The sequence below is a fragment of the Liolophura sinensis genome, chromosome 5 (assembly GCF_032854445.1).
Source record: "Liolophura sinensis isolate JHLJ2023 chromosome 5, CUHK_Ljap_v2, whole genome shotgun sequence".
Classification (NCBI taxonomy): Eukaryota; Metazoa; Mollusca; class Polyplacophora; order Chitonida; family Chitonidae; genus Liolophura; species Liolophura sinensis.
Genome location: NC_088299.1, coordinates 10,496,934 through 10,569,022, shown reverse-complemented (window position 1 = coordinate 10,569,022; position 72,089 = coordinate 10,496,934). Strand labels below are relative to the sequence as shown.

The following is a 72,089-nucleotide window of genomic DNA, read 5'->3' as shown; positions in this document are numbered from 1 at the left end:
CGGAGTGAAGTAATTTTTCAAAGAAAAGGCCAACGGTTCGGAAATGTGTTAGCCGCGACTGTTATCCATCACACAATGTCCAGACATCAGAAAAAGGCGGTTATTGACAGATTTTGCCCAAGCCAAGCGAGCCTTCTAGATGGCACATGGCCCACATGTACACACTAACTACACATACTTCATTTTTAAACACTGCTTTCACAGTTAGAAACGAGTCCGGGTGTGCGTTGAAAAAAAACTTGTTTACTTAATAAAGAGATGTGTTATTATGGTTTGCAAAGCAATATGGCGGATATTTTCAATAAACACCATTAGTACAGTAAGTACGTATGTTTTTTACAATTCAGTGTAGAAAGCCGTTCAATACTTAAAAGTGTTTACTATAGTAAACTTAAAACGGACTGAAGTAACTCACACGTGGAAATTGCATTTTGTAAAAATCTCTTTTCCTGAAAGACTATCCTTCAATGTGAAGGAATATTATAGGTTTTATGGCATTTTATGCCCTATAAAACGAATTATATGTATGCCGTGTCAAAATCCATAGGTGTGACTAGTATGTGTGCCCCAGTTATATGGGTATTGTCAATAAAAACATGTCGTCCATTGAGGACGACTTCATGTTTATTTTCAGTGCAAAATGTTGATGCCACATGTTTACCACATTAACCATAACCACCAGTGTTTAATTGAAAACGTCCACCACATTACCATGGAAACAATTGTTAGAAGCTCAAGACATTCAGGCTAGAATCCCAATCTTTCTCTTCGGATTATTATTACTCCCACTAAAATTGTGGAGAGTGTTATGAGAGAACGGGTAATTAGACGTATGTGCAACTTCAGTATGTTTTAGGTAAAGACTTGAAGTTGTGGAAACTGATCACGTGACTTGGTGGCAATATTGGATTTTGTGCAAAACGAAAAAGAATCGTGTTCTACAGAACGGTGATGTTTATACGTGCTGTTCACACAAACGCTGTGTACACATAAAACAATGAGGTGTATATCTACGTCCATGCTGTTCAAACAAACCCCCGTACATGTGAAGGTCTGCCAGCCACCTACCGCCGTCGTATAAGTAAAATGATCTTGAGTGCGGCGTAAAGACCAATCAAATAAATAAATAAATACAAACCGCCGATATATTGTAAGCAAATATCAATTTCAATACCATTTAGTCAGCGAACCTGTGACGTATACAGGGCACTATTCTACACAAATTAACATCTTAACGGCTGAGAGATTCTCCATTCCTTGACTGAGTAGTGGGTGTCTTGATTGATGAATGAACCCGTTGAGTTCGATTTCCTTAAACCATCACCGAGAGAAAGTAATTCCTAAAACGTTATTTTAAGATTTGCCTTCAGAAGTCTGAAGGAAACAAACCAGCTACAAAACACACTACGTATTCACCTATGTAAATCCACGTTGTTTCCTACATAATTAAGATATTTCGCTGTAAAAAGGTATTTGTCTACAAATAGACTTCGTGACATGACACCTTGGTTTGTGGTCATCAGTTTCTCCCCGAAATCAAATGATTCTTGAGGCTGTGCCAGTGAATCTAATGGGCTCCCAGACGCCCATGTCTTCTGAACCAAATCTCCTAACCCCCGTGCGCATGTCGGAATAACCCGTGACGTGGCTGACATGGTATGGATATGGCCTCTCCTCTCTGGTAAGAGATACACGGTGTGACATCCTGACTCTGTCACCTACGTGATTTTCGACAACGGAGTTTGCCAGATCTAGTTTGACTGGCACCGTCTCAACGGATTTACATGATGAGCTTGATACATCATATGCAGTTATTCATATTTCACTCAGCGACTGGATTATACTGGTGGCTACAACCCATTAAATGACGACTATTCACTGAATAGACTCTTGGACGAAATATATTCTGATAATAATGGTTTCATTTTATGTCCCCGAAACCATAGATTAGATGGCTTAATACATCCTTTATGTCTCATTTCTTCACTTCTCAGAACCGGCCCAGCGGGTCTAGGTAAAGCCTCTAAATATCGTATGCCATTTATTATTTAATCGAGATGCCCCTAAGAACGTGAAGTACTAACAGTCAACAGGCCATCTTCATCTTTTGTACAGTTCCGACATTTACGATGTCATTAATTTATGCAAATGATATGCACGCCAGCAGTCTGAAATGTCGGCGAAAGATGTCGCCCAAAAATGTGGTCTGGAATTATTGATTCAAAGTCTAGTTTGCTGAACAGTTTGCAAGAAGTTATTTTTCGTCACGTTTCTTCATATCCCTGTGAAGCTAGTACGCTTATTGTGGAGTCTCTTGTGATTTGTTTCATGACGGAATGAGAATTCGCCCACATTCCGAAGTTACCGTCCCTATCCACGCAGTTCAAACAAACGCCATGATGGTCACAGAAAACCCCGCGTCGATATAAAACAGTGATTTTTATACGGTCCCTCGTGAGTTCCTCATACGCCTGAATGATATAAAACAGTAATTTTTTGATGGTCCCACGCATGCTTATGCATCCACTATACCTGTCCTCATACGCCTTATTGATATAAACAAGTGATGTATATAACGCAACATTTGTTAGTTTTGATTAATTCCAACTATTGAAAAAGTCAACCCACTGTGTAGTGGGTTGTTTAAAGCCAAAAAGCCTTTACAAACGTCATGTAGTCAAACTTTACATACGTCATGTAGTCAAACTTTACATACGTCATGTAGTCAAACTTTACATACGTCATGTAGTCAAACTTAACATACGTCATGTAGTTTTTAGTTTTTGCACACCGACGTATTCGTATAAGATTGAGCATACACAACTGGTGTTTGGATTCTTAATCAACCTGTAGTGATATTTTTGTAGCATTAGGAGCTTTTCCGGCTGAGCATTTAAAAGGGCTCAGTGCGGAAACAACTGGCCAATGTGGTCACGTGTTCGAATCCAGTTACTTCTGGCGAACTATTATTTCATGTCAGGATATTTTAGGTACTTGACAAGATGTGTGGATACCCCTCAACAACAACCGCCTCTGTGTGCGTTTTCGTCCGTGTATGAAATTCAACGATATTCTTGAGCAAATCATGCCAGCAAGTAAATAAACTGATGGATATTGCTCAAGCCATGGTGCTAAGGGGCATGTAAAGTGCTAGTATTTCCTGCATTTAAATAAACAGTTAAAATGAAACCCTAATCGAGTTTTGCTCTGTTTGCATTAATATTTTATATTGCACCATTGAATCAGCAACACATGTGATGAATACAAAACACCGAATGAACCACATACAACAAAAGTTGCCCTAACAGCTGATAGAGACTCAACATTCCTCAGCTGTTTGCCTTTGGTTTAGATGGTGGGTTGCCTGATTGATAAATAAACCCATAGAGATTACAGGTCGATTTCCTTAAACCATCACAGAGAGAAAAGAATCCCTAAAAACTGGCTTCAAGATTTGTCTTCAGAAATTTGAGAGGAACAAACACACTATACATATTCACTTATATATGCCCACGTTCTGTCCCAGATAATTCAGATATTTGGCTGTAAAGTTGTATTTTCTTTCAAAGACCTTGCCACATGATCCGGAATTAATGGTTGATTTATGCTCATCAGTTTCTCCCCGACATCAAATGGATCTAAGCCTTGAAGTTGTGCCGGTGAATCTAATGGGTTATCAGACGCCCATATCTTCTGAACCAAAGCTCCTAAGCCCGTGCATGTTGGCGCATGTTGGAATCCCCTGTGACGTGGCTTACATGCTACGAAAGTAGCACCCCGCCCCACCCGGGGTAAGACAAACACGGTGTGACATCTTGACCGTGTCACCTACGCGATTCTCGATAATGGAATTGCCAGATTGAGTTTTATTCGCAACGTCTAAACGGATTCACATGATGAGCTTGACACATCATATGCAGTCATTTGTATTTGACACTACGACTAGAATATACTGATGGTTACAACCCATTCAATGAATATAGCTGATGGACGTAATCATTTTTACAATGGTTTTTTTCATTTGGCCTAAACAAAGATTTTATTATTTAAGTTCAGCCATTCCGTCTTATGTCATCACAAGTAACCATCGACCAAGCAGCCCAACATGTTGCATCTAAATATCTCACCCTACGGTATTTCTGCTTACTTTGCACACACGATGTTTCCTCCATCAAGCAGCCCGAATTCCGTCGTAAAATGGAAATATATATTTTTGGGTATCATGTATATTAAGATTTTTTTTTTTTTTTTTTTTTGACTGGTGTTTTACACCGTACTCAAGAATATTTCACTTATACGACGGCGGCCAGCATTATGGTGGGTGGAAACCGGGCAGAGCCCGGGGGAAACCCACGACCATCCGCAGGTTGCTGGAAGACCTCCCACTTACGGCCAGAGAGGAAGCCAGCATGAGCTGGACTTGAACTCACAGCGATGTATATTAAGAGTAATGAAGTATCGACATATAAAATAAACCAATTGTATTTTTTGAAGATTTCATTACAGCTCACAAGTTATCGATTTCAGTTTAGTTCGTTAGGAGTTCTGCAATTAACAAATTCTCACCACGTTCTAGAATCTATCACGTTTATTGCTGAGGTCTCCTGCGATTTCATAACAGAATGAACTTCTACTCACTCCATAGCTATGAAAGACGGTTCTCCTTGTTGATTGTTGTACAATAGGCTAGGACACCTGCACACCCAAACTGTTTTCTACATACGGAAATAATATTGTGCTCAGCGACAAAGCCACTTTATACTTCGGTTATTCCGGTTTCCTTCGCCAATCAACCCGATATAACGCTGTCATATAGTTGAGAATTCGTTAAAAACACAATTGGAATAAATAAATAACGCCAACTTTTTGTGGCTATAAAATAGGCAATAGTAAGATGTATCATGGCCATTTCTGATTTATTCATTTATTTCTGGTTATGGATAGATAATGTAATATTTATTTATTTGAATGGAGTTTTACGCCGTTCTGAATTATATTTCATTTATACGACGGCGGTTAGAGTGGCGGTGACAGAAAACCGGGTAGAGGAAAGTCCGGTGAGGATTTTCATGGGCGAATCAGTATGGGCGCAACAATATTTTTATTCGTCATAAAATAGGTGAGATCACACCATCCTTTCTGTTTATGTTTTACTTGGGTTTTATTACTCTCTAGGGGTGAACAATTTACTGACTTTACCATCTTATTTCATACCGCTTCTCGCATGTTTATCGTGACTGTATAAGCGTTTTCAGAAAAACGTTTGTCAAGGCCTTGTTTGTGCTCTGTAGAAAATTGCAGCTTGATCGTTCGTAGCGGAAGGCAGTGGGTCCAAGTCTGGGGTAAGCTAGACATGGAAAGATTAGCACGCATCACACTATCACGGAGTGTACCTTTACTTCATTTGAATATAAAGACATCAATTCGTTTTAATGCAATAAACAGAGTTTACTTTTTGTGGTGGATACTTAATACTTGATTTAGATGACAATACAGCATTTTGAGTATTTCTAGAACAGTGGCGATTAAATTGCAATTAACATCACTGTCTTTTTTGTTTAAGTATTTATATGAACAGGTAGAATAAAACCCAGTCTGAGGTAAAGAGGCCGTATGTCATCGGTTAGGTGTGACCATTTGTCAACTGTCATGCTGTCGTCTCCGTTCTGATTTTACTACGATGGTCTGTAGGGAAGGTGTTAAGTGAAAACTCATTGCCAACGTTCAATGTACTTGTCAGTTCAATATAGATAGTATACGTCGATCTCGCTTGATGATGGCCACATGTACGTTCATAAGGTGTATGTCGTTAACATGATAAGCGCCATTCAAATTCAGTTTATGTATACAATCGAGATGAGTGTTACTCAAATGCAGCTTCTCCTGAAACTCATCCATAAACATGGACGTATACACTCGGCATTCGCCTACATGAATACATTTATGCAGAAGCTATAGAATTCAGTTTCTGATCTGAATTTTCATGTCTAAGCTAGTTGCATTATTTATTTCCAGCATGGTATTTTTTAAGAACGTGAAAACATGTAAGACATGACTTATTGCCAACCATACGTGTATATCCTGAATTTGAGGTTATAAAAACATCAACAAGGCTTTTTTTTACTTGAGAAATATCGGTCTTACCATGGCGCTGTTCACATCGAGCAAGCCCTTCACACTGTGGATATTTTTATAATTCTGCCTTACTGCAAAACCGTGCGTTAATACACTCACACAGAGACTCGAGCTTCTCGTTATCATCTAAATTTTTCCAAAACTGAACGACATACACGAACAATTACGTTGTTAATTTATTTTGACCGGGGTATTTTAAGTGCCCGAAAAATTTGCTCAAGATGGTAAATTACAATGCATATAGTTCCTAATTTGTGTTTGTAATACAAATTTTAGCCACACTTATTTGCTTGGAAAATGTCGGTCTCAAAACTCGCATATTTCTGGTGCTGCCTCAACGAAATGCTTTGACGAAGACAATAGAAATAAAGATCCACCCCGTAGTAATGACTCTCACCATACTTTAAAGTTGATGGGCAAGCTTAGTCATAATAACTGACAATTGTAAAATCCCAGTCTTGCCCTTACTTAATATACTGACACTATTTTCGCTAATATGTAATGTACGCCACGATTTCAGCGCATGCGCAGGGACTTGCATTTTGACATTTCCCATATATATGAGTTAAACGATGGAAAATATTGAAGTGGCTTGCTGAGTTGTAACCTTTACGGTTGTTATTAAAACTTTAAATGACTTATTCATTTCAATTCCTTGCTTCCTTTATGTATACTTCCCAATACTTTTAGGATATATCTACAAAAATATAGTCGATACATCCCTTGTGTTGAAGAGTTCAGACATATCAACCCCGGGTTGAAGTACCACAAGAATAAATGACAATGTGTGGTAAATGGCCAGGAAATAAGCTGAACTGATACAAGAATGCCATTAAGAATCGGTTTGGCTATCGGAAACATCTACTTGCTACAGGGAAGTACTGAGGCTTGGCGAGACAAGCGTTGTCGGGGTTAACTCTTGCTCCGATCGACATATAATGTCATAGGTACTTGTGACGATGCGTAGGTTCTTAACAGCTTTGATTTATGACATACAGCGTATACTGATACTGCGGATACTGCGTTGAATTTGAACGGACCTCGGCCTTACACGATGTCAGTTTTATTCAGTGACCAATCTCAATCCATTTCAAGAAACCCATTTAAAGCAAAAATAATATTTATTTATTTATTTATTTGACTGATGTTTTACGCCCTACTCAAGAATATTTGACTTATACGACGGGGGTCAGCATTATGGTGGGAGGAGCAAAAATTAATATATTTCCATTCGGTTGGTTTTAATTTTCACCAAGCGATGTTTCTTGCTCATTTAAAAAGTGGAAATGGCACTTTACAATTTTACAAAACACATTTTCGGAATAACTCTGCTTGGCACAAACATATGGAATATTTCCCTTTTCTTGATCTGCCGGTAAGCTCCGATCACACATTCAAGGATCAATCTCCTGCGACGGCACTTGTCTTATGGTCAATAAGCTCAGGATTCCACCATTACAAATCCCACCTCTTATCCTCCGCAGGCAGAACGGTTATAAATAAATGAAGAGCTCTGATAATCACAGAGTTTTCACAACAACACAGCACACGTCTTCACACCTCTTCACAATCGATCCCCGTGTAGTTATCACCTTGGTATTATTGAGCCACCTTTCTTTCTATTCATACATAGGCAGCGTCGTGTAATTAGACAGCATTTTTAACCACGTCATAAACAACTGCTCTGGAAATAATCGCTGAAATAAAGATGTTTCCTTGCACATGCATCACTTAAATCTGCATCATTTGAATGGTTTGATTTCCAAGATTGAATTAAGTTTTCTCTTTCACAAGGCTCATTGGTAACACTTAAAATCAAAGTGATTCTGAGGCAAAATTACCACAAATGTATCACCACTGGTTAACACTAGAAATTTGCACATACAATATGTGTGAATATCAGCATCCGCAATTCGCATCCATTCCGTCAATTAATATGCGGCATGGGTTCGTCTGCTTATACGTTGCAGCACTTGTATGTCGAAGCCGAAACATATCTCCAAATACTAGGGAAAAGAGAAATTCAACTGAATATGTGACCGAATTAAAGCGTCGAAACTGGCAATAGTATACCAGCCCTCAGCCGTAATGGACGTTCTGTGTCATCAATCGCAAACCAATTTTCCAAAAACAAAATAAGTCAAATACTGAGGTAATATATGAAGTAACAGTTTAACAGTAAATAGGCTGCATACATACTTCATAAGTTGTTATTAATCGAAATATAAGAATCTCAGGTGCGCTTCGACTGGAACTGCTCATATGTCTATCGTGACGATGAGAGGCTTCACAAGAAACAGCGAACGCGGGAGCACTGATTCTGTTTTAAGAATGAAAACGACACTACACTGCACAAATTAGGTCTTTTATAAAGGAGGTGCCAAGCTGAGAGATCTTTTATCTCCCTGGAATTAAAAGAAAACCGTAACTAAAGCAAACTGACAAGAGACCGTACTACTGTTGGGACTGTTGTTGTTTCTCAGACTTTATTTTCTGTGCTTTAGTCTAATTATATTGTATTCCTGTATAAACTTGGATTCTGTGGCTGGACTTAATATCCCCGCATTCTGGTCCCTTTGTATTGTATTTAGTGTATTTGTGTATTAAATGCGATGACAATGTAACATTTTGAGTTATTCTAGACCAGTGATGTTAATATTGCAATTAACATCACTGCATACGTTTACCCAATTCTGCTTGAACCATGATGTTGAGGAGGTGGAGGGGGGAGGGGGGAGGGAGGAGGGGGGGGGCGGGGGTATGTAACTGAGGTAAATTGAGGTTATGTGACTGAGATTAAGAGGGCGTATTCCATCGTGTGACGATTAGCCATCTGTCACTCCGTCGTAGTTGCGCTAGGTTAACGCTCTTTGATGTAGTCGTAGTTGCGCTGGGTTTATGCTCTATGTTGTATATGTTACATTATATATTACCTTCTGGTTCACGAATACAATAGAAGCTGATATAAGTTCTAAAGAAAACAAACGCCAATTTGCAATAGCTGCGACATTCCGCAAGACGTTGACTTAAACGTAAGTTCCAATGGTTAATTTACTGGCCCAGTGATGAGAAAATCACAAATTTGTCAAACCGATCTACATGTAGAGTGACTTGTTCCAAAAACAAAAGAAAAATTCCTCATTAATGTCCTCACCGCTAAAACCCATTCAGATGCGTTCACACGATGCGAGTTGTCGTGTGGATATCAAATAAAACAAAATCTATTTCCTACGGGTCTGTATTCCTTGACATCTGAGGTGTTTCAGGTTTGTTGTAGGCTACAAAATCGGTACGACAAATTGAGCCGTGAGAAAGGGGCTTAACACATGATTCGCCCTTGACTTATTATCAGATTTTCCGACCAATACCTCGAGAGGGTTTCTGCGTTGCGAATTTTTCCGTTGAAAATTACGTATTGATTTGAACAGCCAGGGCTCAAGATTGTAATTTGTGAAGATCAACGATTCTGAAATGCCTTGCAAATAAACGCTGAGGAATGTTATTCTATCGTCGAGTTGTTTTCCACAGCATCTTGTCATTCGAAACGAAATACCCTCAGATAATAATTGCATGTCTGTCACATTTATGTTCACTGAATGCCTTGATTGATCGAAATACGGATAAATAACCAATTAATCAGCTCAATACATTAAATAATATTTATTAATTGATGTGTTATAGTAATTCGGTGGAATCGACAAATAATGGGATTAAAACTACTTTAATTGAAAGAATTACCGGGATATTCCTTTTGATTGTTTTATTTATATGACTTTGTTAGACACCACACTAAAAAAGTAATTTCTTTTGAAATACCTATCTTTTTACATTACATTTCATAAAACTATGCACCACTTAGCAAACAAGTCGTACATTTATTCATCTGGTTTTTGTTCAATGGCGCCACCCATGATGGCACGGAATTGCCAACAGTGTTACAAGATGGAAGCCAGATCAAATTCATGCATTTAGTGTGACAAAGTTACAAGATGTTAGCCAGAATAAAACCATTCGCCCCATGTGCAAAATTACAAGATGGAAGAGAGAATAAAGTCATGCTTTCAGTGTATCAAAATCACAAGATGGAAGCTAGATCAAAATCATTCACCCAGTTGCAAGATAGAAGCCAGACCAAAATCATTCACTTAGTGTGTCAAAGTTACAAGCTGAAAACCTGGCCAAAATCATTCACTCATAAAGTGAAAGTTGAAAGATGGAAAGGAAGCCAAAGTCATTCACTCAGTTTGTCAACGTGAAAAGATAGAGTCGGTCAAAACAGATCATTCAGTCTGTCTCAAATGCTTACAGACAGATCACATTTCTTCTCCCACTCTCTCGTTTCTAGAACACTGAGTGGTAATTTCTATGACGCACGGACAGGCTGTTGCCATGCTTTCCCATGAAAACTAAACAAACGTTGTCACATCCGTTGTATCTATTCACTTTGAATTTTTGGTTACTTTGCTTAATCTGCTTGTCAAAGATACAAGGCTTTGATTTTTGTATGTTTTCCGGTGTATTAGGCGCCACTAACTTCAAATCTGCTTTGTGTTTTGTCTGTGTTTGTACAGTTTTTAGACATGGTTAAAAACTAATTTAGGATTTCGAAGTTACTTAATTTCAGTGGCTGTGCATCGAAACCATGAAAGCTAAAAATTTGTAATTTGCACCAATTTGTGATTCCGTGATACCTGGAATGTAGTAAACTTGACCCACACTAACCAAGAGGGTTAGTCAAGAGGATAAGAGGATTACATGCTCTTGAACCGTCCATGATTCCCGAAAACGAACTGCATATCTTAATATCCCATCGTGCTGAACGACTGTTATAAATATTGTCATGTCGCAATGTGTTCTGTTCTGAAGCAGCAACTAAAAGACATTCGTGAAACTGGAAGCCGTGAAACTGCAGGCATTTCTCGTTCAGTTTTATTCGCATTTAACGTCTAGAATATTGAGTATGACATATTTGTAAACTGTTGACATGCTTGCTCCTTGAGGCGAAATAACAAGTGTCATCTTCAAAAAAGTTGCTTTGTATGTATCCAGCTATATACATACTTATTTATTTCATTGATGTTTTACGCTGTTCTTATATTTCACTTATACACCAGCATTATGGTGGGAGGAGTGAGTGCTTAGGTTGTAAAGTCGTATTTAACAATTTTTCAGTAATATGACGACGAAGGAGTCCTAAGAGTGCATGTAATGCGCCTCCTTGTTGCAGGACGAATTTCCACCGCTCTTTTATATAGTGCTGCTTCACTGAGACGACTTACCGAAGGCAGGTGAGTCGTTTCTCCGAAGCTAATATACTTAAACGGGTCAACCAGTCGTTGCACTGTCCCCTTCATGCTGAACGCCAAGCAAGGAAGCTACAACTTCCTCTTTGAAGGTCTTAGATGTGACCCGTTTTATAGTGGGAGGAAATTGAGCAGAGCGCTTGTACATACAGTAGGTTACTATGGCAGCAGGGAAATATATCCTACGTTCGTCTTGTGTTTCCCTTAAAGAAGGAGATCAAATATTTCACTATAGCATAAAATTAATAAAGGTTAATGGTTTAAAACAAGCTGTGTAAGTATTAAGATATTTCTTGTGATAGCAAATGTGTTTTAGGGCGTATCAGTGCTGGGGAGAATATCTTATCTGTCTTTTATCCGGTGGAAAAATTCCGCGTATGCGACTACAAGTACCTTTTCCCGGATTTCCAAGCAAAGAAAGATTCAATATAAGCTATAGTAGTAACCCATTTATGACCAAACAAGCGAAGGTTAATATAATATTTAGCGTTATGCAACATTACATTGTTCGAGAGTGACAAAACAGGCTGTGTGGTCCTAAACCATTTGTTATCTTGCTAGCCTATCACAGAAATCATACTGTTGAAACTTTCCTTTACATACTTTCGACTATTCTTTTGGATATAAATGCGAAAAGGCAACACCACGAAAGGGTGATACCACAAAAGAACGCCGTTCAGACATCAACCAGCCAGGCAGCCAAAACTTCCAGGCCCCGATTAACAATTTTAGCTTTTGGTTCTCCCAGTGGTGAAGTCTCTTTCCTCGGGGAAATGAATAGCGCCAATGCGACCCAATTCTCGGACGAATTGCATCAAACTCATGTTGAAATGTCAGCCACGGGCTCAGTGGAAGAGGATTAAGTTTGTCCTGGATTAGGATTTACTCGGGTTATAAATGAATGTTTTTAAAACATTTTCTTAGAGATGTGAGATAGACATACAGCGTGGGTGGTCAATCAAGTGTGATAGATCCTCGACTGTTTTGTATTCTCCCTCTTTCCCGTCCCAGAATAGCATTAACTTGTTGAATAGTTTGTTGGTTTCGTGTGTCGATGCCTCTGTGGCGACTTCTTTTACTCTTAACCACAGGGACCTCGGCTGGTTTAATTTCGATCTCTCAATCGTTTTCGCGCGGAGATTATAGTATATTCGTCCGCCTCAGTTCTTAGCAATCGCGCGTACAAATCTTCATGCATATCCCGTCTCGGCTTAGCCCCGAAAACACGATCCGTATTGACCCGGGCACAGGGAATCCGACTAAAACATTAACGTCCTCGGTAAATGCCGATGCTACGTTCGCTATCATTAGAAAATCTGCTTCCCAGAATGCAACTTTTCGGGCACAAGAGAGACTACTCCAGTGCCGTCGCCATTGGGATACACCGAAATGATGGCGAACGAAGAATGCATAATCGACGTTATATTTTTGGTTCGGTTCCACAGAATAGCAGACATTCACGAAATGGCTTCTATTACCATTACCCCTTTTATCCGAACTTCAAAAGCAACGACAACAACAAATAGATATTGTCTAAACATTTAAAAAAATCTGTTGAATATAATTAAATTTTAGATAGCCTCTGGAAAATATATGCCTACAGTGGCTCTATCTCATATATGTGCAGTTTGCCCTACCTAATGAGACATGTTCATGTAGTTCGTTCACTTGGGCTATTTAGTAAGGCATATGCCTGACGTTCGTTCTATTACATGAGGGCTAAATACCGTAGTTTGTCCTAATTAATATGCACTAAATATGTCTGTAGATTGCAATCTTTATTGCAGCATATGGTTTTAGTTCGCTCCCCTTGACGAGGCATATGTTTGTAGCCTTTTTTATGGCATTTAAGTTGATAAAGTTAGATGCGTTGATATGGCTACTACAACTATTATCGTGGAAAATGTTTATTGTTTATTAAATCTGTTTGTTTTATATAACTCATGAACATATAAGCCAAGTATTAGTGTACATTTTCGCACTCATTCCTTAGGCCTTCCACATCGACGTTTCCACCGGTAAAATAATCGTATTTGTTTAACTCTAGTAGACAGGTAAAGAGGGTTACCTGTTAACAAGACATGATCTTGGAGGCTGCGCTGAAAGCTATTGACGAGATGGACATGTTGTAATCCGACAGCTATGTGTTAAGGAGCCTGGATTAGTGTTTTTCTGTGATACTGCTATAGTACAATCCGATTCTCGTTGCCTCTTCTAGCGCACAGGCGTGTACCGGACAAAACACGTGTCTGATTAACGGTGTAATCTAATAGTATCTAATAATACAGTTGGCTTTTCAAACAAAACAGCGGCAGCCGTATTCCTATTGTTCACTGAAACCTTTTAATGTATCACTTGGACGGAAAAGGTCGACAAGGTCTCGATGCGACAGCTTCAATGGCCGATGTTGTCAATGGTCGGTGGCGACGTAAAGTTTATTGAGATAGGGAAAAGCCGCAGTTCAGCCTGATCAATGGAGGAGAATTAAGTTGTTGTCGTGTTGGGTTTGATCTATTAATAACAACTTTTGTACCTAATAACTCTAATATAACATTATGAAAGCCATACATTTGAACGACTCTTTCATGTTCGAATTTTAAATCTTTCCTGCCTATAACAAGTTGGGCCGAAGCTGTACTTTTTCCCATTATTCGTATACGGCCTTCTTGACGGTAAATCGCCGTTTGTCCTGAACCACTTGTCCTGTCCACCAGCATGGCGTTCGTATCTATAGTAAACTATAATCTATAGCCTTGCCTAAGCTGAATTTTAGGTGTGGTAGATTTATTTAAGCGCTGCCAAGGTTGTACTATTTAACCCAGTAAACCCTATCTCCGCTGTCAGCCAATTAGCGTCGAGTCTGTTTCCTTCAAGACTTAATTCTAGGAGACACTTATGTATTTATTTATTTATCTTTCTATTATTATTTTTTTTTCTTTTGGTATTTAACACTTTACTCAAATATCGCTCACTTATATGACAGGTTAATGGGTGGGGGGGGGGGGGGGACTTAAGCTTAATAGGAGTAGACCAATGACCTTTTCAGCCAAGTAACATAGCAGTTTGTTGTTGTCTAAACCCAAACTGATATACTGAGTTACCCAGTAAGCCTACGATACAAAATTGAATCACAGAACCTATAAGTTACGGTAAGTAGATCACTGACTTAAACATTCAAATGGACATAACATTGATGATCGTTTAGGGCTGTTTAGCTGTTGCTTCGGTAACTCGGCATTGCACAAAGGGAGAGGTAAAAAGCATCCTTTGATGAGTGCGTATATATCACCCCCGTGTGAAGTCTGCGAGTAAAGCTGGCGTCGCAACCTGCGTGATACAAACGCCATCGATTTGACACAATAACATTCATGCAGTTTCCAGAAAGTAATGATGATTTTTATGCTAACATATTGTGTCAACATTCATTTGACGACTGAATCACGCTTTCAATTAGCACAGCTAATTTTTGTCTATTAACTTGTCATTCGTCGTCTGTACATACGCTAATTTTACCATCACTGTCTCTTACTATCACTTGTTTCTTTACAGTATTGCCGCATTGTTATCATTTGCAGCTCTTCGACTTTTAAACATCTCACTTCACTCATGCAGACACAGTAGGTCATTAGATTTTGGCTTTCATACCTCCCTCTATAGACGCATCAATACACGAGGGTGGTGTAAATACATGGAGAATTAACCTGATTTTGATTGGCGGGTCCAGATTTTACATTTGCCTGTATGGTAAGCTCACCACGAAATGGCTGAAATATTGTCAGTCTGTGGTTAAACCTCAGTTGTTCATCTTCATGTTAAAATTTGGCCTTAACCATGCATGGATCAATCTGTAAGACGGTATTCCCAGAGACTCTCCTATCACGAACATTCCACTATTTAATGGACAAGTACTCCAGTACTAGTACTCAAGTACCCCTTTTACTATAAAATCCTCTTCCATTACTGAGGACCTGTTTTTATAGCGCATATAGTTAGTACCAGAGCTCTTGAAATATAGGTACTTACTACCATTATTGTGGTATTCGTTCTGTACAGAAAACACAGCTCTCACTTGGTGATCGTCTTCGGAATTGGTCTACCGTGGTTCTACTTGGTTTTCTCTCGACTGTTAAGTCCTTGTTCATAAATAGGAGGTCTTTTTATTACCGGAAATGTTGATCTCCGGTAGAATATTGTGGGCACGTTTGCCATTTCCAGTACACACCAGGTCTCTACTGTTAGTGGAGCTGGCTAGTGTTTCTGATGCACTAGTTATCTCAAATGATTTGTGCTGCCTTTGTAAACGATATGGGTGTTTCATGTTGACTACAAATTGAGTAACTCCTCTTTTTGAAAAAGCGCAAATCGGTTTCAAACGGGACATTAAATATGGTATTTTTGTATACTATGTAAATTTGTTTATGCACGAAACAAACATTGTTTTTTTTTTCTCTCCAAAACATCCAAAAGCAATTTCGACTGCACCTTGACGAATAAACGATAGTTCGCGATATTTGTATCTTATGAAAGACTTGTATGGCTGGCTAACGGTGTATATCATACCGACAATTTCCTGAAAAACCCAATCGATAATGTGCGCTGTATGAAACCCTTGCATCGCTGCTCAGGCAGTTATAAATACACTCGATTTATCGGGCGACCACCAGCAGGCCGGGACGCAGCGTCATTTTAGTCCGTCTGTTTTGGGGAATTTGCCATAGCGATTAGTTTATTTGTTTGGACACATCGAGTTTACTTGGAAGTTTTCCGTGCGTCGGGGGCGTAAGTGATGATACCTCGGAGTCTGTACAATAGCCTCTTGATGAAGTATCGAATGTTCCAACAACCAATTCGAGTCAAATCATACGGCATCGGACAGCTTCAATAGCAGCAGGAATCCTCGCGCGTCACGCGCACAGCTCCTTCACCATTGGCTCAAAACGCTCGTGATTTTCTGACGTCACAGGGGAAGGTACTTAGTACAGAAAAGGCAGTTCATTTCGTTGTAGGCCACTGGGATCTGATCAGGGAGAGCAAATAGGGGTAGAGGGACAAACATTAACTCGAGAGGATAAGCGACAGGACTTGGAAGGTGAAAAATACCGGCTTCAACCGCCCGAAATTCAAAGGAAAAGAGCTTCATGTAAGTTAATTTTTTTTATTCAAACGTCATTTCGTCTACCTCTCTAACTAAAAGACTTTTTGAATGGTGGACGTGTGATGATCAGCTTCATGGGCTCCAAAACCGCCACATTGCATTTGATTTCAGTCAAATGACTTTTTTTTCATTGTATTGTTCCCTTGATAAATTACTTGGCATGCCTTGCTAGTTATGGCGTTTATCTTAATATAACGGGTACCTTCCATTCCATTATGATTATTGTAGTTATTATCATTATTGTTACAACTTTGTAAAACAGGGTTGAGGAGGTAAGCCGAGGCGTTTAGCCCATAGCTAATGCCTCGAACAGGTTAGAAATAATATTTTTCTACATTTTTTATTTTTATAATTTTAAGACATCTAACATATGAATGTAAATGTGTTTGTAATTATGGAGCCTTTTTAGTATCGCTATGAAAGATATAGCCAACTGAAAATACCCAATGTTCAATTACGTCAAATTGATGCAGTTTTAGACTCCGCCAAATCCTGATTTAGGGGCGAAGTAAGCTACGCCCTAGAACATAATTTGAACTGGACTTGTAGCTTCGAACTTCGAATCTCTTTGGCAACGACATCCTTAATGTTTACATCAAAAAAAAATATTGTGTTTGATTTGAAAGAATATTCTTTAACCATGAACTGATGTGAACCAATTTTAACACGATTGATTTACGTGTTTTGGAAATAGCGCAGTACGTAGGGGGAGTGTTTTTTAATTTGCCATTTCTGCACAAATTATTTATTTGTTTATTTGATTGGTGTTTTACGCCGTACTCAAGAATATTTTACTTATACGACGGCGGCCAGCATTTAAGCGGGAGCAAACAGGGCACAGCCCGGGAAAAACCCACGACCATCCGCAGGTTGCCGGCAGACTTTCACAGATACGGCTGGAGAGGAAGCCAGCATGAGCTGGACTTGAATTCACATAGACTGCATTGGTGATAGGCTTCTGGGTTATTACGCTGCGATAGCGCGCTAACCAACTGAGCCATGGAGGCCCCTATGCGCAAATTAGATTTTGACTTAAATCATAATTTTGACACAAAGCAAACTAATGTAAAACTTTGTTATAAGGTTTGTGAAGAATTTCAGAGATCATATATATGTAATATTTCCATGTCCGGCACGAAGACAATGGTAAATCATAGTGAACAGCATTGAAATAACTAGCCGGTGTCAGAGACATGCCAAATGCCTTCTGCCTGATACTCGCACTTTTAGACAATGTTATCCTTTGCTTTACTCCTTTGTGTTGACATTGTGCAAAATTGTGATGTAAACAACTCACGAATTAGCGGTCATTTTGCATATGCGTATATGTCACCATTAAGATGACATGTAACACTGATAAACGACGGCCAGTATAAGGCCAAAGGTGGGTAGTTTTCAATAAGGAGTTTCCCCCACCTAGAACATACTGGCGCAATATCGTACAAGTGAAAAAAAAGCAGCAATCAGTGATTATTTCACCAAGTTGAGTTTTTACCAAGACAAGCTTTCTGCTGCAGATTTTGGACACCTGACACATGTCTGCAATCCACACAATTCTATAGCCAGCGAATAATTAAGTTTCGTTGACGTTTTACCATTTTGTAAAATAATGGTTTGCCTACATTTTAAGGAAATTTGTCAGGTATCTGGAAAATGGGCAATGGTTGTATCAGGCCACTCTCCGGTGTCCTCTATCACTAAACCTATAAATTGACAACAGATGTAAAATAAAGATTGCAATCAAACCCTTGAAAAAATATGTTTTTATGTTTTGCCAAGTGAACCATTCGATATTAAAGGTTCCACAAAGAATCCATTTGAATATGAATCACAATAACAGGTTGTAACTCTTCTTGAAGAATATTTTACCACAGGGGGAGCTTCTGCAATGTTAGTTTACCAATGATGTTTCCGTGAAGGAGATCGTTGGGACAACTGCTTCCAAGCAATATGTACTTTAGAAATTTTAGATGATTGTGTTTTCTCAGACACACCTTAAATTCAAATCCATCCGAAACCAGATGGCACTCTAGGAGAGCAACAAGTAAATTTCCCCGTACCTGCGCTTCTACCCGTTATCGTATGATCGTTCTAACAGAGAGACAATACTCTGCTAGGTACTAGTACAAGATGAAGGAAAACTTAAGCCTTTGCATCTTTCAAATCTTAAAAAATCGTTTAGACAAATTCCGGTTGCGGATTCAGATTTGAGTTCCACTAAAACACAATGCAGTGATGTCTGATCCGAGGCTGAACTGGAATCAGAATCTCATCCAAATCATTGTTTTGCTTTTTTTCCGTAAATTTGATGGACATGCGAGCAGATAAACAAATAAATGTCGGTAACACATAATGTTCTGTTTGGAGGATTTGATTTGATTTGATTGGTGTTTCATGCCGTACTCAAGAATATTTCACTTATACGACGGTGCCCAGCATTGCGGTGGGAAGAAACGACCATCCGCAGGTTGCTGGCAGACCTATGGTTGGGGGGGGGGGGGGGGAAATGACCACTCCGTGACTGTGTTAACTATATAATTCTAGACGTACAACATAGAGAGTAAAACCAGAGGAGGAATCACAGCGTGATAGCTGACAAATGGTCACACGTATCGAGTGAAATACAGTCTCTTGTCAATTTACCTCAGTTAGACCTTTATTCTCACTCCTCACTTCAAATATACAGAAAAAAGTGTTGTTGACCGTCAGATTGTCTGCACTTTGTGGTTGGAGAAACGTCTCAAGGCTTAATTATACGCTGATAAATTCCATAGGATTCCTAAGATTTAGTTACAAGTTCAAAAAAGCTGTATGTTGTAAACGTCGAATGAGAGAAATGCAGAGTGAATCTGATCAAGTACATATTCCATTATGTTGCCTTTAATATACTTTCTTCACGTAAATATAGATCAAGAATTAAATTGGAGATGGAAAGTAGAGATTTGTGAACGTCAGCAAGAAGAGAACCGCTTATAGATAGGATCAAGAAGCATGGCTTTTAAGAGTGTTTCAGGTCGCCGTGTCAACGAAGTTACTGTGGTCAACCCTAAATTTAGGCTGCAAAAAGGCTCAATCCTTAAGTTGGTATATGTACTGACACAGTCTCCACAGGCTTTAACAGCACGCAGAGCGCTTTTGTCAACCCATTAACACCGCCTCGTATTTAGAAACATATCACAAGCTTATTTCATAGCTGCGGAAAAGCGCATTTGCACTGAGGTCACGATACCGATTTAAAGCCGTGTATAGGCTAGTACATCGCTGATAGGGGCCTACGTGGCTGAGGTGGTTAGCATGCCACCACAGTGCAATGACGCAGGTGCTTCTCACCAATGCCGTCGTATAAGTGAAATATTCTTGAGTACCGCGTAAAACACCAATCTAGTAAATAAATAAATACATCGCTAATGCGTGGTTGGTTTTGTGTGGATTGAGAGTTCAGGTTGGTTAGACGCCGTAGTTTTGCTGAGAAAAGAGTTGAAAAAAAAGGTGTTCAGTATGTTAATTGGTGGTGAGAATCAATAGCACGCATTGTAAATTAGCCACGAAGGAGCAGGCTGGGACAGAGTTGCTAAAACACCAGCCTTTTTAATTGCTATGGCACACGAGGTGTGGGTTTAAATGCGGCCTTTGATAAGGAATTTTTACATTTACCCTTCTCTCACTTTTTGATGGGTCGTGGCGACAATAAGCAGTGAACTACGCTTGTGTGACCACTTGTGCAGTCAAACATTTGTTGAAGGTTACTTGTTTTCTATCATTAAGGCGTGAGTATTGTCACCAACTTGCAAAAGGGCGGTGGTTTTCTCCGGCCACTCCTTTCTCTTTTATGCATTGAACATGAATCCATAGCATGAGGGAAAACATATGGCGTTTTATAACTAAATATAATTAAGTAAATGAATCAGCTAAGTGCACGGACAAAATATAGAACTTATGCCAGCACGACACTTTCAGAATTTAAGGCTTTGTACGGATACAATAAACAAAAATGGTATAATAAACGAATGTTGATGGTGTGCAACTTTCCAGAAACCAGTCTGTATCATCTGTTCTCAGAGGAATATATTGTGAATACTTATGTGAGTTTGCCACGACATGGCTATTAGGGATAACATCTATGCTGCATTAAACCATGATCATTCATTTATACATATTCAAATATGGCTATCGACTTGGGTGAGAGCCACAAGTGTTAAGCTTTAAAGTGATGAAATATCTTGATGACGGATTTTTGATTTTCCAAACAGCAACTAATAATTTCCGGTGCCATTTGCCAGAAGCAAGTCGTGTGATACAAGCTGTTAAGGCCTGGAAACTTAAGGCCTCGGATCAACTTTAACACGTCATCCCGCGGTATCTTGCAGGCTGTTGTGATTTTTTGATGATGTCGAGAAATCTGCTTTTTCTGCTTTTTTTTTGCGTATATCAAAAATGAAGGCTTTTTTTACATTTTTAACCCATTGTGTGGTTTCTTTTCACTTGTGTGAAACTTTAACATGCAAGGTATACTTTATTTATATCAAGTTACGTGAATGATCATTTACACTCAAACAAGCCTAGCTCTCCGTAGCATTCTCAACCCTTATTATGGGCAGGCCGAGCTTAGTTTTGGACTATAACCAGTGTTATGCATAAATTTTTGAACCCTGGGGCCATAAATTCCGTATATTATGTCGTGATTTTTAAATTTTAACTCGGTCATTGTTTAGTGGTGACCAGCTTGTATGACTGTTTAGGGGGTCTTAAATGAATTCTTACTACAGTTTCTTTGTTTCTGTGGATGAAAGTTTGTCGGCTGGTTGCCCAAGGTCAGTGGTTTCATCCGGGTACTGGAGTTTACCCCACGAATGAATATGAACATCACCATCGTACGGGGTATAAATTCTTGAGTACGGCGGTAGAAGAATTACTTTGGAGTTTGATAGGATGTCGCTAATAAACATAAATTACGACATTTTTTTTTCTCTTTTCAGAAAACAAACTTCTTTGGACTGAACACAGAATTTTAACTATGGCCGCATTCGAAATAAAATCCACTCTGTGCGTCTTAATACTCATCGGTAAGTTGTCACTCACTTTTTGGTATCCCATCCTTCAATGCTCGTATCGTAAAGCTTATGCGTTTTAGGCCAAATCTTAGGCTAACCAGAGGCTAGGGGAATTTATATTCCTCATGCTGATTAAGATCACTACGTTTGATATGTGAATAGTAGCAATCCAAGTGCAACAGAGATACATATTTGGATTATCGACAGCTTTTACACGAACATGTACGGTAAGCGATTTGGAGACTGATTTCATTCATTCGCCAAGAGCATTCCCTACGTCTTTCTAGCATCGTTGAAAACTGCTCCTCTTTGCATGATTCCGTCCAAGTTTCGTACTTTGTATGCTTTCTTAGTTGTGTTAAACGTCGTTTTGGCCTGGAATGTTCATTTTGATTTTACGCCTGGTATATGACCGAGTGGTGGTATAACCATAACATAGATGACACATTTTTGGATAAGATACGGCATCCGACGGTGATAACATCTTGGATAAAGTAAAGAAACGGCTTCAAACGGTAATAACATCTTGGATAAGTTAAAGATAGATACCTCATCTGACGGTAATAATTACCTTGGATAAGGTAAAGGCACGGCATCCGATGGTGATAACATCTTGGATACAGTAAAGATACGGCATCTGACGGTGATAATTATCTTGGATAAGGTAAAGGTACGGCGTCCGACGGTGATAACATCTTAGATAAAGGAAAGATACGGCTTCAAACGATGATGACATCTTGGATAAGGTAAAGATATGGCTTCAGACGCAATTAACATCTTGGGAATTGGCAATGCGATCATTGACCTGAAACGTTCATTTTGGTCAACGCATAGATTTAAATGTATTTATTTTGCAACGAGCGGTTAATTAACTATAGCATTAGGGAAACGTCTCGGGTAAGGTAAAGATACAGGATCAAACAGTGATAACATCTTGGATAAGATAAAGAAGAGGTTTCAGACGCTGATAAAATCTTGGGAACTGGCAATGGATTATTGACCTGAAACATTCATTTCCTTCGACGCATAGATTTAAATGTATTTACTTAGCGACTACAGCATAGAAGAAACGTCCTGGATAAGGTAAAGATACGGCATCAAACGATGATAACATCTTGGATAAGTTAAAGGCACGGCATCTGAAGGTTATAACATCTTGGATAGGGTAAAAGGTACGGCATCAAACGTTGATAACATCTTGCATAAGGTAAAGATACGACATCTGACGGTGATAACATCTTGAATAGGGTAAAGGTACGGCATCAAACGATGATAACATCTTGGATAAGTTAAAGGCACGGCATCTGAAGGTTATAACATCTTGGATAGGGTAAAAGGTATGGCATCAAACGTTGATAACATCTTGGATAAGGTAAAGATACGACATCTGACGGTGATAACATCTTGGATAGGGTAAAGGCACGGCATCAAACGGTGATAACATCTTGGATAAGGTAAAAATACGGCATCTGACGGTGATAACATCTTGGATAAGGTAAGGATACGGTATCTGACGCTGATAACATCTTGTATGGAGAACCTTCGCCTCAGAATGAATGCAATAATGTTGAAGTGGCATGAAGGCGCCTGGTATGAAGAGTCGCCAGACGGAGTTTATCATTCCTGGGGTGTCTCATTTGCTCATTGAGTTTCTTAAGTGTCTCATAAGGGACATTTTTGAGAAATTCAAGGAAACGATTTAACAACAGTTCGTATTCCGATGGGCACAATTTCCCCTTTCGGCAGGCGTACTTGGGCTTGAACACAACACCTACAACAAAAGGGATAGTTTTCAGTTTGACATTGTAAATTATCCTCAGTGGGGTAACACCAATCTGAGAGGGTATGGTGTGGACTATGGTGCCTACTGTTCGTTTCATTTATTAGATCCTGAGCGTTTTGGAACGGCCCGGTACTCTGCTTCATGGATGCGTCTAAGTTTGCTTAACCCGGTTCTAAGTGCTTTCTGTTCATCGTGTTGAATATTGCCTCGTTTGATATTTTAACAGTTGCAATCTGACAGCATATTTTTGTGCATTTGATTCACAGGTACCCATCAACTAACAAGGTTCACGATAATGATTAAATTTATTCGCCTTAAAACATTATTTGCTTTTTCATTCTTCCAGAACATTTCCTGTGTCTTTCTAGCATCAGCGAAAGCTGTTGACTATTTTTCTTTATATGAAACAGTCCTAATTTCTTACTTATATACTTTCTCTGTTCATCGAGGGTTTGTGTTCAACATTGTTTTTGGTAACTTTTATTGCGGCCAATGACACAGAACGCCCATTAAGGTTGACAGCGCATATACCAATGTCTTTTCTGACGTCTAAATCGCGTAAATGCCACATTTGTGCAGGCCTTTAATTCTCCACGATATAACTATAATCTATGCACCGAAACAGACATTCGTATACCAGTCGTCAACAAAGATGGACGTTACAGGTCATTAATAGCAAAACGACGATTAACACAAGCTAAGAACTAAGAAAGTATACACATACGAAAATAGGACGGAATCATGGAAGGAGAAGAAGTCAACAGTTTTCAATGATGTTGGAAAGACCCAAGGTAAATTCTAGGCGGCTGAGTGAAACCAGTACTCAAATCGTGCACCATTCATATATCCAGTGTGGCGATCTAAGTCAACCCGATGAATATACCGCCCCTAGCCGAGGGCTAAGGGGAAATAGACACATAAAATACTGTCGAAGTTCGCCTGAAGGCATAATCAATCGTCGCCGTTTTAATATGCGTGTCGTGAACAATCAGCATATAGCAGGAGGCATGGGTTCGTCTCGATGACAGAAATTCGTGTAACTTTAACCAAACACTCACACAGCATGTTAGTCTTCAGCGTCAGCTGTTCAATAGAACATTTGTAATCTGCCCGTTGTTTTTAATCTGGATATTGTCATGGAGATCCGTCCAAGCCGCACTGTAATTATAAAAAATGACGCTGAGACCGTCCTGCTTCTGTACACAATTCAAAATGAGAGCTAAATCTAACTGACTGATGCATTAGAACAGAACGGAAGTCTTGGGCTGGATTATCCGTTATATCAGTTAGATGTCAAACTTTATGAACTCTTGTACCTAAAAAGGTCGATTTTTTATTGACCAGACAATTGTCTCATGAATGGGACCACCACCGTACAAGTGCCTCTTAAAACATCTATCAGACAAATACCAGAGTATTTCTGAATAGTCACAAAAACAGTTTCCAAAAGGATAAAATCGAAAAGATGTCATTTGAAAATTCAACAGCCCAAGGCAACCTATAACAGTGTTTTGCTTATTGTTTCATACACAGCATTGCAAAGATGCTCTTATTATGTTCTAAAACTTAGGTAAAGTAATGTACTTTAACGTCAGGTGTACACGATGGCAAGAGTTGTCTATAGATATACTTAGTTCTCATATATATATATATATATATATATATATATATATATATATATATATATATATATATATATATATATATATATAGAGCAAAGCTTTTTAAGATGGTCTGTGATTATTTTAGGAAATAAAGTACAAAGTGCAGTATAAAAAGCCACAGCAAAAAAGATAAATGAAGCAGTATCGATTATCAGGGCTCAATTAAGGGGGCTTTTTTTGGCGTTATTTAATAGGATCTGTTTTTGATACACAGTTCCGAAGTGCAGTGCATCAAAGGATTAAAACTACGATTTTAAGTGTCGCTGTAGGCTTTTTACGTCTAAATTATACTATGCAACAGTAACGTAAATTCAACCTATGCTTCTTCAGAAAAAACGTCAAAGAAGGTGCGAGGTTTACGGGTAAAATAAAAAAACTTTCTGATTTTACTTAAAAACTTTTTCTTACAGCGAAAGGGAATTAAAGTATATGGAAGACTGCCAGATGTTCAGTTGACCTACAAAAAGTGTCGACTGGGATATCAAATTGGGTTCGAGATACCTCAGTAGGAATTATTAATAACGAAATTTCTCCGCGTCTGGCATACAGTACATGCGAGGGACAGAATCCCTTAAACGATTTTTTCATCAAGAGGATTACATGGAAATGAATTATTAAGATACAGAGTGTTTCAACTATACGCCTCGTTCAAATATTCTATATTGACGGGGAACAAAAAAATTCCGTAAATCCTCTGAGAGTGGCCATGTGGACTGAGTCCGATGTCTGGTTTAGGGATAGCTGTGTGCAAAAATCGGGCAAAACTGAGCAGGAGTGCAGGAACATTGAGAATGTGACGTGAGATTCAGTCCATCCGAGGTTACTTATTGGAGTTTAGACATTATATTGCATGAAAAACCCACCTTTGCAGACAGAGATTTAAACGTTCTTTCTGCATACTATTCAGATGTAAGACAGGTATTAACATGTTCCTCCTACATATTATTTAGTTTAAGACAGGGATTGAAAAGTTTCAATAACATTTTATTCGGCTTTAAGCTACGGATGAAGAATCCCACCAGCATTCTATTCAGTTTGAAACTACCACCACGCCAATTTACTCTATACTGTTACTGCTTGAAATTTCATTTCCTGTACATCAACTTCTACTGGGAAGCTCGCCATAACCCAAGTATACCCATAAAATGCCATACCGCATTTAAAAATCATGGAGGTCGAAAGCTTACGCACAATATAGGTTTCGTATACGACAAGACTTAGAGCACAATACTGTTGCTGTGTAAGACAAAAGTTTATTAATAACCAAAATACAGGTCCTTTGAAAAGACAAAATCCGAAGTGCAACACTGGTATCGTGATAGACAAAAACTGAAGTACAGTGCTGGTATGGTGTCAGTTGAACTACAAACGAAATTTCAACTTCACTCAAAATTTGAAACGTTAACAATAGGTTTGTTTTTGCATAAGACACAATCAGTTTAAATGGTAGGCATATTAATGAGAGTTAAAAATTATAAATCGCAAAAGGCCTAGATTTCACGCCATCATGGGAGGTTGGCCTGACCTTTACCGTCAAACTACCTTATGCAATTGGCAGTGCGTTTATACACGATTCCATTCTCTTTGCCTTATGGTTAATCAAAGCGCAAATTAATTCATTAATTAAATCAAATTAATTCAATCAATTATTTCAATCAAAGCACAACTGAGATACATATTTTGTTAATATTCTAGCACGGTACACGATTTAAACACTGATTTCATTCAGTCGGCTAGAACATCAATGAAAACTTTTTCTCTTTTTGCATGATTGCGTCATATTTTCGTACTTTACATGCTTCCTTAGTTCTTTGGTCGTTTGTCTTATAGGTCCTTTTAGGGAATTGTCCTTGCAATTATTGACCTGGAATGTCCTTACTGGTTGACGGCTGGTATACGAATGCCTGTTTCGACGCATATATTAATAATTCTTTCGTGACAGAAACGATCTATCCTGGAATTATTTGCACTTTTTCTTTCCAATATTAATCTTCTGCACAACATGGACAGCTGTGGTCTATTCCCCTGTCTCAAGGTAGACACTGTGCGCCGTCATCAGCTCTGATGTGCTGGCGTGATTGACGGTGCAGTCTCTCCCGTACACAAATTGCCTGATTTTTCGAAGAATATTTCAAACGCCTTTCACTCGCAAGGAATCCCCCCAAAACCTGGTTGTCTTATTCGTTCACCTATTCGTTCACCTATTCTCTACACCTATAGTCGATCTTGATTCCCAGAACTGACTAGTAATTTTTATGTAGGCCTAAATACAATGGTCATAACAATGGCAATTTTGGTTAATTCTAGACCCGTGACACCTAGTGAATTGCAAATAACTTACAAGTGGCCCTATTTCACCAGTTACAGGACAACTAAGTGTTTGTTTGGATTCCGCGCCTGGCAGGTGATAGATTCTCTGAAAAATCAGCTCATTATATGAGTTTTTATATGGGAGGGTCTGTGCCGTCAATGACACCAGTATAATATCAGAAAGTGATGTTGATAGTCCACTGGGTTTAGTCTTAGGTTTGCCAATAACCTTCTGATCAAGTGGAAAAAATTGACTTACCTCATAAGCTTGCCTCAGAGGATGGAATAATTTGGGGCCTTCTTACGTATTCTAATAGATAAATATAATGTACACTCACTCGAAAGTGATAAATGTTTCCTTTTTTGTCATTTCCTGTCCAGCGGTCCTGACAAACCAACTTGTTACCAAAGCTGAAATGACCTTTTTTCTATTTTTTTTTAATTGTTGAGGATGGTGTTCTTTTTCGTTGTTAAACATGACCTGCCCTTTAGAAATGAACATGCGTGACAGCTTGTGACAACTCTTCGGTCTTTTTTGTGTTAAATGGATATGTCTTTGTGTATAATGCTAAGCTATGAAAAATGCATGCGTCATCTTGAAGACTTAACGCTATCCTTGTTTTATATTATACCTGGTGTCCTAAAAAATGCGTCTTCCGCTAATCAAACCCAACGGTGAGACAATGGTGTGAAAGCGCTGGTTTGAAAAGAGACTTTTACGAAGTCTTTTGTTCACTTGACACGTGGTAATTGAGACAAATAATTTATTCATAAGAACTTCGTTTTGGAAGTGGTAAATTGACAGCCAAAGGCGTCCTTTGCTCTCTTGCCACTCGTGGCTGGCCATATACAATACACTGTATTCTGTCTTAACAGTTTCAGGGGTATATATCGATTTCTCATTGTTTTAATCGATTCTGGATAAAAAAATGAGTCAATATTTGTATCGATCTTTTCAACTGGTTGGACGAAGCAGAGGTCTACTTAATAAAAAATTATCTATTCTCATGTTTTGTATTCAATAGCTTGCGACATGTTTTACAAAGGACACTGAGCGTTAGGTACACTTACCTAATGACGTAACGCCTATTCTGTTGGTTGCAATGGAAGGTACATGGGATTAACTTGGGACCAAGAGTCCAAGCTCTACAATAACGCAGCTGTCTTTGACTTAAAGAATACATAAAATGTTTGGTTTTCATTGCTTAATATCGAGATTAGCATATGAAAGTACAGGAAAAGGGCTGAAAAATGGCTTTAAGCTTCAGTTTTCCTAAGATCCCAGCGGACAGTCTGGAAATCAAGTAGTCAACGGTGATAGCGGTCAAAACAACTTTGTTGGGTGGGGGTAGACCGAATATTCCCGAGCATTGATGATAATTTGTATAAGAGTGGTTATTCAAAATATGAAATATGCTTAAGAAATGAAAAAATGTTTCGGACTAGCTTATTCATCTTCCCTACAACTGTATTCTTTATAGTATACCTTTCCATGTATCCATTAAATCATATTTGATGTCATATCCTAACTTCAAAACTTTTGTCACTGACGGGTGCTTTGAAATGTATTGTTTTAATGCATAGCGTTCTCGTCGGCTTTCATGACAAAACTGAAAATTATCTTTGAGTTCAAGTATACAGTTGATGAATAATACCACTTAATTCGAAAGATAAATTGTTCATACTGGGATCTGGGGGTTAAGGTTTACAAATGTTGCTTTTAAACATTTTGCGAAATAAGTTTCGTTCTCAATTTTCTCTGTTGTATATTTTAAATTACACCACCGTTTGTATACGCATGTGTATGCGCGTGTATACTCCACTGTACAGTGATATTCATTAGGGTAAACACTTCTTCAAATGTATCAACATAGAAACGCCTTATACCCTGTTTTGGCATTTTCCAAAGACATCAGATTTATTTATTTGATTGGTGTTTTACGCCGTACTCAAGAATATGACGACGGCCAGCATTATGGTGGGTGGAAAACGGGCAGAGCCCGGGGGAAACCCACGACCACCAGCAGGTTGCTGGTAGACCTTCCCACGTACGGCAAAGACATCAGACAAATTAGGTATACACCGGTAAATTATGAATTGCTCGATGTGTCTCCAAGTGTCCAAACAGACATTCATATACTAGCCTTCAAGCAAAAAATACTGTCCAGGCCAATAATCGTAATGGCTATTTCCAAAACAAGGTACATCATAAACCTCCAAAGAACGATGCACCTATATACAGTATGAAATTAAAACGGATTATGCAAAGAGACCCAGAGAATCATGACGGAAACACACAATGAATGTTCTGGGAGAATTGAGTTAATCAACATTCAAATTGTGCACCATACTAGTTTATAAGTTGTCAATTTTCAATGACATTTCAATGTATTTCAGTTGCGCTTTGATTGTAACTGTGGCGATCTAATTCAGCACGGCCCTAGCCCCGGATTAAGCGGAATTAGAATCAGATTATGGACACTTCTGATGTCCATATTTACTGTTCTCATTTTAAGTTTTAAGACACATAGAGTAAAGACGTTTTAAAGAAACTTCTTGACACACTAGTTTTTGCAGTGGCAATTTTGTGATTGAAATCGTTACACACGACACATGATATAACAAATGATACAAGACGACATATGTACACACTTTATACAGAGCCCTTTTGTGAATTGGCAAAGAAGTATTCAAGTAAGAATAATTCACAATGCCGATATCGAAACTATCCCTTTTGTCTTGAAGTTGACGTGACAGGAAACTGCGGTATTTGTATGCATGTAAGTCCAGGTACCATGTACCACCTGAAGAGTATATACCTTGTCTTGAGTTTCCATTAATGCCAATCCGTGGCTGTATGCAATTTGTCTACAACGCCTTTCACCCTGTCGTTGCATATTCACTTTTTCATGACCGGCCACCATATAAAATAACGATGAAGCCGGTTAACAAAAAAAATGACCGCTTGTAAAACATAGTGCTATTCGACCTGCTTACCATGGCAGTCTCTGGGGGATGGCATTACATTTCTGTTGTGTTTCTCATCATACGGCCCTTCATGAAGCAGTTCGCCTCCAGGGTATGGATTCAAATTAAGCTTTTAGTGTCTTTTGGGACCTAAACGCCATTCCATACTAGGAATAGAATTAGTCATGTAATTATAGGTTTTAAAGCGCCGAGAGGAAAGAAACTAGCTGCCAGAGAATACTTCGTCATGAATACTGTAAGTTTTTCTTAAGCTGAAAGAGCCTGCGATAAATAGCAGAGTTCAACTTGAAATAACATCAGTGTCACTTGTGATGGCACAACAGCAGAGCAGTTGGGATGAAACTGAGGTGAAACGGGTCAATACAAACAACTGGTTTTCACCGTTATTGGAACGCCATGAGCGAGTGCTGGCCGTGGGGTTTGATATGCAGATTTGGCGGACAGCGTGCTTGCATTTTAAATGACCTAGTTGATTATTACAACAAAAGTGGGAAGCTTACGTGAACATTCCCAGAGCTGTTTCGTGAAGATTTAAATGTGACCTGGAACACGTCTTCACAAAACTTGATGTAAATAGTTTTCCATCGCTTCCCTAACTTTCTTTTTACAACGTGGTAATGTCATTAGTGGTGCTCCTCATTCATGTTGCAAACAATGTGGCGTCGTTGACGGTGACGATACGACGTTCTAAAATTCAAGGGAGACAAGCCATTTCGTTATAAACATGGCATTATGGACGAATTATATGCAATGTCTTGAAGTTTGCCGTACTCAAGAATATTTCACTTATCCGACGGCCGTCAGTTGTCGGTGCGAAAAATCTGATTTCTAGGTTATTTTAAGTGTTAAACTTAAGAATTCTACTATAACTAGACAGTTACTTGTGTCAGGGCGAGCTTGCGACAAAACCATTTTGGTATAGTCATTGTGTGAACATGAGAAAATCTCGTTGCATAATTTTTCCTCGGGGAAGGAAACATCGGCAGGATAAACCTGTTCCAAATTAGGAGCCCTGCTATGTAAATTCCCTGATGTCTGTACCGCCAGCTAATGTTGACACCCATGGAGGCGGAGACGAAGACGAAAATTGCCACTGAAAGAAGAGACTATGCCCACCAAGTTCGTCCTGACAAACTGTCACATACAGCTAAAATTCGACCGTTTGAAAACCGAAGCTGAAACTGTTTACCCAGGTATCTAACGTTTGTGTTTTTCTCTATCACATGTTCATGCCCGACCCTTTATTCTACCACTTGCAATCGCTACCAATGCTCCCCGAAACAGCCAGGAACAAGGAAATCTAGGACAACACAACAGAAAAAAGTAATTTGACATGTGTTCCCGAGAGAGAATTGTGCGAGGGTCATCAACCGAAGCCTTGCTTCTTATTCTCTTTATCACGCGCAATTATCACGGGCAGTGCGTCATGTAAAATGGGAGGTTTTGTCGTGAGAGCAATTCCAGCAGTGAGCGATCGGTGCGGAAGTTAGAGACAACTATAAATACAGTGACCGATGGTTTTCGATGCACTTCAGTGTTTGCCAAGAACATCATCTGCGCAGGCGCGGGAAAATGTCTTCACGAAACAACTGGTAACCCCAAAAAGATAACTATAAACGTAGTGACAGATGGACTTTGATGCTCTTCCAAATGGCCAAGAACAGCGTTAGCAGCTACATTTTTTGCAGGCGTGGAAAAAATATTCTTCTTCAAGTATAAATTGACCATTGGAATCTGTATTTGTTGTAACTGTTAAACGAAAAGATCTGCGCATGATGATTATTTTTGTCAGGTGTTTTAAGTGTAGCTTAATAGATTTTGAGAGAAATATAAATAGCGCATCATGGTGTCTTAACTTGCATCAAGTGTTTTTGTTTTCCGAAAACAAAATGCTGTGGGATGAATGTGGGGATTAAAGTAGAAAATTCAGAGAGCAATTTTAAGCGTATAAAAGCAAAAGTATTTCCCACAATGTGGTTACCTGATTTTTTTTTAGCGTCAGAAGACTTCTTAACATCCGTTCAACGCGCCACCTGTTGGCAAGCGGACTCAGCTCTTAAGTCACTTGTTGAAAATAACAGTAAAAAAAAAGATGTTCACAACTTCCGTTGAATTCTTAATTAACCGTCCAATATCCGCTCCGTTCTACACAATGTCCGCTGCACCTGTCGATATTGCTGACAGGGTTGATGTTTACGTCGGTGCCGCGTGTGACCCTGCCGTAGATCACCTGGCCACATGTAGGCGTAAGATGGTGACCACTCAGCTCAGCTTCTCTAGCAACCGTACAGTGCGGATAAAAAAAGTGTGGCCTCTACCCAGGTGTTCCATTTTAATGGATTGCTGAATAACTGCTTTAATTGCTATATATTTATTCCAGACGTTGTGATTAAGAGTCAGAAAGAAAAGTTCATAAAATGGACTATTTAATTGCTGAGTGCGTGAAATGTCCTAAAAGCCATTAACTCAATTAACATAAAAACAATACAAATGTAACAGGCAAAACTGGACCACCGATGAAAGTAGACCAATATTTTACCGGGAAGAGGTATTAAGTAAATCCAGATACAATGGGTATTCGTCCTAATTTTTTTACTTTATAAGGATTCTGACTTCATTGGTGGCTTGCGTTAAACTTCGTTTGGGCATAGGCCGGGCACGTCCATTCTGCTTGACAGCTGGAACGAATGTTTGCTTCGACGCAGAGAAGCCATGCTCAAGAATCGGGACTCGTATATTGTTTTCAGGTGGGATGCAGTATATACATTAAAGCATTCAAAAAGAAAATTCCCTCAAACTGCAATGGATAATACGGGAGATTAGCCCTTGAACGCTGGTATCAGCACACGGCTGTGTTGGTTGACGTTCTCTTGATAGAACTTGCAGCAGTAGCACATGATGCAGGGTCAGTCCAAGCGTTGTACTGTTTTGTTATTTTATGTAAAGCGTCAAATTTCACAGAGTAACATCACAGGATTCGATGTACATTCTACACAGCGCAGTCGTCAAACAAGATAAGATCTTGGCAGTGTGCCAAGAGAGAATTTTACCAAGCTGTATAGAAACACATCATTCTCTACTTTTTCGCTTCATGAAAACATCCCTACTGGAGGAATGCATTATGCATGTAGGCCCAAACTGTGTTGTGAAAAAGTAAACCCTGGTTCATTTCTGAAAGGCCCCACCCCCGCCACCGGTCCGTTAATAACAGGGGGATACAATATATTTAGAAATCTTTCAAAACCCAGTAAGTGACATTGACCGTGGAAACATCAAAGGGCATCGTAAGCGCGGAGGACAGGCATAGGGGCTAATATACTATAAGACCATTGCTTATAACATGATACAGATTCTACACAGCGCTCAGAGAAGAGACGCTAATGAGGGTGATCGATGACGTGGGCATGACTTTGATATAACTTTGTATGAAAGCTTACCAGCTGGATTCGGTAACCGTTGTGTCACGCAACTAAATATATTACCAAGCAGACAAACAGCTTATTAGCGTGCTACCATAAAGATTGTCGCTTAGTATTCTGGTGCTATGTTACAATTAGTTATAAGAAAACCTTTTGTCATAAATATGTCTTAGAATACAACGCTGATTGAGGTAAATTGATTTCACCGGTTACGTGTGACCATTTACCAGCTATCACACTGTCGTTTCTGCTCTGGTTTTACTCTCTATGATGTACGTCTTCCATTATTTGGTATTCCTGCCTAAACCAGGATTCTGCTAGTGGACTAAGCATCTACGAGGCCTGGTCCCTTTGCAGAGTTTCAATGTTGTTGTGTCTGAAATGTCTTAATTCTAGAACGATGACGTCTAATAAACTGCAATGATGATCACTGCATTTTTTTGGTCTATCTCTTCCCAAGCCATGGTACTAGGAGGGGCGTTAAGTTGGTGCTGGTAAATTGACAAGGGGCCGTATTTCACCTGATACGTGTGACCATTTGCCAGCTGTCATACTGCATCGTTCCTCCTGGTTTTACTCTCTGTCCTGTAATTATACCAATAACTATGAACTACAACAATACGTATAGGACTAACGCTGGGAATAGTGGTGCATGTTCCCAGGGTGAGTCAATAAATGATTCGTTTGCACTAACACCCATTTCCATCCAAATACCGGATATATTTTAGAACATTAAACATGGTATTTCCACCAAACCGTGTTCTATCCAACTGAATGATTGTTTGACACCAAAGCAAACATTTAACTATTTCCAAATGTGGACATACCAATTGTCTTATATGTCAATCATTTGATACATCCGCCACTTTTATTTCTTCACTGACTGGTAAATGTTATTCTGTTAATTCCTACGTTAACTTAAGTTGCATTGCGTCCTATTGTATTTACTTGGTAACATGCAATACGTGTGGTCAGCAGTATGTTGGGAAGACCACCCAGAAACTACATCTACGGGTGAACGGGCACTGCAAGTCCCTGCGCAAGAAACAATTGCTAATAGGCAAGCATTTCTCTGCCTACGACCATGACTGGGACCATTTCCGCATTCAAATAATAGAATCGGTTTATCCATCAGCAAATTAGACAGATGTCGAATTTGGACGTAAAATCCGTGACCGTGAGCTTTTCTGGATGATAGAGATTGGTTCAGTCTTCCAGAATGGGTTGAACAATAACGTTATGGGAATCGGCAATGTAACATCTAGCCAACCACATCACTCCATCATAACAAATTTATTCACATACCATAACCGTAGACCTGGTAGTCATGGTAGAAGGAAGTTCAACAGAAACATGATTCACAAACACGTTACAGTTAGCTATTTAGTAGGATTGTCGTATGACACAAACAGCATGCATGCTCTACGCACAGTATTATATGCACTGCCATTGAATTCGCTAAAATAGGTAGTTCAAGACGTATCCAATAACATACACAATTTTAATGTTCCACCTCACCTTGTACGTCTGTGTCAAGACATATCGTATTTTCGATGGTATCGCCCTGTAACTACAATTGAAACTCAACACGATCGATTCTTTCTGAAGATAAAAGTATTTAGACAGAGGCCTTGATTTAATTAACCTACCACGCATCTTTAATGAACCTGATGTTCGTAGTGCTGTGCCTAATTATTTTAATATCGAAGAGCCACCTTGCATATCCTATAAGTATACAAAGCCTATCGCTTCCAATATTTTCAATTATTCCCAGGCCATCAAGAAGTTCGGTTTGGCGACGTATACTTCTGGCGGCTGTAATTGTGATTGTGAATTCTCAGTTTTTACCTACGACAAATGTATACATGTCCTGACTGGTGACCTTAATATTATTAAGAATCATGATCTAAAGAATCTCTTTTTGAGAGGTCCTAAGTATAGAGAAAAGAGAAATGTCGACATTCGATCTAACAAAAAAATATCATCTCGGCGCTTGAAGAATATGTTAAAAATGGTCAAAACGGGAGAAAGTGGATTCTTCGGTACTTAACGATTGGCTTGAGATTGTCAAAAAGAAGGTTGGTTTAGCTATACACCGTCTAGACATTGGTGCCTCTACCTAAAGTTAAACAGTTTCTGAAGGATCCCACTGTGCTAGAAACACTCGCTGACCTTCATAGTAAATTTGTCATCACTGTAGCAGACAAGGCTCCTAATAATGTCATCTTTAGTTACAAACATTATTATTATCAAATTCTTGTTCAAGAGCTATGTACATCTACAACAACATCCCCGTATTCTGGTTCTACTTACCACTCATGAGATGTTACATTATTTATTGAATTACTTGAATTTCTCATTAATAATATCTATGTGAAATTGGGGGATACCATTTACCAACAGTGCATAGATATTACAGTGGGTACCAATTGTGCGCCTCTTTTGTCAGACCTATACCTGTTTTCATATGAATACGACTATATGAAGAAATTACTTAAAAGTAATATCTTTAAAGCTCGATCCTTTTCATTTACCAAGCGGTATATTGTTGATCTACTGGCGTTAAATAACCCCCATATTGCTGAAGCGGTGAAGGAAATCTATCCGCCTTCACTGAATTTAAAGGAGACAACATATAGTTCTGATGGTACATCTTACTTGGATCTATATCTGTACAAAGACGAACAAGGTCTCCTTTTACGCCGCCTTTACGACAAAAGGGATAATTTCAATTTTGATATTGTAAATTATCCATATTTGGAGAGCAATATACCAAAGGCTCCTGCATATGGCGTGTACATATCTCACCTTGTAGCATTTGTCAGATCTTGCGTTAATTGTGATGACTTTAATCTGTGTCACAAGTTGTTAGTTCAAAAACTAGTTTGTCAAGGATACTCCATCAAACGCCTTCATTCTAAGTTTCTCAAATTTTACAATGAGTATAACACTCTCGTTATACTCTCGGCAGGTATGGACATAGCGTTCAGAATATCTGGCGATCCGCATTGTTATCAACCACATAGACGGCGCTGTTATCCTTCTGTATAGATATATCGCGTACATGGTATTTAACAACATAGATGGCTCTGGTTGCCCAGTTTAACCGTCTATCTTGTGGACAACCTTTATACAGACCTGCATGTCATGTATAACATCATAGATGGCGCCTCTTATAGTATGAGATCTTTTCATATTAACGGGAAAGACGTAATCGTCCATTACTTTTGAATCACAATCTGATCGCTTAGGGTCTGTAACGATCGTCATTTTCAAACTGTATCTAAGACCGCTTAACCTGGGGCTAGGGGCCGTAAAGGTAGCCATGCTGATTACATCTGCATGATGCCTTTATGAACAGCTGCAATCTAAGCGCGACTGAGATACCTTGTTAATTGTTATTTGACCTGGAACTTATTCATGGACTATTTTGAATTTGAACTGTGATATGGAATTCATACCTGGAATATCCACTGTCTGCCCGGCATCATTGAAAACTGATGACGGCTCCTCTCATGTGTGTTACCGGCTTTATTTCCTATTTGTATAATTTCTTACATACCTCTGTCTTTGGGAGTTAGTGTTAAACGTTGTTTTGGAATGGATCTTGCGATTACCGACTTGGAACGCCGTTTACGGACTACGAATGGTATGTGAATGTCGGACATGAGGCTTATATTTAATTATTTTGAATGGATTGTACTTGCACAGTTAGATGGCGACGGACTTTACATTAAACATAATCTAGTTCCCCATCATGTTACTTCTAAAGACGTGATGCTTTCATTTAGCAATGCACGGGTTTCCTTAAGCGATCAGCAAAGCAAATACCAGTAACTGCTTAAAAACGGAATAAATAACGGCTTGATTTTTTTTCCATATAAGCGACCTCAAACGAGTTATTGTGCGTTGGCGCTCGCACTAGATCTCTGGACATAGCAGTCATTGTCACGCCTACGGGCATAGAGCACTTATATCAGCTCTAATAAAGCTTGCACAAGAACAAAAAGCGGCACCATCTCTTGATATTTCGACTATTACCTGATGCTCTTTAAGCTGCTATATCCTGGGGCGTACCGTATGCGCAATTAGGCCATGGATTGTTAGAAAAACTAGCTACAGATAAATCCTGAATAACAAGACCAAAGAGGACAAGTTATATGCCTTTACGTCCTAGTAAATGGTGCGTTTGTATTCCCGCTGAAAATCAAACTACACCTTATCAGTTATCATTGTCTTGTAACGAATGCTTACGAATGCAGCAAAATGACGTCAGTGTACACAAGCCAGAGATTCAAGAAATTCCACATACGTTACAACACACAGAGCAGACTTCAAATGGAGTAGTATTGGTACATTCAACCCCGGAGTATGACATGCCCAGTTTTGACATTGTGACATTTGAAATCATATTTTTGACAAGATCCACATTGCGTACCAAAATGCTACAATATCTCTCATATACTCTGTATCGTTGTCATATGACTGAAAAAATATCAAGTACGACCTTAAACCCCAAGTATATATATATATTCATGCATACATACATTCCGTAAGATTAACTCGAATCTGAGTTATAGCCTTAATGTTTTGTCCAAAAATAATCATTTGAGTAACACATGTTTTGGTTTATACCGCCTCTCTGGCTATAACTAGCTTATTTAAAGTTAGCGAACCATCAATAAACCGCGCTTCAATCTCCAATGGCAGTTCCATTTACTCATGCAATCCATTTTTGGCTACCTTCCAAAGCGGCTGAATTTAATATGATTTCAGCTGCTTTGGCTAGAATATCAAAGATTCGATTGTTATTGGCAAAAAATCCAGAAATTTGTATTTTATATGCAGTTGTATTTTAGAATGTAATATTAGAGCGAAGGAATTAGATTGTTGTGTTTTATGGTGGGAAACTTAATTCACACTGTTTTAGGCTAAAAAAAACTTCATCATTTTTAAATACGTTTCTACTCCTCTATCAGCTGTCACATTTTCCTGGAGTTCTTAAGGTGAACGTTCACACTGTTTATGGTAAAATTGGAGCTACACTTACTTATAAAGACCTTTTCACTTTTCTGCTACAGCATTCTCTAAGTTCATGCTGGATATGCTAAAATCTGGCACAAATGTATATTTGTATACGCGTTTGTTCTGTTCTTAAAGAGAAAGTACATTCTTCTTGCTAAAATCTGAATTACATGCACTTATATAGACCTTTGTTGTTTCTAGCTCACGGCTTTTCCCAAGGGTTTTTGATGAGAAGAAGCACATTGCCAGTGTACTGGGTACCAAAACCATATTTAAAAGGTAAGCTGCACTAATATGTCACCTACCATTTTGTTCTGTTCTGTCTTTGTTGCGTAATGCATCCTTAAGCGTATTTCATATATACAATGAGGATCAGTTACTGACGAACATTTTTGGGTGACCCCGATGGCTTAGCTGGTGCAGCGTCCGCATCAAGAAATGGAAGATCCAGGGTCATTCCTGGGTCGAGTCACACCTAAGGCCTTAAAAGAGGAAGTTCTAACTTCGCTTGGCGTTCAGCATTAAGGGGATACTGCAACGACTGATTGACTGGTACACGTACATGCACTCTAAGAACTCCTTCGTCGTCATATGACTGAAACCCTAAGCCCTCACTCACTCACTCCTTTGGGTGACGGATAGATCTGCACCCTATTTGGGTTATGGCCCTAAAGCCTGTCACGATTGTGATCGTTGTGAGTTCAAGTCCACCTCAAACTGGTTTCATCTCCGTTCATACGTGGGATGGTCTGCCAGCAACTTGTGAAAAAACGTGGGATTTTGCCCAGTTTCTTTCCACCATAATGCTGGCCACCGTCGAATAAGTGAAACTTTCTTGAGTACAGCGTAAAAACCAAGTCAAATAAATAAATAAATTTTAAACAACGTATGACTGCTCAAGCAGTCCCATGGGCGTTTTCGAACCATGATTGTCACAAGAGCCTTCAGGGAATGGTGTAATATAGAAATTTCCATCTGTCCAAGGCTAGGATTGAACCTACAACTTTTATATCGCGTCACTGTGCCACGTGCCGACCCCAGTTTTTCTGTTTAACTTGTGAACGCTCAGATGTCTAATTAACTCGTGTAGTAATTCTATAAAAAAAATCTGAAGCCTGGTGTGAAGACTTGAGTCAAACCTGAAGTCAGCCATGTAATACAGCGAGTTAATCAACTGTAGTCACTCTGTAATACAAGGCGTTCGTCAACTGTACCCAAGTGTGTAATACAAGGGATTCGCTAACTGTAACCAAGTCTGTAATACAAGGAGTTCATCAACTGTAGCCAAGCCTGTAATACAAGCAGTTCATCAACTGGGGCAATGCCTGTAATACACGGATTTCGTCAACTGTAGCCAGTTTGTCATACAAGGAGTTCCAAGTCTGTAATACAAGGAGTTCATCAACTATAGCCAAATGATCGAGTCAAACATGAAAACGGTAAACTGTAGTCAACTCTGTAATACAGCAAGTTCGACAACTCTAGTCAAGTTTGCATGGAACTCGTTTGATTTCATCCAATCTTTAAGACAGAAGTTCCACCGCAGTGAAGCCCACAATTGGCACGTAATTTTTTCGTCAGCAGAGCGAGCTTATTTGTATGCCATTTTGGATGAAATCAAGGTAACTAATGGTGTAGGTCTAAGACCACCTTACAGGACTGCCGATTGTATATTGCAATGGGGGTGGGGGGAGGGGGGGGGCAATCAGAGGCTATGGAACCTGGGTGATCCGCTGTCGGAGGATAGAAGAGGGCCAACTAATACCTCGAGTGTCCAAAGTTTAACAAATCAGCGTCCAGGAAAGCACAGGTAAAATTTAAGAGCCCAGTTAAAAACAATCGCCACTGATCGCGCTGCAATCATCTTCAATAAAACAGTTGCAAGTGTTCAAAGATGTCATTGTGCATGGAGCTGTCAAACTTTGTATCCGGAAATTACTGACTATCAGGAATCACCTCCTCGCAACGACCTGAAAGTTTTACCCATCCCCAAGACGTGACAACATTTTGGCTTGTGATTCCTGCTCGTTGCCGGTAATTGTACTTCCGTTGCCTAATGCAGCTAATTCTGTCAGTAATTCTACTGCAGAAAGATTGGACGATTTTGACTACTTAAGCCGTTCTATGATCTTTAATTATTTTCCATAAGACTCTTTTCCAGGAAAAAGGAGGTTTTGCGTGGCTTGTTCCGCAGAACCATCCTTCGTTAATTGGACAAGCATAATAGCTATTCACATTAAAAATGAAATTAAGATTCTGTGATTGAAACTAAGAGTCTTTTTATGAACGTTATTTTGTGGAGTAATAAGCTTTCGTAAAACAATGTCGAGAACAGACGAGCCACATAGAAATACACCCTGAATCCACATGCTTGTGAAATTGTACCACAATTAGATTTCCAGAAATGGAAAATAAAATAAGGGTTTGTAAGAAAGAAACTGATAAAAGTGAGTTGGGGTTTTGTATTACCGTTATTATTTTGGTAACCGAAGAATGCAACGGCCCAAGGGCATTTCTACAAATGGGTTGTAATGTGGATAGATTTGACAAGATTGCGCTGAGGTGGATCGGCTGTATACCACGAATAGCCCGTACTGATCCCAAACGCCCTACCATTCCATGCTTTTGTCCGGGTAAATATTAGCACAAGAAAATGCTGGAAGTATATAGCATCGCTTGAATACCTTTGGAAGATGCCAGGAATGGATAGATCTACCATCTGAGCGAGCGGTATTGTAACTTTTCTTGGCGTCCAAATCCAATAAGGTTGTTTAATTCCATCAGTGGAATGGCTCTCGTCTGCAACTGTGTGTTCTCGCGATCGTCTGTCTTTGTCAAGGGTAGAGCCGCAAGGCTGACCTGTACCACGCGATCTGGCTTTACTGTCAGCAGAGACAGTACTCAGGTTAGCGTCGTAAACCGATTATCCTAGACAGAGGGATTCTTAATCTCCAGCATCCATTTGTCAAATCCCGCTGGAAAAACTTGTAGGCCAGCAATAACATCGTTAGTATAGGTTATAAACTCTGCGTTCACGACTGAGTGCCATGGATGGACAAATTTGTAACAAAATCTATCTCTTCGTTTACTCGAGCGAGACATCATATTCGACATTCGTAAACCAGTGATTTGCTAAAGGTAGTCTGGGTCAGTAATCACTCGAATGGTGTCTGTGCTGACAACTATTCTCAAATACTACAAGATGCGACTACGAGTCTGAAAGTTTCGTTCATATTTGCCAACTGGGTTGTTGTTGCAAAATTTAAAGAAACGTGGTGGATAACGTTTGGGAGTGTTAAAAAGCCTTAAAGCTTGAACAGACAATTTAGAATGTAGATTAATATATTTATTTATTTATTTATTTGATTGAAGAGTAATGTCGCACTTAAGGATTTTAAACTTACATGACGGCGGACATTAAGGGTGGAAGAAGCTGTAGTGTCCCGATTAAACCACCGCACTTCACCAGATACCTGACAAATCCCCTGACTTAAAGCCTCCACCGAATTAGCGAGAGCCGGGTTCAAACAAATGTACAATGTATCGCGATAAGGAAATTGAATTCGCACTCAATTTTGTCCAGGGACAAAACAAAAGCAAAGCAAGAAGAGGATGGAGGTTAATAAAATATTTTTGAATCTGCCTTTATGAACTCGTGAAAGTGAAAGGTAGACCTACCAAGGACCTTATCATTGAGTTAAGATGTGACAGCTATATCGGTTATTCGTTACTATGGCAACATCAACTATCACACGTGTATTTATTGTTAAAGGTGTGTTGGGCATCAAAGCTTTGGTGAAAGGATTAAGTATGGTAGAAATGCTATCTTTCAAGAAAAACACAAGCCACTGAACAAGAAGAAATTATTAAGGAAATGTCATTGTGTCGAGGAAGTACAATCTTTAACAGCGACATAAACTAATAGGGAAGTACCATGTAGGAAACGAATACCATTTATCACAAGCTGGGGCCTCCGTGACCTCTGGTATCATGCCTGTGCAGCACAATGGCCCAGGAGCCTTTCATCAATGCGATCGCTGGGAGTTAAAGCCAAACTCAGACTGGTTTCCTCTCTGGACGTACGTGGGAAGCTCTGCCAACAACCTGCGGGTGGTCGTGATTTTTTTCCCACCATAATGCTGGCTGCAGTATGAGAACGATATGAAATATAAAACAAATAAATAAATTAATCAACTAGCAATGGAGAGCTGGATTCGAACTTTCGAACTCTTCAGTCAAGGAATTCAACATTAGAATAACTGTCTATCTGAATGCTTCAGCGAGGTCATGTGCTTATGGTGTGGTTGCAGCCTAAATTCGAGTCTATATCACTGATTCTTAGTTATATAGTATTATATTTTTGAAGATATAGTTTACACTTTGTCCTTTTGTTTTCAGCCTATGCCATTGACGAAAGTTCAACAGAACCGGTCGTATGTGGGACGGCCATGATCGCTTTTATGTGTGAAAACGTGGACCTACCAGACGGAAAATACGGCAAATACATCATCCCTGTCTATTCGAGAAAATTTATCTGCGATTTGATAGTTGGAGGTGAGTATTTGGATTTCGCCATAACATTTGGTTTGCGAGTTTTGGTCAAACAACAGATTTAGGTTGCTGTTTTGTGACATGGCAAAACTACTGACCTATCTTAGGCCATGACGCTTTACCAATGAATGCACTACTCCCAAGAGATTGTCATATTTCTGCATTTTATGACAGCGTAGTCTATTTGACCATATGGTTTATGGGTTTAGATAATCTCTATTATTGTTCACGCCGACCTGCGTTTAATTTGACGATTGATGATCCTCCAGTGCTGTAAAGCGGCAACGTCACTCGCGAAAGCGACATCATTGCCGTAACGTTTTAACATGAGAACCACGTATTCATGATACTAACACCATAAAAGTGATTAGTGAAGGGGTTTTTTCTGAAAGTAAAAACATGGTGACGATCGTAGTACAGTTTTCTACTTTGTTGCATACGTATATAAAATGTTTAGCTTATGAGTCACAAACCGTACAGATCTGGCCAGTCTACAATTTGCTCAAAACACCATGACTTATAGCCCTGGAGTTTTGGCCTCTGCCTGGTTTCCTCCCACCTTAATGCTGGCCGCCGTGGTATAAATGAAATATTCTTGGGTACGACGTAAAACACAAATCAAATCTATAAATAAGTTGAGTTTTGGAACGTTGTGACGCCGAAGGAGACCTAGATGATTCCAATTATTGTCAACGATGTCAAAAACGCTACCACCATTTAGACCATGAATGATAGGCACTACCGATGTCATTAAGACCTTCTTAAAATAAAGAGAGGTAGGCAATAAGCATTTTCCGTACAGCGCCAGGCTAGATATGTTTTAAGATTGATTTTCAAAACTCTTGGTGAATTATTTCCACGAAGAAAACTTTGACAAAATAATACGATGACAGGAAAAGTCTCTTGACAAGAGTTGTTTCACCAGAGGTGTCGCATTTTTTAAAACTTATAATGAATGAGCAATGTCATCTATCAGATCGTTTTGTTCGATCATTTGCCCTCTGCGATGTGAATGCCATAACGTAGGAAGCACCAATCACTCAACTATTAGCCACACATTGCATGCATTAAATGCGGACACCATCATTAAATATCAGTGTGATCTTTTTTTAAACATTCTGATATCTTCCCAGACGGTGACGGAATAAAAATGAACGAAGGCTTGGCCCAATCTCTTTGCATTTCGTCAAATTAACGTTGAAATTTGGCCACATCGGAAGCCCCCCATGGATTGTTAAAGAAACAGTGTTTCCTAATTTATTTTGAATAAATCGCGTATCAGATCAGACGATTGGATGTCTGCGGCATGAAAGATGCGTTAAGAGAGATTAGTGATAGTATGAAAAGAAACGGACGTCTGTACAATGTGTTTGTCGTTAAAAGACAGAAATAAACGTCATCCTCCTATACAGCCTTTATGAAATCTGAATACATTTTCTTTCGGTGCTGAAATTCATTTGATTTTTAATGATTTTGTGTACTTTTTGACGAAAAACGTTGAGGATGTGCTTTGAATCCATCACAAAGGAAATTTAGAATTTTTAAAGTAAGAGTGACAGAGGCGCTAAAAACGGGAAAAAACATTTCATTCCACTCAATCGGCTGTTATTGATTCTAAAATGTTTCAGTTGACGGAATCATCGCGAGTGGAGCTAGTATATTACTTTATGACCAGGTTTGTTTGTTAACATCGTGGTCGGTGTTTGTGACACACCACCGTTTAACGCGATTACGGTTGTTTCCCAGGGTGTATATGAGAAACATTGAGGTGCTGCATTCGGTTTTTTCTAAAGTCGCTACAAAGCTTGCCTATTTACCCATTTACCCACCCGGGCATCTCGCGTGACGTTCACTGGGGCTGATTAATTGCTTGGTATCCGAGGAGGATCTAACTAGATTGTCACAAACAAGGGGGGTCTAAAGTCAATAGAAGTAGACGTGCCATTGCTAAGACAAACAGTATGTCGTGCCCAAGACTAAATCGTTCAGGAAGCTACAGGACAGAGTCAGCCTAGACAGTAGAACATAAGTTTTCTCACCATCACTGTCATTACGTGATGGTTGCTTTTCCTCCCGAAATGTTCCATTCTAAGAGCACGTAAGGACGTGCATTAGGATCTTAATAGGATATTTAAAGACAAGGAAAAATATTCTATTAGTGCCCAGGTCTGCACGCGACACACGTTCGCCACTGACTTACCACGCATGCAATAACAAAGGACATATGCGTGGGAGGTGTCAACGAACATTGTCTCTTTGAAATACCTTTAAACGCATTTTCTTTTAGTCCCCAGAATATAAAGGGATTGGAACTTTATTCATAAACGTTAAGCGTTTGAATTAGAACAGAATATTTCTCAAGACTTACGCATTAGACTCAAAATAGCACGTCTTTTAAAGAGGAGTCGTGTAGTATAGAGCCGCTTCGGTATTTCGATGGAGGTTCTCTTACATTATGTCACCGGTATAAAAGCATCGCATCGTCTCTCGTTTGAATCCTTTATTGATTGCTCAGCGTGCCCAGCTAGCCATGCCAACCTTAAGCGGGTAAATAGTACGTGCAACCAGGGAGGTATCCGTGGCCGAGGTAGTTAGCGTGCGAGCGCGGCTCAGTGACCTAGGAGCCTGTCACCAATGCAGTCGCTGTGAATACAAGTGCGGCTCATGCTGGCTTTCTCTCCGGCCGTACGTGTGGAGGTCCGACAGCAACCTGCGGATGGTCGTGGGTTTCCCCGGGCTTTGCCCGGTTTCCTCCCACCATAATGCTGGCCACTGTCGTATAAGTGAAACAGTCTTGAGTACGGCGTAAAACATCAAGTAAATAAATAAGTAATAAATAAGTACGTTCAATCACAAGAATAGCATAAGCATTACCAAGACACTGAATATCCATAACTGGTCATTATTTTAGTGAGATACTGTGCATACGGAATTTGTCTCCGAAATGACAAGGGCTTTGTGTTTTTGCTCAAAATTCTATTCGGTAGTTCTGTCTTATAACTGTGTGTAGGCCCTGTGCATGCATTCCGAGGAGCCTGATATAACAGCTTTTTTACAAAATACCGATGAAATATTACCCCATTTGACATATTACACCATTTAGAGAGAGAGAGAAAACGTCATTTGAGAGGACTATTTCTATATTCTATGTATAAAGTATTCCAATTAGTAAAGGTGTTGCTGGACATTCGCAGAGCTATGGTTAGAGCCTGGGAGATAACCAGGTACAAAGCAGATGGCCGTTGTATAATTCATTTGTTTCGTGGCATGGTAACCTTGTTAGGGTTTGCCCGTGCCTGCTTGGCTAAGCCCCTTGGTGCTGTTCATGGCAAATTTGATTAATGGGACAATGCGGTAGTTGACACCATCCTTGTACCTCCTTGACTTCCACCCCTCGGGCACGTTCTTCTAACAAAGAGAATACCGGCATGATGGACGCCTCGCCCGTGTCTCCTTTTGATCTCCACGCCTTCGTCGCCATCCATTCTTGGTGTGGTTTCAAGGTGAACTCAGGCGACAACTCCGAATGCTGAGACTAGAATAAAAAATACGATAGTCGCGGCATTTGTCTCGGATTCTAGTCTATAAGATTAATTTAAACTGGACAGGTCGTTCCCTCCGAAGAGAGGAAATAGCGTCATTATTTAAATCTGTCCCTCGAAGGCTCAAGCTCTTCGCACTACCTTAAACTTTGGGAGCAGTCCTTTGCAAATTACGGAAAGACGCCAATGACGGTTAAATCACACAAAAAATTGAGAGCGACAGAAGGATCTCATTACAATTGGCGTAAGGATATTTTGTTCAAAGGCGGTAAACAACTGTTAGGCGACACATTGCAATTTCTCTGTACATGACCATTCCTCTTCACACCTTCCGCTTAATTAATATAAGACGACGTAAATGGCCATACGAACGCTATGTAGAATGGTTACCGCCACCAACACCTTGATCACTGTAGGAGGGGGATGAGTGGACAGAATTTTAAATATTCCTTGATGGAAGCTTGAACTGGACATCATGGACATATCCTGAAGCACAAGCATCTTAACCAACCAGGAACGACCCACCTACCCATTCCCTACCCTTCCTTTTTTCAACGCCAACTTTTCTCTTTTGAATGTAATCCTAGCATAAAATATTAACGTGAAGTACTAAATCTGTCAATCCAAATTTCCTATCCACTAGATTGCAGCACGTGCCATAGCTAAGAGGTTAGTGCATGTTAGTGCGAAGACATTTATTAGCCATCCTTGGGGGCCTCCGTGACTCAGTTGGTTGGCGCGCTAGTGCAGCGTAATGACCCAGGAGCCTCTCACCAATAAGGTTGCTGTCAGTTCAAGTCTAGCTCATGCTGGCTCCCTCTCCGGCCGTAACTGGGCCGCTATGTGAAATATTCTTGAGTACGACGTAAAGCACCAATCAAATAAATAAATAAATAAAATAAAATATTTGTTCTTTTCCTTTCGACGTCGGAACTTAGAGGCATTCACGCAGTGCAATATGTGACATTCACTCATCCAATTCATCTGGTTGAATGAAAATAGGACAAGCTCTATTTCATAAGCCGCTCGGTTTCTGTTCATCGTAATGTTATCCGCCTTGGTATCAGTGAAATATTCTTGAGTACGACGTAAAACACCTATCAAATGAATACATAAATTTCATAAACCGCGTTCATACGGTGCTTTTTGTCGAATTCTACAGCCAAGTACACTAAAAAAAATAATCTGGCATATTAAAGTGTGTTAAGAAAGTCTGTTGTCTGAGTGATGCTAGAATGTATTCTGTTATTGCAGCAGATTATTCTGTTAAATGCAACACACACATTTTGTTAATTCAACGAAAAGATTTTATTACACTAAGAGGATATTATGTCGAGAATATTGTGTTATAATAACAGAATACATCCTAACATCACTCATACTTACAATTAACAGATTAATGTTTTAAGTGTATTGCTGAAATTTTGCCCGTTAGATGTGACCATTTGACAACCATCACATTTGTCGTCACTGTTCTCGATTTACTTTCCATACCGTAGCTTTTTACATAATGAACCACCGTTTGTGTCAATAACAAACGTTTTTCTCCATCCCGAAACATGGACATGGGTGTTGATTACAAAGCTGATTTAATATCCCGAGAGCACATTGTACTACCAAACTTCACCAGAACTTTTTTCCAAAGGTTCACATGAAAGTCCTAACAATATTGACATCTCACATTATCAGTATATTTCGAAGAAATTCACATTAATTGTCGAGCATAAATGCTTCATTTTATCCATAAAGAAATTCCGTACTTTAGTTTTCAGTTTTTTGGAGGAGTTTGGTTATGTTTTTTTTTTTTTTTTTTTTTTCTTGTTTTTGTTTTTTTACTTTAGGCATAAAGATGTTTTCCAACAAAACCCTTACATGCAGAATCTATAAGCTAAAGCTTATAAATTACAAATCTTAACCCCCAGCTCTTTTGACAGTTTTAATTTTTTTTTTTTTTTTGTTTCTTTTGGTGGGGGGGGAGGCGTTTGTGGCTTTATATTGTTTACTATTTCACCTTAAGCAAAAAGATTTTTTGCAGGAAATCCTTGTATACAGAATGTGTTCTATAAACTGCTGTTCGCAAAGTTACATGCCAATCGATAACCTCCTGCTAATTTTACAATTTTGACCCTTTATTTACACATTATACTATAATTTCGCGACGTCTGTTTGGATTTTGGTGGCGTTTGTTTTTTGGTTTTTAATTTTGTGTGTTTTTTCTTTCGTTTCTTATGTTTTTTAGTTAAAGGAAAAACATTACAACAAAATCCTGTAAACAGAATGTATTGTATAAAACCAATTGTTACATGCCAATTAGTTTTACCATTTTGACTCTTCAATTTCCCACCACGCTCTTTTCTCGTTCCAGCGAGAGACTTCTTTCCATGCCTGGATTCTGAAAACAGCATCGATCAGAATAGGTTTCAAAACTGATACCTAGCGTCAATCATCATTCGCCTGGCCCTTAGACCAGATTTCGATACCATTTTTATGGAGATGTTCTATGCGGTACGTTTGTAGATTATGTAAGCAATAAACTATGTCTTATATATCTACCTCGAGTTGTTTGTCAGATTATTTCCAAATACACTGAACTATCAGACAGTGGACCGATGAGGTTGCGTGTTCAAATCCAGCTCTGGCTGTTTTGGTGGCAGCCTAGAGTCAGGAGGTTTGTGAAGATCAGTGGATTTACTCCAGACACACCGGTTTCCTCCGTCCATTTAGACCTAACTGTCGTCACACAAGTGAAACATTCCTGAGCACTGTGTTAAACACCAGTGAGTCAGTTAAAGACGTCTGGAGGGCGAGGCGAACTAACCTAGCAGAGCCGAAAGAGACAAGTAGATGTTTAGGTAACCTAGCAGAGTTCAGGAACAACCAAATGTTTATCTAACCTATCAAAGCCTAGACAACTAGGTGTTCAAGTAACCTAGCAGAGCTTAGGGACAACAAGGTGCTCGAGTGATCTAGCCCAGACAACCAGGTATTCACGTGACCTAGCAGAGCCCAGAGACAACCGCGTTGTTCAGGTAACCTAGCAGAGCTTAGGGGCAGCCATATGTCCAGGTAACCTAGCAGAAGCCAGATAACCAGGTGTTCAGGCAACCTAACAGACCCCAGGGGCAACCAGGTGTTCTGATAACCTAGACAACAATGTGTTCAGGTAACCTAGCAGAGCTTAGGGGCAACCATATGTCCAAGTAACCTAGCAGAGGCCAGATAACCAGGTGTTCAGGCACCCTAACAGAACAGACACGTAGGTGTCCAGATAACCTAGCAGAGGCCAGACAACCAGGTGTTAGGTACCCTGTCAGAGCCCAGACAAGCTGGTGTTCAGGTAATTTAACACAGGCCATGGACATCGATTTGTTCGGAGAGCTTAGCAGAGGCCAGACAACCAAGTGTTCAGGTAACTTAGCAGAGGCCAGATAACCAGGTGTTCAGGTAACTTAGCACAGGCCAGATAACCATGTGTTCGGGTAATTTAACAGATCCCAGACAAGCAGGTGTTCAGGAAACCTAACAGAATCACGGAGGTGTCTCCTCCAGTGTTTGGACAATAAGGAGGTCGAGGTGCTCTGACCGGCGTCTGAATAATCACAGACATCAGAGGTGTCCTGCCCGGTGTTTGGACAATAAATGGGGCAAGGTGGCCTGGATGGTGTCTTGGTGGTGTCCTAGGCGTGAGGATAATAAAAACTTGCGAGCTGCATCTGGACAGTAAGAGAGCTGTCCTGATCAAAGTCAGATAATGTGAGAATGTTCTGTGCCTGTTGGATAGTACCCAGGTTGTCCACTGTTGTCGTACGATGTGTTGAGACAGGAATATCCCCCGTTCTAGAAATTACCAAACTCAAGCCTACATACATACATACATACATACATACATACATACATACATACATACGTACGTACATACATACATACATACATACATACATACATACATACATACATACATACATACATACATACATACATAGGAAGTACATACATGAAATATATATGTATACAAATATACATATATATTTGATTGGCGTTTTTACGCTGTACTCTAGAATATTTCATTTATGCGGCGGATACCAGCATTATGGTGGGAGGAAACCGGGCGTAGCCCGGAGGTAAACCCACGACCATCCGCAGGTTACGGGAGGATCTTCACACGTACGGCCGGACAGGAAGCCAGCATGCATGAGCTGGATTTGAACCGACTGCGACCGCATCAAGGAGAGGCCACTGAGCCATTAATTGCGCCACGCTGGCACGCTAATAACCTCGGTCACGGAAGCTTCTACATACATACATGTCTTCCGTTTTAGATAACAGGTGTTAACACTATCGGTAAAATGGTAAGGAGACAGTTTGAAGTAATCAAAGTTAAATTAAATATAACAGGTTTTGTTCAAAAGTAACTTTAAACTATCGACCGATCGGTTTAGAAACTAAATGACTCTTCAAGTCTACATCTTTTGCGCGAAAACCGCGATTACATTTACTCCAGGAAATACTCGATTGTTTGATTGACTGATTGCTTGATTCTTTGCTTGAATGATTGATTGGTTGATCGGAATTTGCTATAGCATACCCACGGCATATCTTTTGACACCATGTCAGATTTAGCTTAAATGCAGCAATGAAGGTACCCCAATTGCCTTACTGACTTGCCGAAGGCCAGCGGTTTAATCCGTACGTTTCGGCTAGAGTCCTACAACCATAACTGTGACCGCCGATCGTATGAGTGAATCTTTTCTTGAGTCCAGCGTTAAAAACTAATCAATCAACAAATCAATCAACATAATCAGGAATCTAGCCATTGTTTGACTTATGAAATTGATGTGGATCTAGGATGATGTGTGACGTCATTGTTATTCATGAATGTATCTCAGACATTGCCAGTAACAAAAGTTCTTACAAATAGCTGTGCGCAATTGTTAACACCGTTTTGACATTCTACTTAAAAATTAAATACAGTTTACCATCACCAAATGCACTCTGGCCAGCTGCATATTTAGAATAAAAGTTTTCAAATTATATGTGTGTCCATCTGCCAACTATCACACTATCGTTGCTTCTCCATTGTTTTTTACTCTCCATACTGGTGCCTTTTGTATTTCATACCTGCATGCACCAGAATTATGCTGGTGGACAAATAGCCCCAGATACTTCGTCCCTTTGCATTGTTTTCCTGTTTATTAAACGTGATAACCGCACAGCATTTTGAGTAATTCTAGACCAGTGAGGTCTAATTAATTGCATTTGATAACACTGCTTATTTTCCTTAACTAGGGGCCGTGTTAATTGCTACTTTCTTGAGGATTTCCCTGAAACGTCAGAATAAAACCCTATTTGAGGTAAGCCGACAGGACGCCGGGTTTCAGCGGTTACGTGGAACCATTTGCTTCCTACCACACTGTCGTTGCTACTTTAGTTTTACTCCCCACGCTGATGTCTTCTATATTGCAGATATATATATACACAATCCCGTCCAACGTGTTCAAACTCTATATCTTTCAATGGTTCCTTGAACAATGATTAGGCCCCATGGTTATAATAGGCGAGGCCTTTCATCTCGCATCTGTATTAATACGTTCATCCATGTGTTATTTGGTATCACAAAGATCTTTGTCAGCACAAATACAGGATTAGTTTAGCTCTGTTGTTTCCTGTTTGTACAGAGCAAATACACAAAATATCAAAGCGCCCAAATCGTGTCGTCTTTGAGCGGTAACATTCCCAAGATCATTCGTCTATATAATTAGGCTACTCCGCCCAGATTAAAAATGGTTCATTTGAGACGAGCTGAAGCGAAGAATACAAGATACCAGCGTATAAATTATACATATACAATTTTGTGGGGACAAATAACAGCCTACTCATCGGGGTTAATACAGAATAAACACTCAGTACTTCGCTACATGCGCTCTTTGATCCAGCTAAGCGGGCAATCTATATGTGTTCACTCTACTGTTACATCACTTTGCACACGTATGCCACGACACGTCATTAGACTTACATGCATGCCTGTGTTCAACCTTAAAAAAATACACATATTCCTGGCAGTACATGTACATTCAATTCGAAAGACTGAAGTTGGTAGTATCCAGGTTAGTTCAAGATGAATGGATATAAGTGATAGTTAAAGGGACATGCTGCCGAAAGAAATTCGGAATTTTTGAGTTGGTTCAGCTAAATACAAAAAAGATTTTTATTTCACTCCTAACTAACTCTCCTGGGCCTATATTTTCCGACAAATGTCAATTAAGAGAATTATAAGAGGAAATCAGTCACTGGTCTAAACTCTCCGCCCAACGAGATAACATGCAACACAGGCAAAGCTGCATTCCCACAATCCAGCCTTCGCTCGTAAACCAAATACGATCTTCCTTTCTATCGATATTGTATTATAAAGTATTCATAATTTCTAACGATCTGTACGGAAGAACTAAACTTACCTCTTTGTCCGGATAATTAGAACACTATACCATTTCTATCATTCCAAAGTTCGCAGAACATCTCCCGTCGTCTGGACAACATGGGGAGGTAGACCAGACAAAAAAGTCAGTCTTCTAAATATGGCTACATGAGTGAGTAGATGTCGCTTTATGTCTCATTAAATAGCAACTGGTCTCTTCAACCGCAGGTACAGACCCGGATTAAGTTGGGTGAGAAGTAACTATTTCCAAAGAAAAAGCATTCTGAAAGTATTGAGAAAACAATACATGTCTTTTACAGGTTTGATCCGTCAGAAAACCTTGAGCTGTCATCGACCATAACAGAATAAAAGCAGCCAACACTTTTTTTTACTGAAAATAGACTAAATGATAACCTTAAACTTGCCTCGACTCGGTTTGAACATGCTCAGGATTTTCAAAAACGACCATGATTTTGTCGAAAATTTAAGAAACCACGCGAAACTCAATCTTCATCTGTGTCTTGGTGATGACATTTTAAATTCAATGCGAAAAGAAAAACTGTCTGGAAAACTGCATAAGTCGCGATATACTGGCAAACTGACGTACTGACGTATGACAGACGAGGTGTAAACCCATAGTCCTCTCCGCTTCCTCTACCAGGAATAACAACGATTGTGACTCAATGAGCCTCTAATAAAATACAGAATGGAAGTAAAACGTGTAACATTGGCTTTCCATGAAAAGTCATTGACCAAATATTCACAATTAGAAATTAGTGACTCTCAGTTATCTGTGCAAAAGTATATGTTCTGGTATTTGGAACAGTTAAGAATCCTACCAAAGGCAGCAATTTACGTATTGTCCACCAAATGGTCACTATGGTGACTAACATCCAAGCAATGCCGTTTATGACTGGTTAAATTCATTTCACTGTAATAATAAGCGTTCTCCATAAAGGACGACGTAAAAATACAGTTGAAAACTTGACATTTGTGATGAAAACCAAAATCAACACTGCGGGAGATGCTTAGTGCTGATTTTTTTGCAAATAATGCTTCCGGAGTCTTCCATTCCGTATCACATCGCTTACTCGCTGTGCCATAGTCAAAGGGAGGGAATCACCAAGCAAGAGTATTTATTAATGAGGATTAAGATACACAAACTATTGTTTCACTAAAGAGTTTATCGTTTCTCGCACAGGCATACCTTGCGTAGATCTATACGTCAGCCCAGTAGGCTAAATCGTTGTTCACGCCACAACCCATGGACCGTTGGCAAATGAAGTGGTAGGTTCGAATTCAGTCGTCGTTGGTTTGCCCTACACAATATGACTGTGCTTTATAGATCCCTGTCAACCTTTTCTTCCATCATGGCGAAGCATCGCTGTTTTGAAACAGTGAAATATGCGACTTGCTTTGGTACAACCATGAAAGCGATTTTCGTTCATGTTTACGTGATTGTGGCATTTAAGCATGGTTTTATCGTAGATAAAAAGTGCAACCCGTTCCTACAGGTAATTTGCATATTGTAACGAGAAATTAAATTTGATTTCAAACGAAGGGCTTTAGGTCAAAGAAAGACTAATATATACTTTTTAATATATGTGCACCAAAAGGTTATCGATACCATAGAAAAATGCATTGAACATTAAGTGTGAAAAATATAAAAATATTATTCTTGTCGGCGAGTCTTCTACACACTTCCAACAACACATATCTCTCAGTAGATAATGTATGAGATAATCTAGCTCACATGCTAGTGTTACTGTAAGGCGTTTACAATACATTTAAGAGAGCCTGAATTTTATGCCATCTCGCTAACAGGAGAAATATTCTGCAGCATATTAATCATTACATATTTTCATTAATATTTCCCAGTGTGCAATATACACCTTAAATGCAAGTTATATATATACTAGAAAATGTGCAACACAAGACCCGTCCATATTGCACACTGGGAAACATATTATAGCTGGAACAAAAAGTGAACTTGTTGGGAACGGTGCGCTTGTGAGAGAGTCCACAACTATTCACATGTATATGCGAGAACGATCATAACTACTGTTCGGTGCAGCTATTGATTTCGTTGTTTTGAAAGCAACAGCAATTATAGTCTGGGAATACATGAATATTTCATTTCTTGCGTATGTTCGCGGCTTCCCACCGTGCTTTGACAGGTTTTAACCTGCCAAAATGCTGGCCGTCGTCGCATCAGTGAAATATTATAGAGTACGGTGTAAAACACCAACTAAATGAATAAATCAAATAAATAATTGTTGATTTGATTTGTTCTGTTAAAATGTAAAAGTCCGATGTCAAAAACATATGTGGTTATATATACACTAAATAATTCTAGCACCATGCATGCCCCTAGGTTAAATGGCCCATGTTACGTAAGTTACATGTACCCACATTAGATTTCAGAACACTCTTTCCGCTGTTCGTAATTACTTTTATATGATTACTGATTAGGCGCCATCATAGCGTAGTTAGGCACCAGAATTTACAAACCAGTTTGTAGGCCATAAAACTAATAATTTATGTGTGTGATGTTTAGCGTCACACAAGACTTTCTTATCGGTTAAATTTATGGGTACATGGAGCAGCGCCCGAGATAAACCACCAACCTTTGGCAAGACGTTGACAAATTTTCTTACGTGCGAAGTAGGGGTATATACATGTGACCGCGACATTGAAGAAAGATAAAAAAGGCCATCAACGAACGTTAGATTGTGCAAATGTCACACGAACACCGTCACTAAGGCCCCAAGAACAGTCAGAGAGCATCCTGCCCAAGGCCACGATTGTACCAATTCCCGATCGTGTATGAAGTCAACTGAAAGACAAACATCGTAACTAACGTCATCATCCTCTCTTTTCTTGGGATAGGCCACAATTTATTTCTCAACAATAACAAGAATGTGCGCTTAGAACATGTATGCAGGCATTTCAGATAGGACTAGTAGCACTTCCCCATAACCTCGCACGGACAGGACACCTCCGTATAATCGCATATAATCACCACTATTAGCTGGTACTAACGTAAAACCCTTGAATTTCAATCATTCCACTCCTTTACACACACAAGGCTTTAAACAGACGATCGTCAATATCAGCCTGTAAGGCGCGAAACCGCGAAGGAAAGGTGCATTGCAATTGCATTCTCACGAGGCGAGAACTCCTAAGAATGGAAGTGGTACTGTAACAATAGATAATCTGGTTTACCAGAATTAAGGCACAGATTCCCAGATGGCGCGTGTAGCGTGGATGTGCATATGTATAAGAATGGTCCAAGCTTCATCTTCCCTCCATAGTGAGGAAAGACAGATGTTACTGACCTCGATATGTGCAAGCAGTGATCCATGCAACAAGCCGGACTGTCTGGTTAAAAACCACCGACCTTTGGCAAGTTACTGTCGAACAGTGAGAGCAGAGGAATCTATAATCTATAATAATCTATAATTCCCGCTCCAAAGCCGGGATTTGACCCATTAAAAGGCATTTGGTGAGTTGCACGGCTCAGAGCGTGAGGTACACGAAGGAATTTGTAGATTTTCTCACTGCTTGTGGGGCCTCGGTGACTTTAGGCAGTCGACGACGCTCGTGTGTCCCTTTTGAGCAGTTTAATATTCCTTATTTTACTACTTATCTTCCATCGTGGGGTGCATCTCTTTTCGTCACATACGGAAAAGTTCCCCAGTAACTTGCCCAAGGTAGATGGTTTACGCCGGGCAATCAGTTGTGCTCAACCCATAAAATTAACTGCCATGGAATAGGTGGACAATGGTGGAGTATGCGTAAAAACAATCAAATAGAAATGAAATCTAAGATCTCAACGAAATAAGTAAATAAATGGATAAGAGAAATGTTCTGCTGGAGGACATTTTTCTTTTTAAATATTGACGTAGCAGGGGTCTCCCCGTATGACTCATGCGATTACAGCGTTAGTCTGTATGGCCGGTGATCGACCTCTCCTCATCATGGGTTCGAACCCAGCTCTCGTTATTTACGCTGCAGCTTAAGGTTAGGATCTTTGTTTGTTTTATTGGTGGCTAAAGCCCCATGGGTCAGCTCAGGAATTTTTCACTTATAACCCGTCGGTCAGGTTTATTAGGGGACGCCGGAGATAAAACATTGCCACTTTATTTCTCTGCGATATTTTTTGCTGACAACTTTTTAATATTTTGCAATATCTAGTAAAATGAGGCTATATATAGGTTGCGACGATAGTGGGAAATTGCCATGTGCTAAATAGTATGTGTGCCAAAACAGTAGTCTAGATATCTGTACAGTAGCAGTGTCTAAATTCCATGTTTAAATCTGGATAAATACACAAGGATGCACCAGTATACACAAAGATTCGCTGTCGTCATGAACAGACTTACTCTTCTGGGGTTAATGGTCACATTGTGTGCAGGTAATACTAACAACAATGCTTCGAAGATGGTAGTCTGGAGAAAGGCGAGTAAGAATGTAATGCCAACAACTGTATACGTATCGTGAAAAAACACGGAAAACAACAAATGAAGATTATTTATCTTTTATCAGTTATGGCGAATATGACGTGCAAGTTTCAGTGTCTCACGTGGGTGAGCTCTCCAGTAATTTGCCAACGGACAGTGGTTTACTCCGGGCACGCCAGTTAATTGCCCCGCTCATAAATCTCCTTAAACATCTTTCAAATAACTTATCTGACTTTTTTATTTCATTAGTGTAGAAAGCCGTGGTCTAAGATGTTTTCACTAATAATCGAAGATGGTGTGGTGGAAACTGGGGTACTCGGATTAAACCACCGACCTTCGGCAGGTATACTATTATACCTGACAAACCACTTGACTTTTTTTTAAACCACAACCAAACCAACGAGAACTGAATTGGAACGCACGACCTTATTTGCCATGGGCCCTGATATTTGCGCTGAGCCAGCGTTTTAACGACTTGAATCAGCGTGGTCGGGGGTGAGGTTGGGCGGGGAATGGTATATAAACATAAACAAATAAATATCAGATTATTCTTTAATGATACATGTTCATGGTTTCCACTCGAAATCGGATTGCACTTACAATTTTTGTGTTTTGACTTTTTTTCAATGTTCAATAATTACATTGGCTGCTTCCAGTGACATGCACGAGCCAGTTGGTTACCTTGGAGATGGCCTGTGAAATGGAATGTCTGAAGACTAAGACAGAGCATGCATATGTCACGTGGGACAGCCCAGAAGCCACTGAATGTCGCCGAGAGTGTCAGGAAAATCCGTAAAGTTTTCTGATTTTCTATATCCATAGAAACGTGCTATGTTAGCATACATTTTCATAAAAGAATGAATGAATGAATGAATGCTTGGGGTTTAACGTGATACTTTACAATTTTTCAGTCATATGACGATGAGGAGTTATTAGGTGTGTGTACATATACTGTCTCTTCTTGTGGCAGGGCGAGTAGCTAAAGTGCTGCAGTCACTCAAGTATCATGCCGAAGACACCTGACATGACACCCCACCCAGTCAAATTATACTGACAACCACTCATGTTTTCTTGCACCAACCTGCTGAGCGCCAAGCGAGGCAGCAACAAGTACTATTTTTAAAGTTTTCGGTGTGACACGATCAGGGTTTGATCCCGGGCCTTCTCACTTCGAGGCGGACGCTCTAACCGTTTGTCCACCGAAGCGGCCTTTTAATATATAATCCTGTCAGAATAGGCATATGCATGTCCGGTACATAAATCATTCGATGGGCCCAAAACTTTGACCTGAGGTGTCGTTTTCGCGTCCAGATCACGCTGCTTCGGTTTCGGTTTTAAGCCACGATAATCATCAGGCACCTGACCAAGTGCAGTGTTTTAATTAATCCGGACACTTCGGTTTCATCCACCTATAAATAAATAAATGTGAATCGTTCTTAGAAAAGCTGTGTCATTTTGTCATCCTATTATTATGCAAATAGGTTTGTGCGCTAAGATTCGTCGAGAGGTTTCATGTATTACTGAATAACAATCCTTAATCATATTCAGTAGAAATTTTCATGTAGTTTAACATGAGGGTTCACGAAGAAAAAAAAACAATTTTTGTCTGTAGAGATTTATTTGAAATGCACTTTTCTATAATGGAAAAAAACTAGACAATTCAGGCAAAGTCTCTTCTTAGTTCGTTCTTATTCAAAACTTTGTTATATTTTCGTTCATGTTGATGACATATGACATCACATCATGTACCCAACCCTGATCTTCCCCCACCCTTGAACTTGGATTTAGGCATATAATAGTTTTACCCTTTACATACATTAGTGGCGATAACAGCATGGAATCATACACGTATTTTATCTTTCAGATTCGGAAAGTACCTTCAGAAACCAGATGACCATGGCCAGTGAAGCTCAAGTGAAAAGTACAGCTGCTGTGCGGGGCATCTATATCATGTATAAGTCAAAGCTGTGCTTAATGCATTAAAATTAGAAAGACCTATTTAACTATGCGTGTATTTGTGATTTTAGTGGTGAGAACATATATATAGCTTACAAGAAAGTGCGGGCCTCCGTGGCCTAGTGGCTAGCGTGCCAGCGCGGCGCAATGACCCAAGAGCCGTATGTGCATGGGAAGGTTTGCCAGCAATTTGCTTATGGTCGTGTGTTAATTTCCTCCCACCATAATGTGAGATATTCTTGGGTACGGTGTAAAACACCAATAAAATAAATATAAGTAATGCACATATGGTCAGGTATATTAATCTGACTGGATCTATCGCTAATTCGTACCTTTCCCTGTAACCATGGCCCTCAGACCAATGAATGAATGGTTATAGCTTTACCCCACATCCCTGGCCTCGACATCACGAAGCGATCTTAGGCATCTTAAGTAAAAATTTCAGTTCACTTTAAATTGTTATTTTTTTACATAACATGGTCAAAATATTTCTTGACAATGTAAATTCTGGGTAAGAACAAATTCCAGGAGCAAACCAAGTTTAACAATTGAAATTGTGACTCAAGTTTTAACATCGTTTCGTGATCCCGTGGTGTTAGGCTGCACTTTTAAGTTAGGAGGTTCATGGGGTGTCCGACTATGAGCGGAGGTTATCCTCCATTGGGCAAACCAGTTTTATGCAAGACTGCGCCCACAAACCTGCATGAAACACCGCCATAGATGTGAAAAATTGTCAACTGGATCGGAGGCCTCTATGACCCAGGAGCTTCTCACCATTGCGGTCGCTGTAAGTTTCAGCTCATGCTGGTTTCCTATCCGACCGTACGTGGGAAGGCCTAGCAGCAACCTGTGGATGGCCGTGGGGTTTTCCTCGGATCTGCCAGGTTTCCTCCCGACGTGTAAGCGTAAAACATCAATCAAATAAATGAATAGTTTCAGGCAAAAAATTAATCTTTTAATTTTAACAGAAAGTCTGTGATGCTAGAATGTATACTGCTGTTGCGGCAGATTGCTCTGTTATATATACGGCCATACGTGGGAAGGTATGTCAGCAACCTGCGGATGGTTGTGGGTTTCCACCGGGCTATGCCCCTCCCACCATAATGCTGGCCACCGTCGTATAACAGGAAAATATACCATCAAAAAAATCTGTTGTCTGAGTGATGCCAGAATATATTCCTGTTATTGGAGGAGGCATCCCAGATATAACACACATATCCCAGATATATTACACATATTCTATTAATTCAACATGAAGATTCTAATAGACTAACAGGATATTATGTTGAATATGACAGGATAATGTGTTAAATTAACAGAATACATTCTAGCATCACTTAGACAACAGACATTCTGTTAAAGTTAACAGATAAGTGAAATATTCTTGAGTACGGCGTAAAACACAAATCAAATAAATAAATCAAATAAATGTTATATATAACACTCATATTCTATTAATTCAACATAAAGATTCTATCAGACTAACAAGATACTATGTCGAATATGACAAAATATTGTGTTATAGTAACAGAATACATTCTACATGTAGCATCACTCAGACAAGAGAATTTCTGTTAAAATTGGCAGATTATTTTTTGTGTTGCTTCATCGTGGAAAGCTGCCACCAGCCGCATGCCACCATGCAGCAAGCAAAAAGAAGGTTTAAATATAGAAAATATTCGGCATTTTTGTGTAAAATAAGCTGTAAGCTATTAAATAGTCTTCATACATCATGTGTAGAAAATGTAACAAATTTTGTACACGTCGATTTATTATCTTCTTTGAAATAAAAAATGCTATTTCATGTTGTAGCTGCTTATATGTCCTATACTTTCAGACGTATTTACTTTACACTTACTTTACAGTTGAAGGGTAAATCACGCACACTTAACTCCTCTGAAAGCATTTAGGCATTACTGGTACCAATATTCACACATACTAAAATTAAATTTATTTACAGCTGATATATATTAGCATTTTACATAAAAAAGATAGGGAAATTTTGTCTTAGTTGGCATCTTCTATGTTGATTTATTGAGCATATATAGTCTAGAGCGTTTCTTTGTACGTCTGATTCCCGGCCGACAATATACATTTTAAACATGGACCTTTTGGCGACATGTGACGTAAGTCATATAACGGCGGCAGGCTTGTGAACTTCATGTGAGACTACGCGAAATAGCATTGTAGACCACTTAAAGCGACGAGAACAAATATAACATGAAAATATACCATCAAAAAATAATCTGTTCACAATAACAGAAAATCTGTTGTCTGAGTACGCTAGAATGTATTCTGTTATTGGAGGAGGCATCCCAGATATAACACACATATGCCAGAAATATTAGGCCTACACATATTCTATTAATTCAACATGAAGATTCTAATAGACTAACAGGATATTATGTAGAATATGACAGAATATTGTGTTATATTAACAGAATACATTCTAGCATCACTTAGACAACAGACATTCTATTAAAGTTAACAGATTAATTTTCGAAGGGTACCCTGTTAAAATTGTCTACACATACAGATACGCTGATGGAATATTCTTAGCTGTTCACTGATTTAAATTCAGCGTGAGTCATGCTGCTTTGATGCAATTAACTACCGGTAATTTAATGATTTATTAATCGATTTATTTCCTCTCTGGCCGTCTGTGGATGGCTGTGCCCCGGGCTTTAGTTAGCTCTACATACTTCTACACCTGATCGCTAATATCCCGTTTCCACTCACTATAATGGTGGCCGCCGTCGTATAAGTAAATATAAAAAAAAGTAAAAAATATCAAATAAATAAATCGAATAAATTTATAGTTTATAATCGATTCCGATAATGCATTTTCCGCAGTAGTCAGGCCTAACTGTTCACAAAATGGCTAGAGAGGCCTATATTTTGTTAACTGTTACAAAGACACAGAGATAAAGCTCTATATATACAGGTCCATGAGTTAACTGTTTTGTAGCGAGATGACCGGATGAATTATTTCCCTTTCACCGACTTTCAGCGAAAAGTACATTAACAGCTATACATAAATGTTCATATAGGTTGACATCGAACTTAATCATGTATAACACAAATAGAGCAATGTTATCAAGGATACGATAACCTAGCCTACATTTCCCCCCAAATTTATGCAGCGCTTAATGTTTGTCACGCATTGAAATCCCTCCTAGTTGTGTATACATTTGATTCCAGCTTCAGGTCGTCATCGAGTTTTTCGTCAGCAGCAGATTCCTGTCCAGAGGAAAAGTGAAAATATTCTTGAATGCGGCGAAACTTCAATTGGCAACATGTGGATGGTTGCGGGTTCTCATTTAATCAATCAATAAATAAAATCATGGGGAAAAATAAACACATATAGGCCAATCAAACGTCTCCAGTTGATGACGTCATTTGCTAACCCGCCAAGTACGAGGAGGGCTGACAGCAGAGAAGATGCCAGACAATACCTCGGCTTCACTTTTCATTCATCAAGTTCGATGTTGTTGGATAGTAATCCCACTTCAACCAAAGGGAATGTAAGTGTGTACGTGTAGTAAGAGTAACAGCAGATGATTTAGCCTTGAAAAAAGCCTGATAGTGTTATAATTATTCGCACACTGACATCGGAAAGCGCTTACAGGCCACCCCACGCGTAACACACGTTGTTGTTGGTGAGCATACATATTCAACATAGGCTGATTTAGTTTCGTTTTGGAAAGGCGAATTAAGTTCATCTTCATATGTGAAGGTTTTCAGCAGATCTTAGAGTGTTGCTACCTGCTTGTTTCCACAACTGAAATGAAATGAATAGTTTCATCTATAGCTTTTCGTTTCTTTATAAATTTGCTTCACCGACAGGCGCTCAAATCCAGTCCGTAAACCATATAGGCCTACCGGTATGTCTCGCGGAATCAGATAGTTCATATATAAGTGGCACTGAGACAAAATACATTTGATTTGGAAATACTAATGGTGGATTCCAGCAGATAATATCTCCAGGTAGGGAAACGAGTGGAAAAGTTGGAGGTTGAAGGCTTTATTTCTTGAATTTCGTAGACATTGCTTTGTCTTGAAAGTCGTTTCATACCTTTATTTAGACTTTTATGCATGTAGGAGGCTGGCATATGGTGTTGAAAGTCGTTTCATGCCTTTATTTAGACTTTTATACGTGTAGGAGGCTGGTATTTGACACATATAGGGTTTACAAACTGGATTCGCGTACCTGTGGTCTCACCGGACACTTTTACTCCGATATTATAACGTCGCTATAGTAGTCATTTAGCACAGACCTTTACAAATATGCGCACTGAAATTAAGGCAGCTTCGCCTTTCTTCCTTAGCAGCCTGCAGTCCTCAGATCCTAGCACAATTCTAGGGCCAGCTTTATAATTGTCTAGCCTTACAATATTGCTATGCTTTAATCTGACAGTAGACAAGATCACACTGAAGCGCTGGAAGTGCTCCATCAAACTTATGCTCTGAATATTCCTGCATGTATTCTTAGTAAAACCCACATACTGTTTGGTCGTTGGCCTACCTGGTTAGAAAGAAACTTGAAGACGTTTTCCTCTAGTGCCATGTTTGACATCGGTAGCCTATATTTACTCCAGGAAATATGTCCCCCAATCCCCTCAGAGGTTATCAGACAATTCATTACACTATGTTGCTAGACACAGATATTCTGAAATAAGAAGAAAACATTGTTACTAGACAATTAATGTTGACCCCAATCATCATACATATAAACTCTGGTACAAATGATTATTAATACTATTTCACCATGTCTTTAGATGCAGTCATTAGGGCTGTACTGAATTACCTCCCTTGAGATTACTCCCGCATTTGGAAGGTGCATTTATAAGCCTGTCGCACACAGACAACATTTGTTGTTGAAAATTGGACTTTCAGATCCATTGTCAAATGATCCAGAATATTGATTACATGCACACGAGCAACATTTGTTGTCCATTTTTGAAGAATCCAGCATCTAAAGACAGTCATACGTTCAAGGTCAAGGTCATGTGATCCCCCCGCTCCCCAGCCTCCATTTTGTATGAACTCGCATGACATTTTCATAGATGCTGATTGGTTGATGTTGATGACAACTATCTAACAAGGTCCAGATTTCATAGCAGTGATCATTCTGTTTCAGTGTCAGTTCCCAGGTTAAAATTTCATGGAACCGAAAGTCTGTTTCCCACAAAAAAAGGTTTGGCTTTACACTCATTACTTTGTACTTTGTTGCCACAAGTGGTCTGATGAAAATGGACCTTTTTCAATCTCTGTGTACAGCGAGTCTGCATTGCCATCTGCCACGTTACGATGGACGGGAAGTAGCACAACCGATGAATTACATGTAGGACAGAAAGCCAGTCAAGGTCCTTGACCAAGGAAGTTGTGATTCGTATGAAATTCTGATTCTGAGATGCATTTGATTGCAATGCTGTTGTAGAAGTGGTATTTAACACATGGTGCGTTGTACTCTTTGGGTAGGGGAGATAACTCAAACTAACAAAGTTTAGAATACCCAGTTCTCTCCCTTTTTTCCTCAAGATCTTCACCAAACACCAAACTTTTGTTTTGATGAAATGCCATTAATACTAAATTACAGGTAAATTGGTTCCCATTGCAGAAATTGTTGGGAACTCAGAAAACATTTCCCAGGTCAAAGTACACGAAACTGAAAAGGTGTTTTCCAGCAATTCTGAAATCCTCATATCTTTACTTCAAAAAAAACAAAAACAGCCCCAATAGCTCAGTTGGTAGAGCGTCTGTTTCGGGGCATTAGATCCAGGGTAAATCATAGGGTGGGACACACATAAGGCCTTAAAAGAGCAAGTTGTAACTTCCTCACTTGGGGTTCAGCATTAAGGGGAGAGTGCGACAACTTGTTAACTCGTATTATTATAATGGATCAGGCTACTTGCCTTCGGTAAGTCATCTCAATGAAGTGGCACTAGATAAAAGAGCGGTGGAAATCTGTGTTGCAACAAGGAGGCACATTACACCTGCATGCACTCTAAGGACTCCTCCGTCGTCACATGACTGAAAAAAAAATACAACGTGAAACCCCAAGCACTCACTCACTCACTCACTTTTCCATAAAGCTTGGAAAGAAATATCATATTCTGCTGTCAGCACTACTAATATCTTTCCTAAAAATTGGAAGAGTTGGGGCAATTGAAGACTTAGCTTAAAGACAGATTATAATTTTGTACACTTATTTGGGAAGTCCGGGATAAACGGTTTGTATTTTTCTAATCGATTCAAAGATAATTTTTATATCCTGTCCCTAATTGAATACAATGGATAACATTGTTATTGTCAAAGTTTTAAACTGAAAAACATGGACTTCATTCAAAATTTCTCAACTTGTCAACATTTCTGTGACTTAAAGGCTTATATCATGTTTTTTTTTTCACATTTTGTGGTCTGGAGAATGTTTCTCATTCATGCATGCATGCTTTAATTGGCGAGATCCCACTTCTTGCGGTTTCATGTTACAAAAACTAATCTCGTGTTATATCATGGCCGGTGTTGTGTAATAAGGGAGGTAATTCAGAGCAGGCCTATTGATTTGAAAATTAAAGTCTGCGGAAACATCTTCTCCAATACAGAAATAAATGATAAATGTGCACTTTTCTGTCATAGTCTACATTAATTTGGTGCAGTGCACATAACTTTTACTACAGTTAATTTACTTCACTGTAAAAGACAACATATGTACCTTAATTCCTAATCCTTTTCACATATACAATTTATGCACCTTTTTCATTTGATTATGAAGACAAAACTACATTGGTTCGGTTGGCTGATTTCAGGGTTTCATTAAAGAGTAAGTTTATCAGTGTATTTACAAAAACTGATGCCCAGTATAGCAGTATATGGCAAAATAAACACTTTGCAAACATGGGAAAAAGTTAAAGAATTACATTATAGCCGATTTCAGTGACACAACTGGCTGTTTTCATGTCTGTGGGATGTACGTACCTGGTTCAGCTTGTTCATGTCAATATGTGCAGGTAAAAATCACCCGAGCATTTTATTAGGAATCAGTATGTATGTGTTAAAGCGAGAAAAGTCTGTGAAGCATGTCATGTTGATGATAACGATCTTGACTGTGTCTAGACGCTCATAAAGAAAGCTAATGTACAATCAGTTATATTAGAATTCTTCTCAGCCCTGTGGAAATATAAACAGTTTTGTAAAAAGTTGGGTTGCCTGGCCAGAATATTATTTCATTATGCCAGCACTTTTCTCAGTGTAGTTGAACAGAACTGCATTGTTTGCAACAAACCCTTGAAACGAGAGATTGCATTTTAACACCATTAATTTTAAAATTACAATGCGTGTAGAGCTGCCTCTAGATATCGCATGTAAATAGACAAATCAGTTTAAGCGAGTTAAGTTGAACTTTTATCCCAGGCACTCAAACTATTTGTTCGTGCCAGAAATTAACCATATAGGCTAGCTTTGACATGGTTGTCTTCAAGAAGTTTATTCAAGTGTTGCATCTAGTGGTTTGACAATCAGCCTAATTATTACATTAAAAATAGTAAAAATTTAATTTATTAATTAATGTATATTTATGAACACAAGTATTTTTGTTGAAATTTTCTACATAGAGAAGACCATTGAATACTGGAAATTTGCATGTGTAAGTATAAGTATTTTAACTATATTTCCCAATCTGCCAAGGCTGAATATTCCTCCTACATGAAGTCAACACGTCTCCATGTACTTAGCAGCTTACAGCAAGCATTCTTCATCATGCATGTAAACACAATCATATATCCCATTGGGACTAGTACTGCACAAGAAGAATATATAAGTTCAATTTATTTACATTTTATGTGATTAGTTAATGCCCTAGCTGCTCAGGAATTTTTCACTTTTATGACAGCTGCCAGTTTTATGGGTGGGGACAACAGTTCAGTGGCTTTAAACTTCACGCACGGGTTGGGATATTGTAAGAAATATGTATTGCTGCAAACCAAAGCGTGTAGTCTTTGTGATATCTGTTGTCTTCAAAAACCATAATATTTCTCTGCGCTTTTACCTGAGACTTCAGAGGCTTCAAAAGATGAATGCAAAGTTTGAACCCATGCAAAGATCTGCTGGCTCTGTCCAGGAGAGTACCGGATAATAAAGCAATGCACACTCATGGTGTACAATATACTAAGTAGAATTATGTGCAGTCATAGCCAAAGGATGGGTGAAATAGGATGATTTTTCAAATACTCATAAAAATGTACAGGTAGCATAGTGAGACATGTTGTTCAAGTAGCATAGTGAGACATGTTGTTCAAGTAGCATAGTGAGACATGTTGTTCAAGTACGTGTACTGGACAAATTGTACTTTTATATAATAACCCAACACCTATCAGCTGTGAACAAGACTCTTTATAAAACATACATGAAGTATGTGTGTGTAAAAGGGCAGCTGCCCAGGCCCCATACTGAGGCTTTGAGAACCTGTTTTAGCACTCTGTTCAACCCGGGCCTAATGTAACAAATCTTATGTTAGCTCCAGGTTCAACACAAATACTGGGTGGAATATTTATATATTTATTTGATTGGTGTTTTAGGCCATACTCAGGAATATTTCACTTGCACGGTGGCGGCCAGCATTATGGTGGGTGGAAACAGGGCAGAACCAGGGGGGAAACCAGGGGGTTTTGGTTTTTGTTTATCTTTATACATGTAGGTATTACGTTTATGCAGAAGTGGAGAGATCTTTATTGCAAATGTTCAACATTTTCAACCACTAAAACCCTTTTTTTCAGTGGAATTTATGTACATAATTATAACAAAAATTATGCTAAAAATCATTCGTTTGTGTCATTAAAGATGAAAACGTCGTAAAACATGGCAAATTATCTTTGTACACCCCATAGCTCGCTCAAAGTGTTTCAAAATATTGGTTGCAGAGGAGTTTGAAAAGGTTGAAGAATTTATAGGGTAATGCATTCTCAGTGGTGACATTGAGAACTTTGGTTGTGAACCCACGCTGGTTGGCAGGGTAAGATTCTTTTTGTAGCTCAGGATTAACTTGTACCCTGAGTAACATTTCATGTTTAAGTTTGGGTAACCACAACTTGGAGATGTTACGATACTCCCCCCCCCCCAACCCCATCTTCCCCACCCCACCAATGAAACATGGTCTAAACCATTATTTCCCAAGAAGCTGTTTTAATATGGTAAAGAGCCCTCCCAGCTGTTGAAACCCCTGAATATGTTTAATCCCATCAGTGCTAGGGAGTTTATTGCCTGCAGGACAAAGGCACAGTTGTGGGTGGGGTTATGTACAGGGGGACAGTCACAGTGTCCTTACGGTGTGTATTACTATGACATATTTGCAGGGGGTTTCATCTACTGTCACCTCACAGGATTACAGTACTAGCTTCCCTGTTCCGGTGGGTGACCCGAAATAATGGCAGGTAAAAAATAGGTGTTCACTGAACCCAGCCCTGAGGGAGCTCTTGGTTGAGCTATCGGGTCAGATGTACACGTATGAGTGTACTGTGAAGAAGACATGGGTTTTGCTCATGTCCTTGCATTGTTCAAATGCTTGCCCGAGAGCTAGACCACTCTTTGAACTTCATGTATACCTACATAAATATCGGAAATTGATGTTTGTTTTCATCCAGCTCACAAGAAGGTAATGTTATTTACTGATATGATTGTCTTTTAGATACCCTTAATAGCCTGCTTTGGTTGGTATAGCTATGGGTTACATTCCATGAGCATACATGTACCCAAATTTGTTATATAAATCCTCTAGATTCCCAGTAGAATGCCATATTAGGATGGTCAGTCACTACCAGCTGTTTTTCCAGTTTGTCATATTTGTGTTGTATTTTGGATGTCCTCGATGTATTAAAAATCATTTACCATCTGGTGGTTTATAAGTCCTCGCCAGGATAAGGCTAAAATATTGCTGATGAGGCAGCAAGCCATTTTCTTTATCATTCATTCATTCTCAGTTGCCCATATTTACTGTCTGCATGTTATCTTTTTTCCTGACAGATTTGGCTCAGGTTACATGTACAAATAAATGCAGACCTCCCTATATTCTGAGTTTGGTGGTTGTGAATTCAAATTATCATTACTTATGTTCGAAAGTGTGCTAGTTATTTTTCCCCTACCTTCTTTAAGAATAGCATATTTAAAATGATGTCAATGTTGTGTGATGCTCGATGGCTCTAAGTTCAGAGACAAACCTGTTCCTTTTTTTATAGAGGTGGAGAAGCCTTGAATGTGGTGTTAAATTCTAACGAAACTGATACAGAAAACCAGTAACTGTACACAGTGTTAAAGGAAATAACTGACTAATTAAATTGTCTAGATAAATTTGATAACAGGTATTTCTGTTTTGCTAGTTGTAGACTGGGTTTTCATATAGCTGGTTACTAGGGTAATAGCGATAGCTGTCAAAATAACTCTGTGGCGGGGGGGAGCCTGAATGTGGGGCTCTAAAATCAGGTCCCTCGTTGCCAGTAAGTTGTCCTTATTTCCTGAAATTTCTGGCCATGGATGAAAAATGTTCATAAAATTGAAGGGCTATTAACTGATATAAAATATCTTTCAAAAATTAAAGAAAAAAAATCAGTTTTCACATAACTTTTCATTTCTCTTACAACCCATATCTTCGTGTTAATGTTCCTTTTTATTTATCCGAGTATTCTTTTTTCTTTTTCATTGTATGTACCAAAGTCTCCAGTGTCGTAATGTTAACACAGTTTGTATGCAAGTTCATGAATAAATGATCCGCTACTACTTGTAAATCTATAAAATTATGCTGTCTTGTATATTTTAACATTTGCTCTGCATTATATAACCGTATCACGTAAAGTGAATAGCTTAGTCATTATTTAGTTATTTACTTACTAGCTGTGTAATTAGTATTTAAAATTAAATAATTACTATTTTCAGGAGTAATTAGAAAGATTACGCACATTCCTTTTTTGTGACCTGGAGGCAGTTTAGGGTGTACATGGTTGAGGAAGTGCTTGTATATGGCTGTGTCACATTTTCAAAGTCCACATAGGATCATGTCTGTTCTATAGTAGCGGTACATGAGAGTCCATTTAGCCAAGGTAAAGTCAAGTGTGTGTTTGTTAAGTGCAGTAGGTATGTGATCTGTCTGTCAGAATATATAGTTACTTCCAGATCACAGGCTATATGAACACAGCAAATCTAACCTACATGGCTGCTCATCCCAATTGAGGTCAGACAGATTTTATTCATGGTGTTATTTTATTCTTTTTTTTTTGTACAGGGTACGTTCTGTATGAGAAGCTCCACCCACTCCGGTGTGTAGTGGAACGTCCTGTGTCTTGGCACTGCCTGTGACAGGTACTGCTACACATGATAATATTTTGAAGGATTTACCTCATGGGTATTATCTGATCCACTTCAGGTAGGTACCATACATAGTGTTCTAATTAAAGTTCTAATAATTGTTGATTTCTGGTACATGTCCCTGGGGTAATGAACCTTGGTATGTTGGTGCATAAACTTGGTATATATATATATATATGTGTATGTGTGTTCGCGCACACGTATGCGCATAGGTATATACAGGTAGAGAAACTTCAAAGCATTGTGTAGCACAGTTATTTGTTTACCTGTGCTATGGGGGTCATGTTTATAGCAGGGGTGTTCAGCTATACAGATCCTACTAGTAAGGCAGCATATTTCATGTGAAATACCTGTTCAAAGATCAATACCATTTGTGTTAAGGAACTGTGTGGCTAGTACTGCTCAACTCTGTACCTGTTAAATATGTGTACAGCTGGTTGGGCTGGTCCTAATTAACTATTTACATCTTATAAGTAGGACAGGTATGTCAGATGTTTGAACTCAGTTTTTCTAGACATGTCATGAGTATAGCCTAATAGTACATGATCCTTATGTAGATGATCTACTGACCTCTACAATGTGTATTCACAATTAATTACAGGTATTTGCTGGCCTTAGAGCCTACATGGCTGTTTTTGACTGTTCCATTCGTTCACAGGGTAACAGTATACATGTACTTGATTAGGCTTCTTATGTTTATATTTTGAATTGGTGTTTTACACCGTATTCTTTCACATATACGACGACAGCCACCATTATGGTAGGAGGAAACTGGGGGTTTCATATTTCAGGCCCTGGGAAGTTACTGCCGAGCTCTGTTTATTCATAGGGATAACTTCAACAGTTAGTGTCATTTGGAAGAATTCACATTGTCATGATTATACAGGTTCTGTTGTGGTCACGAGCCTGATTCAGGAATTATTTGAAATGATTTTTTTATTGACAGATATAGTCCAGAAATGAAGAGTAATGTCCCTTTT

General features: G+C 39.2%; 1 protein-coding gene and 1 long non-coding RNA gene across 2 annotated transcripts; both read left to right on the top strand.

Moving 5' to 3' along the window:
* Window positions 1-16,390: 16,390 nt before the first annotated feature.
* On the top strand, window positions 16,391-49,478 carry LOC135466066 (uncharacterized). The gene is made up of 5 exons (XM_064743478.1): window positions 16,391-16,578; window positions 21,570-21,656; window positions 39,035-39,112; window positions 43,232-43,387; window positions 49,292-49,478. Exons 2-5 carry the CDS (start codon window positions 21,608-21,610, stop codon window positions 49,354-49,356), a joined length of 348 nt encoding a protein of 115 aa, XP_064599548.1. The 5' UTR covers window positions 16,391-16,578; window positions 21,570-21,607; the 3' UTR covers window positions 49,357-49,478.
* An 8,203-nt stretch (window positions 49,479-57,681) lies between these two features.
* On the top strand, window positions 57,682-59,797 carry LOC135465628 (uncharacterized). Its single transcript, XR_010444051.1, has 3 exons — window positions 57,682-57,755; window positions 58,458-58,593; window positions 59,666-59,797. It is a non-coding gene; the product is annotated as an uncharacterized LOC135465628 (long non-coding RNA).
* Window positions 59,798-72,089: the final 12,292 nt, after the last annotated feature.

Coding starts and splice junctions, on each gene's coding strand:
- LOC135466066 (XM_064743478.1), top strand. CDS start 21,608: ATGGCCGCATTCGAAATAAAATCCACTCTGTGCGTCTTAATACTCATC. Junction 21,657..39,034: donor GTGCGTCTTAATACTCATCG/GTAAGTTGTCAC, acceptor TGTTGTTTCTAG/CTCACGGCTTTTCCCAAGGG. Junction 39,113..43,231: donor ACCAAAACCATATTTAAAAG/GTAAGCTGCACT, acceptor TTTTGTTTTCAG/CCTATGCCATTGACGAAAGT.